This window comes from Agelaius phoeniceus, chromosome 5 (genome assembly GCF_051311805.1).
Source record: "Agelaius phoeniceus isolate bAgePho1 chromosome 5, bAgePho1.hap1, whole genome shotgun sequence".
In the NCBI taxonomy this organism is placed as follows: domain Eukaryota; kingdom Metazoa; phylum Chordata; class Aves; order Passeriformes; family Icteridae; genus Agelaius; species Agelaius phoeniceus.
In genome coordinates, this window is record NC_135269.1 from 63260504 (window position 1) to 63323897 (window position 63394).

General features: G+C 37.4%; 1 protein-coding gene across 1 annotated transcript; it reads right to left on the reverse strand.

The window, feature by feature from the left end:
• Positions 1 to 2786: 2786 nt before the first annotated feature.
• Positions 2787 to 60194, reverse strand: HGF (hepatocyte growth factor). The gene is made up of 18 exons (XM_077179148.1): positions 59962 to 60194; positions 48036 to 48201; positions 43290 to 43402; positions 42570 to 42684; positions 38297 to 38439; positions 36342 to 36462; positions 31616 to 31734; positions 22931 to 23105; positions 21351 to 21478; positions 19843 to 19945; positions 17894 to 18033; positions 15824 to 15862; positions 15248 to 15344; positions 12446 to 12520; positions 11700 to 11846; positions 10908 to 11014; positions 8889 to 9034; positions 2787 to 6795 (listed from the first exon to the last, which is right to left on the reverse strand). Exons 1-18 carry the CDS (start codon positions 60035 to 60037, stop codon positions 6625 to 6627), a joined length of 2181 nt encoding a protein of 726 aa, XP_077035263.1. The 5' UTR covers positions 60038 to 60194; the 3' UTR covers positions 2787 to 6624.
• Between the last annotated feature and the right edge of the window lie 3200 nt (positions 60195 to 63394).

Genomic DNA, 63394 nt, shown 5'->3' on the forward strand with positions numbered 1-63394 from the left:
GAAATGGAAAGCAGGGGCTTTCAAGTGAACACTTAATGCAAATCTTCCACAACTTCCACTGCTATGAACAGAAAATATTCGGTGTTTTCATTTTTAAAAATTTAAAAAAAATTAGGAAAGTAAATTTAAAAAATGGAGAAGGAGTTCTGTGATGGCAGTTTTGTAACTGCTCTGTGGAGTGAGAGCCCTGTTAAACACAGGGCTGAACAGCAGATGGCATATTTACGCCCAAGACATGAGACTGTTGTTGACATGGTTTGTAATAGCAATGTTGATGTAAACGCATATTTGCTCATTGTGTGTATAATGCTGACATTAATCCTCAAGAAAAGAAAACCATCTGGATTTTTTGAGTCAGTATTATATGAACTGAATTAGATACTATGAACTCATATATTGCTGAAGGCAAAACTTCTCTCAGTGGAAGAGAAGGACTATATCCTTATTTGTATTTTACACTAGCATCATCTAATCCAGTGTATACCTCTAATGTTGTGAGTTTTGCCTTATTTTTGATAAATTTTTATGAATTGCACTGTCCTCTATATAATTTTTCTTACAGTAGAATGCATTAAATAACCCAATTGAGGTCAGCACTAGCTTCAACAGATATCTCAAGTAAATGACATCTCTTGGACTCTGAAGTGGTACATTTATTTGGTCTGGTGGGGAGTTTTTCCCTAAAGAATCTATTATTTTCTGTATAAAAGCTAAATTAATAGCAACTGCCTTCATCATGGGTTTTAAGATTGTTGTTGTTCCTCTTCTTCTTAATAATTTATAATGATAAAATTATTGTTGTTATTATTATTTAATGAACAATATCTGAATAGTAAGCAAATTAACCAGTTCTCATCTTCAGTCAGACTCTGAGCAAATTTGATAGTCTGCAGCTAAACTTTGATGCCCAGCTTTGAAATAAAATCTATACTTCCTCCCTCTGACACTCACTAACAGTCTGGAACACGTCCTGAGCACTTCTTCAAGTCAGGATCTGAAACAACGTCAAGACAAAGTCTGAGGGGTTCAGAAAGAGGCTTTGGGACACATCTATTAGCTCTAGTTTGGGCTAAATAATGTTTTAAAACAGTGTTTTGACAGTAATTTCAATGCAAGTAGGATCAGGACCTCAGACATAGAAGCACAACTTGTCCTGCATCTTCTGTGATCATATGGAGAAGTCATTGCATCTCCCCAAGTGTTCTCAACAAAGTGAAGTAGATTTAGCTGTTAAGCTATTCTATTGCAGCTTTTCACACCATACAGCCTATGTTATAAAAACTGAGACAACATGAAAAAAAATCTTTTTTATTTTAGGGCTTATTTTTTTATTAATCTTTTTATGGTGTGCCTTTTCCCTCCCAGCTGTTTTCTTTCCTATTTATTGCACGTGGGTTTTATTGGAACATAGCTCTCCAGAAATCGGTGCTTTTGAAGGCCGAGTAGATACACAACTGAGCCCTGCTAAATGGGCTGCTCTGTTTACATGAGGCTTGTCAAATAACACAGAGCAGAGCACAAGCAGTGAGCATCAATGTGAGCTTCCATCATTTATCATCTGCAGATTACAGTGTTCCTGCAGCTACAAAAGATAAAGCCATGACAGAATGTAATATGAAGGTAACATCCCCTTAGAGACTTTTGTGGTGCAAATTGCTGTACAAGCAGTTAATTTTCATGGTTCCCAGAAGACACACAGGTCACCTGAATATACTGAAAACTGAATGTAAAACTATAGCAAAGCATTGTTTTGACATAGGGACTATTTATGGATTTTTTATAACTTTGGAGGCACTCCTGCATGGTGGAAATTATTGCAATCTTCCCAGTGATTTCAGGAGTTCCTGATAAAAAGCATTGATTTTATGGATTGCTTAGAAAACTCCCTTGTTGCACAACTCAAAAAAGAAAGTGATGGAAAACTCAGAATCAGACTTCAAACACTCTGCATATGAGTCTATTTGAAAAATGATTCACTGTGGATATAGCTGAAGCAAATATATATTTAAATCATCAAAATCACAATGTAACCACAAATGCTTACAACTTTGAAATTTCAGCTGGATAATGACAAAGAAGTAATGAGCTTACTGTCCCTTATTAGAACTCATCAGAATTCTCTGATATTACAGGAGTTTGACAATACTTGGCTCTGATCTGGTGGGGTTAGTAAGGGTGTTGCTTATTTCCTTTTCTGGTAGCTGCTGGCTGGTTGTGGTATTAAGCAGCAGCAGCACCAAGGTTTGTTGCAAGTTATTGCTCCCCTTTGCATCATTTTTGGTACCTCAGTACAAAGTGATATTGAGAGGGGAGCCCTTTCCAGAAGTGTAAAGTGTATTTATTCAAATAAGTAAAATTCCAAGCCTCTCATACTAAAATTTCTAGGAACTAAAAACTCTAGGAAAATATTTATGTTCAGCTTGAGAACATCCTTTCCACTGCAAATATACTCTCACTGTAAAATGCTTAGATCATTCTCAATGCAGAAATAATTCAGGTCTTGGGAACTCTCAACAAGATCACCATGTATTTGGCTCTTTCTTTCATTTTATTTTCAATTCTTCAATTGGACACAAGAGGATCTTTACAGCACCAGTCCTCCTTACTTTGCACATTAAAATCCCTCTCTGGAATTGGAACTGGGAAACTTGCAGTGGGGTTGTGGCCTTGTTCTTTCAATAAGAAATGTAATGCTAATTAAGTTTTGTTGTTTTTTATAAAATACTTTATTAAGAATAATAAGAGTAAACAAGGTTACAAAAATACCAACTTTATTAACTAATGAACATGTTAATTACAGAAGATTTGTATTACAAGTTATAACCAGAGTGTTCCCTTTTTATTAGGCATTCATCAAGTTGTACTTAATGGGAGCATTATTTTTCCCTCTTAAATAAGAAAAAATACTTTTATCATACACTGAACTCCACAGGCAGCTCCCTGAAGTTAGATCCCATGCAAGAAAATGCTATACATAAATGCCCAAGGGTATGTTTAAAAAGGAACACCAGGAAACTTTAGGGTGAAAAGCCATGTCAGTTCCTGCCAGCAGCCCCAACATTCAAAAACAGTAATATACCAGTGCACATGAGGGAGGAAAAAAATAATTGGTAAGGAGACAAAGCTAAATAATCAACCTAATAGGCTTCCTACAGTCTCCATGGGGGTCAACTGGTTTTCAACCAGCTTTACAGAAGGATGATGACAAAGCCTCAACTCCTGCTGAGGTTACCTTGGAGCTGAGAATGTGAACAAGGATCCATGTGGAAAAGCACTGAACAACTCTTAGGCCCTGCTCGTTTGACAATCTCATTCACTGAATTCCAGGGACATTTTGCCTGAGTAGATTTTGACCCCCAGAAATATATTTGGAGCCTCATCTGAAAAGCTCTAACTCAAGTAGAGTAGCTCTGTCAAGTACATTGGCATTACCTGCAGGAAGGGATTGCAGAATGCCTCAGAGAATTTTAATCTTAAATGAGAGAAAAAGATTTCGGCAGTAGCAGCAAAAATTTAGACCAGTACATTTCCAATGAGAGCTACATTTTTCTGAGGGTCATGAGGTTTATGAGAGAAAAAGAGATAGGGGGAAAATGTTTTTAAGGGAAAAATGTTTTCTTTAATAAAATGAAGAAGCATTAGCCAGATCCAATGCCCAAAGAAAATAGTAATTAAGTTAAACTAACTTCAGTTGCACAAAATCACCTTTTAGGTTTTCATTCCATAATTTTATATCCAAAAATTACACCTTTCAGAGATTGAGGATTAGTTACAGCAAAGAGAATGAGAATGAAATTAAATGGAGTTTAAGAATGTCCTTAAACAAGAATTTAAGTTCTGTATTCTTTATTCTAATCTGATTAAAATCACATCTATGAAGTAAAGTTCAGATCCTACTGAAGTTAGTAAGGGGTTTTTCAGCATTTAGATGGGCACTAGATCAGGTCCCCTTGTTATAACAGAGAGAAAAATATTAGAACAGTGAAAAAATATCTATAGAGTGTCCTTTCTTAAGAGAGTCCTGTAGTTATAACAGTTGCCTGGTACGGTACCATTGGTACCAACAAGAAATATTCACAGGAATAAATGAAGTACAGATTCATTACCACATATCATTATTCTTCTCTTCCCTTGCTCTTCAGGATCTCGGGTGCCCTCCATTCTGAGATAGGGAGAGCAAAAGTACCTGGTAAGCAAGTGCATACAAACTTGTTAAGTTCTGGAGCATCAACTCTGCACAATTTATTTTACTGAGGCACTGCCCAGAACAAACAGGTAAAAATCCTTACACATTGTCTAAGAAAAAACAGTATTTTTATCATATATATATATGTGTGTGTGTGTGTGTGTGTGAGATATATATATATATATATATATATAAAAATCACAGTCTTCTGCACAGCAGAAGCTTATAACTAAAATATTTTAAGATTCAAATTTTTTAGATAGACATAACAAAATGCCTGCAAATATAATACAGTGAGCACATGACAGTTCTTCGAATACAAAGAGTGAACATGGAATTGTATATTTTATCCACATTCTACTTGTGGCTGAGAACAAAACTCACTTGGAGTTTTTTAAAAGTCTTTCTTAAAAATGTAATCCTTTCAATAAGATATGGTCAGTATATACTTAGTACGAATACACTCTTCACCTACATGACAATAATTAAGTGTAAATACAACAGGCTAAATCCTGCCCTCTTAGGCCTGGTAAGTAAGAGAGGCTAAAGGGAGCATGAAGCCTTCAGAGGTGACCAGAATAGATTGAGACAGACTGTCTGCATAGCATCCACAACCTTGAATCTGCTGTACAGAGAAGTCACATCTTGTCCAAAGAGATTATTTACATCAGGAGGAACTTCAGAAGCTCTGTTTGCTGCAACACTTCTTCCTATGTGCCAGTAGAATCTGCTGGATATGTGACACAAATCTCAGCAAGCCAAGCCTCTTAAACACGGGCTGAAACTCATCCCAGCTCACCAATGTAAGCATACTGAGTCCCACTGAAGTCAAAGTGCACTGCTGAAGAAAATCTGGTGAGCCAAGATGAGGCCTGTCTCCCAAGACATCTCCCCTGAAGTGGTTGCTTTCTGATAGGGCAGAATTCAACCCTGCATCTTCTGCATGAAATGTTCTTTTGTATATCCATACCACGGGGTCAGACTTGTGGCTCTGCAGTTACATATGATACACAGACCAAACACTACTGGAAACATTTACAATTTACACAGTCACAAGTGAAGCAACAGTGCCATTATTTATGCCATTACATGTACAGTAGTAAAACTAACATTGGATATATGTCGGATCAATTTTCCAGAAATTAAAGGGTAATCAGTGCCACCTGTGCCAACATATTTGTACAAAATTTCCAGACATAAAACTAAATGCCTACAGAAGAACAAGCACTTTTCATAGATGATGATTTTGTGTTCCCTTTCGCTATCAGCATAAAGGAAAATGATTGTCCCATATATAGACAGGAAACAAGCAACTAAACTATTGGTGATGTTGTCCATATTAAATACAAGATCATATCAATCTCTGCAATTGTTTTATTATCTTGAAATGAATTATACAAAAGATAGACTTTTTTCCAAATCTAGTTAAGGTTTTATTAAAGTTCTCATGTCTCTGAAAACCTATTAGTGTATAACTTACTTTTTCCAGTCTTAAGTCTCTCAGCCAGGTGCTGGATTCAACTGTTCTTTTTCTTGCTGTAAATTCAGAGTTCCATGAAATAACTAGAACCAGCCAAACTTTAAATGCTTGTCTATTTAGAAAGATTTGGGCATATTAGATTTAAATTTCTTTCAACGCCCAAAATCTTCCAATATCTACTCAGGATTACTTTTTCAAAGTGTATGAGATGCTGTCTTTAGCATTGCAAATCCACAGTTATTTCTGGATCAGATTGTAAAGGAATGATCAAGAGTTTGCTAACCAAAATGGAGTTTGAGATATCTGTTAGAGGACCATATATACAGTGAAGGAACCAAGTGCAGAAGTAGAGTCTGTAAGCATTGTGCAAAAGAAAGTGGTAGTGACTTCTACGAGAACTCTGCTTATGGCAGGCTTGTCAAAATCCATCAATAATGAAAAGATTTCTTACTAAAGATATTATTTTTTTATAAAGTACTGAAATCTTTGACCTCTTATAAGGGGGACAGAGAAATATGATCATAAATGCTGTCCTGGACAGATGCATATATTTCTCAGCAGGGCATTTGTTATATACGAAGAGAAATATATGGCTCATAGAAAGAATAAGATGTGAAAAGTAGAACTATAACTTGTTTCTCCTAAGATAATCTGAAGAGCAGCATCAAGGAGGTCATATGATCTATTTCTACAAAACCATTTATCATCCAGTAATGTCTTTGCAAAATTGTTTATCCATTCAAGTATCTTCAGGAGATATGTCACCATACTTGCATATACTGTAAGTCACTCCAACATTTATAAAACAACACTGATAGACAAGAACACCAAAAAACACCCATAAATATTAAAAGAAGCTCTACAAACTTGACTATCAAGTACTTAAAAAATTGTTGTTCTTTACATTACACATTAGTTACAGGCTGTCCAGAATTTTCAACAGGAATTGTTGACTTTTTCAGGGTTTTCTGTAGGTCATCATAATCTTGTGAATCCACCGGGAATAATACGAGACCCGAACGAAAATCCCAGGACGATTTCGAATGGCACATCCACGGCCAGGAACAATGACACCAATTACTATCTTCAGCCTGTTTTGTTCACAAACCAAAGGACCACCATAATCTCGCTAGGAAAAAAATAAACAGCATGAGTGTCACTTCTCAAAATTCTCCAAGACACAGCTCCCACCTGTCTGCTACTGAATGTTTTCTTTTGGGGATGACAAGATGCACTAGGCAATAGTGTTCTTGCCATAGGACATAAACCAACTTCCAATATCTTTGTTTTTCATAACCAGAACTTATGACAAACAATGTCAGAGTTGGCCTCTGACCTTTTGTTCCTTCTGTGCAAATTAAGCTCTGTGATCCATCTTTACATGTCATTCTAATGACTTCAGACCACCGGATTTTATTCACCTCTTTCAGCTACCTGAAAGCCTAATATTTTTTATGTGAGTATAAACCAGATGAGCAGAATGTGAGTTGACAGATAAACATCTTTTTTATGATGACAGACTTTGCATCAAACACTATTGACAAAGTCAGGTTAGTGTCTTTCTTTCAGTTAATCATCTTGCAAGGCCCTAGGATGAGAATCAGTATGTACTGATAGGCAGAGAAAATAACAAACATAATAAAAAGGTAGTATTTTTTTAAGCATTATTTTGATACCTAACTTGTTAAACTGATATTTTTTTGTTATTTTGAATGAATGAGACACCTATACACTAGTTTATGCATTCCATGAAAATGTGGAGTTTGACCCACTGAAATCAGAGTTAGATACAATCACATAGATCTGGGACTTGAACATAGATGCTGCAGTTTCTACCCAGGCTAAAGGTAGACTGGACCCTGCAAACTTGCTGCAAAACTAGACAGTAAATTCTCATATCAGACAGTGAGTTATTGTTTAAAAAAAGGAAAGCTGACAATTAGCATTGCATTCTCTCTGGATCACCAGAGAAACAACAATGCTTGACCTTTATTTGGTTTGGGATTTTTTCTGACTGACGGCAGACTAGTTCCCACATGAACAATGAACTATGTCAGAGCCATCAGAGCTGCTCATAAAACACTTTCAGGAGTGGAGTTTCACCTGCCAATCTGATTTTGTTCCTCTGCCTGTTCTCTGCTGAGGAAAGTAGCTTCAAAGGAGAACTTAGGGAGCAGGAAACTGCTCAGTGATTAAGACTGATTGCTAATATTAATTCATTCCATTTCTTCTTGCAGGGGAAAACCAAGTGCAGGATCCCCAGCAGACTCCCATGCAGATGTTTCATTTATAAGTCTTGACAAGTCTAAGACCTCATTTACAATTAAACATTTTATTTTGAAGAAATACTTTGCAACAAAAAATGATCCCATAGATTATTAATAACAAATGGAAGAGGCCTCAGCTTTATGAAGATGACCTCTTTTCCCCATGGTTTGGTAGTACCCTTGGGTAGGGAAAATTTTATTACACAGTTAACATTGGTATTAGGAAATCAACAATCCTATTTCAGATAATAAATACTTAATAATGTTCATGACTTCCCTCCTTCTAGATATCCACAGTCAGATTTTCCATCAAAAAAATATTATATCTTCCTGTAATAAATTATTTACAGCTTTTCTCCTCAGATGTCTTTTCTCCATCATCAAAAGTAGTGCTAAGCAAAACAACTGTACCAAACTACTTGATCACTGAAGTGGTTCTCCTGTCCTCATCAATATGTTGCTCAGGCTCAGGAGAGCAAAATACTCCAGCCTTCTGACTCATAAAAACCTCAGTACATTTCTGGACTTTTCTCCTTCCCTCATTACTTTATCACCTCTGTTGAGTACTGACTGTTATGTATTTTGCATGCAATGCCTCATCTAAATAAGGATGTAAATTTGCTCCAGCCTTTGATTTCTACTCAATCAAAACATACAGCCATTGCTACCACAGAGGCACCTTTGTCCTTAGTATACAGAGCACAAGTTTGCTTCAGTCTAGTGTAGTGTAATAGTGTATGAGTAGATATAAGATTCCTGTAAGTCTTTCAATGGTGTGGTAGTGAAATCAAAGTAATTTCTGCACTCTGACATAAAATAGAAGACTTGTAACACAAATAATTTTCCAATGCAAAAGTTTAGTGCAATGAGAATAAGTTTAAAAACCTCCAGTAATTTATTTTTGGGAAAGAAATAGTCAGGGTCCTAAAAATGTATTAGGAAATGCAATATTTACCTCGCAAGGCCCAGCACCTACAGTTTCAGCCACAGCACAGATTTCAGACTCATTCACAGTAATCTTTCCTTTGAGATATTGGTTGCATTTCTCATTTCCCAAAATAAACAGGTTTGCTACTTGGAGAAGGCCATCATAGTTAACTACTACAATTGAAAAGAAAATAAAAATTTTATTGTATTTTAGGGGAAAGAAAGTGTTTCCAGATACAGTCCACATAAACTTATTAATGTAATTTCAGTTATTTTACCTTCTCTCCAAAACTCACGTTTTTGTCTATCCCTACTGTTATCATGCTTTTGTATTTTGGATTTCTTATATTTTCTGAAAATGGGATTTGCCAGACATTTGTTTTGTTTTCATGTCTGTTTAGTTCTCTGAGAATATCTGGATAAGTTTTTTAGTACGAGAATAAAGGGCTTTGTAACTGGGCTTACTCTACAGCTCACCACCAGATTGCCCAGTCATCAAAGAAATCAGAAAAAGAGCCTGAAAATGTTATCACTCCCATCAGTGGAGGGAGGATTCTGCTCCCTGCCTTAAACATGAGTTAATGTGTAACAGTGCCTGCCATGGCCTAGGGAAGGATGTGTGACTTGAAAAATACTGTAGCAGAGTGGAGTTTTTCTCAATCTGTGCTGGCTCAGCTACCCTGAATGACTTTGTGCCTGCAAGGGCAGAGCCACAGCCTTGTGCAATCTCCATTCATCAGTGTGAAGGTCAGGAAGCAGGAGCCCTGTGGAGCTTACTCTTGTTCTACATGTCGAAAGACGAGCCTGTACAAGCTGCAAAGATAAATAAAGGGTCTGGACCTGCCCATTCTCTGCACAGCCATCAAAAGAAAATGCCAAGCTTGCCCTCCACTGACTTATAATCCTGTTTTCTTAAAAAAAAATGGATGTAACACTTCTTCGTTCCCTGACCGGGATACTGTGAGGATTATATAAAGTAGTGCAAAAAATATAGTACAAAGTCCTTGGATGACAGATGTTATGTATTTACTGTATTACATAACTCCACAACATTGCAAATTCCTTATCAGTTGTCTTTAGCTAAGCTTTCCTGTGATGCTGTGCTGTGCTCCAGCCTGATGTCCCTGTCCCCCAGACAGCCGATGCCCCCAGAGGATGGCTAATATGGACATGCTGGGAACATCAAAGGCAGTCATTTGGGAGAGGGCTGGTACAGATTAATTGCCACCCACAAAGAAATGGCAGAGTAGTGGCTACGAGGAAGACAGCCTCAGAATTCCAGCCTAGCTTCTGCTCTGCTTCCAGGACAGTGTGAGTATATTGCTGCTGCTTACTCAGGGTCTGTGGCAAAACAACATTTGAGCACAGTAAATATTGGAGTAATTATTGTCAACTGGCAGCTATTAACTTTTTATCAACACATAATTAGCCAGATATAGCATTTACTAGACTAAATAAATGTCTGTTCTCCCACATATTTGTATTTTCTTCACACAAAACTGTGTTTAATAAACATTAGAAAGGTTGCAAAGTCAAGTACTCAAAAGTTAGGAAATGCCAGACTTAGGGTTGCCTGTGTATCCCTATTTTGCTGTTATTGTGTATATTAATAAAGTCTTTGATTACATGTTTCTGTATCAGTTTTTCCACAGAGCCCTGCTTTGTATTACAGAAAGAGACTGCTCAAGTAGATGAACAAAGATTTGTCAAAAAACCCTGTTAATATTCTGCAGAGAAATTTTGCTATTTTTTTAACATGTGGAATAGTATTTTTCTCTAATTCACTCCTCAAAATGTTTGAATCATTTTGCCTGTCCCTGAAATAACAACAAAAAAGGAGAGACTAGTGGAAAATATTTCATGTTAAATTAAGTTGGATAAAAGGCTCCGAGATTTACAAACTAAAAAAAAAAAAAAACAAACTCTATTTTTTAACAAGAAGTGTTGGACAACCGTGGCATCAGGCCATACCCGCAGCCTCACCTATAATGACAAGAGGAAGTAAGTTGTCAACGTATTCATTTAGTTTTTAAAAATAGTTTCTTACATCCAGTGTATCCCCATCCATAAACACTGCAGCTGGTCTTCTCTGGAATGGTACATCCAGAAATGGGCAAGCGGATTATTTCTACAAAATTTGTCAATATAGCAGGTCTGAAATGAAGAAAAAAATAAATAGATATAATGGATTTTACTTAACCTTCTGAACTGTGTTTTTAAAATTACATTAAGTCTATTATAGACCACAGCAATTTAAAACTGTGCCAATTCTTTTCCTTTCATTTTCTGTTTCTGAAGAATATGATGGATTCTTCTACCTATTTTTTGTACTACAGCTGCCAACTGTCAAAAAATTCTTGAGATGCTGTCACCACTTTTATGCAATTTAACTTGGGTTTTAATCTTAAAAGTAAGTAGTGATGGCATTTCATTTGGATATATAGGTTTATTCATATGGAGAAATTTTGAAAGCTTGTATATACGCAAGGATCTCAGCTACAATCTGGTGCTTATTCTATAAATTAAAACCATATACTAGTCCATGTGGGTACTTAGTGGGTTTTCTTTAAATCTCTCAAGAAACCTAAACATGGTTAACAGGAAGAATAATGTAGGTATGATTTCACAGGAGTGACATCTGTTTTCTGAGTAACATTGATGGACCTGCATTTCTGCATGTATCAAATAAAATTTCTTTCAGTTGGAAGTTTACCCCATGGAGACAGCAACTGTAGTACTGGAGATAGCAGAGCAATGAACTTGCAAATCTCATTTAGGAAGAATCTCACCCAGCAGATGAAAGCAAAGAGATATAAAATTCACTATAACAGCTACTAACCTGCTAAGTTTCAGTAAGACCAAATCAGACCCTGCAGGGCCATATACCAACTGGGAGATGTTCCGGACTTGTTTGCGCTTCTCCTCTCCCTTTCCTTTGATATTATGGACTCCAAGCCAGGCTTTGTAGTCTTTCAAATCTTTGTACCTAAATGAGGCGAAGTCGGTTGTGATTTTGCTGACTGTATAATAAAATAACTAAAAAACTCTGCTTAATATGATTATGCTGGAAGATCTTAACTAATGCTCCTTAGCAGAAATGGCTTCATGCTGCCAACTGCTATTCCAAAATCAACATGCTTGGATGTAAGGTTTTGGCCTGAAGCCATTACATAATTTTATCTTTAACTGTTACTAAAATCAATTTTTTTTATTTTTCATAACAGTATCCAAACATTCAGTTCCTTGGACAGTATGAACCTTTGAACTTTTTTAGATTTACCCAAGTTTTCTATTTTATTTTGTCCAGTTAAGCAGAAGCATGAGATTATTCTCATAAAAAGGCAATTGCCTAACCATGACACTTGGAAAATCTATTTATGCTTCTATGTAAAATAGCCAGGGCTATTTAGATTTACAGCAATAAAAACAGAAAATAGCAAGGTCCCACAGGCCTTTTATATCAGAAAAGCAGTGTTAAAGCCAAACAGGAGGAAAAACTGCTGCATTCAAGTTGAAGAAGCATTATGCTGATAAGTTCCTGAAAATAGATGGATTTTAATATTGCAAAGTTCCAGACTACTGTACCGAGAAGGGAAACACTGCCTTGCTGTAAGAACCCACTCTTCTTTTATCAAAGTACCACCACAGATATGCTTATTCCTGGAGAAAAAAAGAAAAGGAAAAAGATTTAAAAAAAACCCAAAAAAACCCCCACCCACTAATATTAGTTTCTACACAGTCAAGAAGTTAAAAGAATGTTTTGTTCCCCACACGTTTGCTGGTGAAAAGCGGCAGACTGACAACATTCAAAAACTTGTCTCTGTCCCTTTGCTCCAAAGTTTCAACACTTACAGTAACATGACTTTGCAGAGCTTTACTCCAATGTGCAAAAAACCAGAAAGAAAGACAAATTCAGTTACTCTGTTCATTTAGTGGTTTCAAAGCTGAATTTGTAATAAGACATCTAATTTAAAATTAAAAAAAAAAAAGGGGCCAATTCTTTGTAACAAGAACTGGATTGAAACTTTCAAGCAAGTCCCCAGACTGCCACCAGATGTAAACAACTTTTGGTCATTATTCATGTAAGTATTATTCAAAGCATTGACCTCAAGGTGCAGAGTTCCTATTTGATTACAACCCCTAGGAGATTTGTGTCCCCACATACTTCAGTTGGAAACAATCTGCAGTGTATGACATCTTACATGTGATTATAGAAAACCTGAAGCATAATATATCAAGTAAAATTAAAGCAATTAAGCATGACAGTTCTTTAAAAAAAATTACTGTGGAATGTAGATTAATTAGTTTCTTTCCTTCTTTGTGCCTCCAAAATCACATTTATTTTCTGTAGCTCTTTGGAAAGTGAATCAGAATTGTCAGCAATTTGGGAAAAGCTTAAAATCTCACAATTTATAAATTCAAATCACACAAATGTTCAAAGCTTTGCAAAGAACTACTGGATGGATACCAGACTATATATGGAGTTCACAGACAGCAGGATAACACAGAGCTTTGACTTTTTTTTTAATCATATTTTGGTTGAGGAGCAAAATATCTGGTCCAAAAGGCTGGAGTATTCTAAAATGTAGGTTCTAGCTTGTTTTATTATAAAAATATCACAGTCAGGGGTATAGCTATGTTCTTCCATATTAAGTTTGCATCACTTATGGTTTTATACAGAATTTCATCATCTGCATTAGAAGATTCATTAGTACACATAGAAAGGTTAATTCTTCACTTAAATATGGGCCAAATTCAGAGCTGATTCCATGAAGCAGATGAAATCCATTTAAATACACTTAAAAACATTTGATTACAGAATCTGAATTGGATCTCCATGAAAATTTTATTGATCAATTTAAGATTTAGAGATGGGCCTTGTTTACCAAATATGAATAGCTTCTAAGTTTCACTGGGCCTTCACCATTCCAACACAGCAATTCCATTTTGGAGTATACAGTTAGACTTTCTTGCAGAAAGATCAAATGTCATTAAGATTTTGTTTCAGACAATATTCTATTTGCTTCCTTGGTAACAATACAAAATACAACTACATTTTTATGCCCACATGTAATACTTCAAGATAGATTTTGCTGCTGGAGTATTCCAGGAATCCCTTATTCATAAAAGGATCTGCAATCATTTAAGCACTCATGTTTCATGGAATTTTATTGCATAGCAGAAAATCCAGGTTCAACTACCCTAACAATAGCTATTTCAATTTTAGACACCCAGATGTAATTCACCTTACCTGCCTAAAAGTTCATCAAATATCAAGGCTACTTTTAAAGCAATGCAAAGATTAACTTTTCCAGGGAAAGATTTAGCCCACCAATCTGATTATTTGTTCAAGGAATATAGTGATCTTCTTCTAGGAGTGTCTTTCTGAACCATCCAATACACTCCCAAAGTGGTTTTGATCTGATGGATCTCATACAATGCCAAGGTTACAGGGATGGGAAGATCCCACCCCCCTACATGAACTTCTCTAGCTATGAAGAGATGTAGAGAATGTATTTTTTATCTTTTCCTTAACTTCCATTTTTCATTTAAGACCTCTTTTACAACATAGTTTTAAATGAGATGATGAATAATAAGCTAATAGAATTGAGCTTCCCTTTAGTCTGGCCCAGCAAACAAAGGCTTTTTTTTTAACTTTTATTTTTCATGATAGAAGAAGCAGGGCTGATGCATGAGATATATCCTGTTATAAATTAATGATTCACACTTCCAGCTGATGAGTTATGAACCAGAGTAAAGAGCATAGGAAACAGCCATTCTGTGTTCTGGCTTTTACACAGCAGCAAAGATCTGCCATAATACAATACATGTGTTATACACAAGTTGTACATGTCAGGGTCTTGTTTTACAGAATGAAAAGGATTTCCTTATAGCTCCTACTTATTTATTTTTTAATACCAAATAAATTTTAATTCCATGCAATGACATAAGGGAAAGCTTTCTTTGACACAGATATAAATCCTGAATCTTAGGCTTCACAAATAAATGCTTTGCCATCAAAGTGAAAATATTGATCTGAAATTCAATTCTTTTCCATCAGTCTCTAAAATAACCACTTTAATGCTGAATGTGAAGCCAGTGTTATGAAAAGGTCTGCTGTAGCTAAGTGGAAGAACAGAAGACTATGAATGCTTTGCAGGTTCACATGTGTAAGTTAGCTATAATTAACATATAAAGTATTTCACTGCAGAGTGAATACTGTGGCATCACCTGACATCAGAGGAATGCTAATTTTCTGCTTTTACAGAACTTAACTGCAATGTAGAAACATTCTTTTATTGTTATTATGGTCAACATTTTCTACAATTCTAAAACAAGTATCCTAGTAGTTAGTTGTATTGCCCTTCTAATCAAAGTGATAGTTACCTGTACATCAAACTAACCACCCATCCTTCGTTAGTTTGTGTTGGGATTCCATTTACAACTCTCAAATGTTTTGTTGAGGCACAAGGAATGGCAGTATCTGAAAGCAGGTCCAGAGATCACATTTTACTAAAAGCAGTGGTAGGAAACCTGCACAGTTGCACATAAGGACCACAAGAAGGTCAATATTTATTATGTATTAACTTTCCTGTGCTAATGAAATATATTTCTAGGCCATCAAAACTACCCCAGTGAAGCTGAGTAGGTCTATTTAAATATTCATAGGGAATATAAAATACATAAATTTAAATAGGGTTTTGAGATTTACATAGTTAAAAAGCAAACATTGAAGCTCATTACCAAATCTCACCACTGGCAAGACATGACGGTGAGAATAGATAAAGGAGTATAACAAAGCTATTCCCCATTTTTCTCTTGTAAAATTACTTTTGCTCAGTTTGCATGGTGGGTTTTTTATAACTTTACTAATTTTTATTAGTAAATAAAAATTCCCAGTTGGAAAGAAATGTCTAGATTTAGAGGATAGTCATGCACTGCACAGTTCATACACAAACTTACCATCCAAGCTGGTTGTAGTAGGAGTTGTATCACCTTCACCTAGACAGACACACAAGATAGCCATAATACAAAATTAAAATACGTTTAAAAATTGACTACATTTCAACACCAAATGACATATGTTTAAGTTTAATGGTTCAGAAAGTTTTAAACTTCAATGACTTCTTCAGTACTCTGCAAAAGCAGTATTCAGTAACACTTAACAAGGGGGCAGAATTTTACTCCAATAGAATGAAATAAGAAAGAAAAATTTTGGAGCAGGGATGTCAAGCATTTTTCTTCTTGGCTGAATTCTGAAGACATCAGGCTGCCTATCATGTTCAATTTATATGTTTCATTTAAACAAGCAAATGCTGAAAAATGAAGTTATGACTTTTATATAAGCTTTCATGAACTACAGAAATCATGTGATTAAATCTATAGAAGACTGAAACAAATTTTCAATTCCTTAAAAAACTTTGAAAGACATTTTAGGTCCCTATCAGCAAAAACTTATTCTTATCAAAACGTGATTCCCAAAATCTGGTTCAGTACTTCCATCTAGTCTAATTAAAAAAATAGTTACAAGTTTGCTTAAACTTGTTTCTAAATGTTTACCTTCAGTGACACATACAGAGTGACCGAGCATTATGAGCTAGAGGTACAGGGGTAGCTTCTGAAAAGTTGCCCAAGGAAAATTTAAACAGTCTCCTCCAAATAGATTTCCATCATTAAGAAAATATATGTGTGAATATATAGATACACCACACACACAGAGGTATATTCATATATATAGAGGCTGTTATATCCATAGTGAAATTTCTGCATGTATACACAAATGCATATATGCATGTGTATATATGGATGCATATATGTACATGCATACATGTTTTCTATGTCTATGTTTCTATGTATAACTGTATGCATGTGCATATATATTTATACAGTAGTGTAATACTAGTCCACATGAGTTACAACTGTTAAACTGGCATATTCCCACTCTGGTGCTTGATTGCAGAAATGTACTACTCCCCAGTTCTGGATGCCCTACAAATGTTTGCTGAGAATACATCTTAGGAATTCATAGATCCAAATAATGAACTCAGAATAAGTGAATAAGAAGTATATTCCTTCAGCTATTCTTCATTTATATTGACACAAATAACCTTTTGCAAAGTTTTGTTTACACTTCATAGAGATGCCAAAATATCACCTGAGACTTCAAATACCACTTTTTAGAGATGCTGGAGTTTAGGCTATGAGGAAATGCAGTAGATTGCCTCCAGGAATGAGTGTAACATTATCCTTAACCTCTAGAGATCACAGACATGAATTCAAAAGCCTGATTTACCATTTAAGTGTTCTCCCAGGACATGCCGCAGAATAACTTAGAAATAAGAGTTGAAGAGAAAGATTTTGAACATAAATGTGAATTACACATTTTTCAGCATAAAACTATCTTTTTCTACATGTCATCAGTTTATTGCTGAATTCCCTAGGATTCCTAATTCTGTTTATTTAAGCTATTTAGATTTAAACACTCAGCTTTGGAGGCATGATTTTCCTAATTCTTGCCAGGAATTAAATCATCCCATAAACATCCGAAAGCAGAATCTAATCTCTATAGCACATATACACTTCAGCATATATATAGTGAGTTATCCTAACGTTACAAAGACAGATCACACAAAGAGTCTCTGAAGCCTGTAGAGCAGAAGATAACTCTGCCTGGGTTTCTTGAGGCCACAGCCAGCATTCTGACCGCTAGACAATTCTTTGTCTCCATCCAGCCCTCATTCAATAGCTAGATCTGTTGGAAAATGTTTGACCATCTGTAATAGCCCCTTTGTGCTCCTGCTGCATAAATAAGTCTTGAAATCTCCAAGCTGGTCAAGGAAAAGAACCCCTTGTTCATATATTGCACAAGCAGCTTCTGTCTGCTCCTTCTCAGTCACGCACAATTGACTCTTGATAGAATCACACATTTTCTGCAGCCACAAGTGACAATAGGAAGGTGTGCACAGGCCTGTGACACCGTGGCTTCACTGGGACTGCACAGCTGACAGTGCCAGCAGCGTGCCGAGTACTCACATCGAGAAATAGGGCAGTAATCCCAGGGCACAAGAGGATCATCTGTGTAACACCAGGGACCGTGAAAATCATCATCTGGATTGCGGCAATAGTTTTTCTTCAGTTTACTAACATCTGGTTCTCTGAATATTTGTATATGCCTACAGGGAAAAAAAAAAAATTCTAAGTGTTGAAAAGCTTTATACTATAGCCCAAAATTTCAAAGGTTAAATGTTGCTTTGCTCCGCATTGTATTATTAGCTGATTGAGAAGCCTACAGGTCAGGGTTTAGGGCTGGTTGAAATCAAAGGGAAGATGAGACCCAAATATCTTCTGGATCTGTGTCCAACTTTCCTCTGGTTGGTATTTTAAGCACTGTGTCCACTGGAAAGCTGGGAGTCTTCTAGATCTCCCACTGAGCTAAAATCTCTAGATATCCTCAGGAGGGATCATTATACTGATTAAAAGAGTGCCTGTGATGCCCGCAGAAAATCTGCAGACTCCTTTGGGGACCACAGGTTTCTTCTCCTGCAGGTTAACAGCACAAGGGAGCATTGAATCTACAAAGCTGAATCAAAGGCAAAAGAAAGACAAACTAAGAAAGCAAGCAAGGATGAGCAGCAGGCAACAAGAAAGATGAATGGCTCAGACAAACCACAGTGATAGGTCATTTAAGCTGCAAGCCTACGTGAAGCACTGTGGAGGTGAAATTTTGAGGCCAAAATCTGAAGTAGAGGAAGAAGTTTATTTCTGGCTTGTCAGATACAAGGATACAGGCTTCTTTAGTTACAGTTGTACTGCTCCTTCAGTTCACAACCAACCACTCATGCTGCCTCCAGAAGACTCATAAACAGAGAAACTGCTGGAGTGAGACAGATAACTCCTCAAAGGAGTTCCTAGATGGAAAATGGGTGGTAGTAGAAAAGAAAGGCTGACCTGTGCTCTATTAGATCAATACAATTTCATCAAGCATCCAGTAGGTTTATACTGCCTCAGTCATAGCAAACTAAGACTTATCATGCTTCTCAGACAGCATGAGCTTAAACCTCTGCTTCCCTTCCCTGAGCAGCACACTGAATATGCATCCTCTCTCTCCCCATCTCTGGGAAGAAACACATGTAGTCCAGCTGATGATACCAGACAGGGCCACTGAAATCTGCCTTTTGCAATTCAGCTTCCCTAAAGGCTGACTTCCTGACCTTCACAGTCCTCCCAAAGGACAATGGCTTGTATGTTCAGCACTGTGGCTCTACAGCAAGTATCAAAGCTAATATTGACACATTTGCATCAGCTTGAGAAACTAAAGGAAAATGAAGGAGAAACTATTTTCATCACAGACACATATCACACTGTGTGTGATATCTCATACACAGCAAAACATTTTATGAATCCCTTATGTTATATGTAGTCCTGATAATTCATTTTACTTCAACAAATAAATTAATTTGCCATTTCTACTACTTGAATATGAAGCCAATGTAATTATAAACTACAGTCATTGCAGGTCTTTTTCTTGGCATTTGATGTCAGTATCACTAGATTGTAGACTAAAGAGTCAATTTCAGGCTGCAAGGGACATTAGGTGGTTTCAAGTCCAATCTCCTCCTTGAAGCAGCATGAGCTATGAGATGAGGCTAATGAGACAACCATTTCCTCTTATTTCTGATATCGTCTCATTGTAGCAAACTTTCAAGGACAAGGATGGGGTAAAATAGGCCAGTAAACTAAACACTAAGAAACATCCCAAAGCCTGCAATTACTGGTTAGCCTGAAAAAAGTCATGTTGTGCAATATATTTAAACACAAAGAAAAGGAAAAAAAAAAAAAAGGTTAGGAAAACAAAGATATTAAAAGCTCCAGGACATAAGGGGCTACTTTAGAATCAATGCAGATGAAAAAGAGTTGCCATCTGGAGGCAGTATTTATTCAGGACTCACTGAACCATCTCTTTCTGTTTCATATGTACACACCTACGTAAGTCTTCAATATTTTTGTCCCATGTGGAGCAAGTTAGCCCAAATCTTGTCTTGGATAGATTCCCCATGTAACTCTTGCCATTGCCACGATAACAATCTGAAAAAAAAAGAAGGATGAGACAAAAAAGTGGAGGGTGATTGTGCAACATTAGGAAGAAAACTCTTCCTTTCCATCAGTAATCCAAATTACTAAAGACAAGTGTTCTTTGAAGCGAATGCTAGACACTATTCATAAGGCAATTGCATAAATCAGATCAGAAGAAAAATGGAAATAGTTTTCAAATTTACATACATAATCTCCTGTTTGAGACCTTCATTCCCAACACAGCAGTATTTTAAATTTTGCCTCACTTACATGGACTTGGAAAATTTCTTTCATAAATAGTTGGTTTATGACTAATTTAGAATGGCCACACAGAATATCCTAAAAGTTGTCAGAAGCTATTTTATACAAAACCAAGAAAAAATGGTCCTCTATTCCTCCTTCCACAAAAGAATAGGCATTTGGTTTAGCTTTGTGTAGTTTTCAGATACTGGCAACAGTATATAATTCTAGACTTAAGTACTTCAGCAAAATCAAAAAATCATCATGACTTTAATTTTAATGTAATTCAAAAACTTGCTTGTTCGCTCCAGCAGAAGTCATGTTTAATTCATAAGCTTTTATCACAAGCCTTTTTGAGACTTTTCAAGAGAATTGTTTAAAATTATCAGTACTATAAAGACATTTTGCATAAAGCACTTAATTTCATATTCATCAGTATTTTTACTTTTGGATAATTGATACTTTACAAGAAACACAGAATGAATGCAAAAGTTTAATCCTTTCTCTGGCATAAGTCTTGCCACTGCAACTTTTTTAAATTTACAGTAACATTGGCTAAAATTTAAAGATGGAGACGTTAATGCAGCCTGATGTAGGGTTATAGGTCTGAGGTCTTAGCCTCAGTTTATGCTGTGATTGACATCCATTCAGGATGCAACATTACTCCTTACAGTAATACCAAAACCTCATGGGAAAAACATTTGCCTGAAGACTCAGAATGAACCTCACAGGAAGAGGTAGGTAAGAACACAGAGGATCAATCCCTTCTAGACCAGGAGGCATTTGCAAGAAAATAAAAAGGGGAAAAAATCACTTTTTGGTAGCCTGATATGCAATCATAAAAAGACTGTGAACCAAGGAAATCATCTCAGGTGTGGAAAAAGGCCTTTCAAACTAAGAAAGGTAAGGACAGTAGAGCAGATATATAGATAAGCCTTGTCTAAAAATCAGGTCCAATAAAATCTTTGCTGCAGCTTTCCCTGCTGGAATTACAAATAAAGTGAGAAAGGAATCTCATTTACACCACAATGAACCCCAAGCATGCCAATAAATCCAAAGCAGAGTTACATAGGTGTAATACAGACACAACTTCTCCAGTTTTCAAGGCTGTCTACTTGATGTTTGGAACAGTATGGCATTCACTTGAAATCTTGTTATCACCCTTTTCCTCTGTTACCTTGTTCATTTGATACATCACACTTAGGAATCTGGGAGCAATAACCAATACGGATGTTTGGGTCAGTGGTAAAGCACCAGGGTGATTCAGATCCATCTGGATTTCGGCAGTAGTTCTCCCTCAAATCCCTGTAAAAATAAATATGTTAGCTTAGCAGCAGTTTAGGGATAACCTACACCCACCAATATGGTCCATTGTTTTTTGTCATGAATTAACAAAAATACAGGCTCATTCAGGTCTCTGTGTTACTGATCAGTGTCAAGTGCAAGGAGATGAGGAGCCAGTAAGAATGCAGTGTGCAGAAAAAAAATAATAGTTGTAATAGGAATATGTTTGTGGAAATTCATTTTCAGCATATGTTTTGATGGGATATGAGATTACATTTGAAGATTAACAATATTTTCATTCAGGATCCTCCATCAAAATTTGCATGCAACTGACATTGGATACACCTGCAATATATTACAAGTGCTTTTAAATACAAACATTACCAAAGTGTTTAAAACTCCCGGTACTTTGAATGGTTCTGTTGAGTTTGGAGAAACAGAGTGCTTTAGACTATCAGTAACTCACTTAAGAAGCTGAACTGTGGAAAATAAAAAAAGTGTATGTCAAAATTCTATACAGCTGTTACCTTTAAAGTAAGTTAGTCACAAGGGAATATCTTTAAATGTCTTTTGCAGCTTGCATGAAATATTCAAACCTCTTAAATGTAAGTTTTATTTCCCTGTCTCCTGACAGTTGTTGCCATGTTCTGTGCATCTCCACATTCCACTGTGTTTTTTACATCTGCAGCACTTGCTGATAACAGACTATGGAAAGAATGGGCCTAATACTGTAATTCTTACTGATATTTACCCATCCATAAAGATATTTCATGCATACTGGGCTGTGGCTCCAATATGGTCAGCAAGGTTTCTTCTAGGCTTAGTTAAAAAAGGACTGAATGAGCATTACTAAGGTACTGCCCAAAATTAGTAGATTATTCACACCTTGGGAGTTTATGAACCATACAAAAAGGTTTGATGATCAGTGGTCAGTCAAGTAAAAGCAGTCCTATTGATGCATCTATATTTAGTAATGAGACAGAAAAAGGACTTAAAATGTGAAAAATTAAAGAAGTGTTTTCAAATATTATGAATGTTAATTATTTCAAAGAAGATTACATTCAGGTAGTATTTAGGACAAATTAATTTAAAGTTGGCAATCAAGCTCTGAAGACGTTTTTAGTTCCATGAAAAAAATCCATTGGTAATGTAACAACACTCTTGGGATTCAGGTCCCAGCCTGAAACACATCCAGACACTTCACGATCATATTGGTGAATAGATGCTTGAAGGAGAGGTTCATGAAAATCCCTAGGGTTTCACACAAGTTCATCTAGAACTATTCCTTTGAGATCTGAAGGACTGATTTTTCCAGGCCCAAATGGTTTTGAGCCTCAGCAGGTAGAGTGGGAGCACCAGAACAAGGGGCAAGGACAGAGCCCTGTGCTCTGCCCCAGTGGCATAAATTGTTAAACATTTTAAAATTCAGCTCTCTTCCCACTGCAGTAATAATACCCACAAGTCTCTACTCACTTGCATTTGAAGTTCTCAGGAGTGATGTTGTGCTGGTGAGGAAACTGGGAGTCCCACCTCTGGCACTGCACTCCACTCCATATGGTGCTGACGGTGCCACGGTAGCCCTCGCCCTGTCCCCGGACGCACGTTGTGGTCTCGGCTGTCGCCTCTGTGCTGTTCACCATGCTCTCCTCTGCAGACCCAGACAAGAAGAGCTCTTTCATTCTCTTAAGAATGGCTCAGGATGTCAGGTTTGAACTCCACATTACTGATAGAGTCATGGATTACATGATGTTTGAATCATGGTAATTGCAGTTTTATTGGTGAAATTGCCAATGTGATTATAGAATAATTTTCTCCTCTTCATACTTACAACATCCACCAAAAATCCAAAATCAAAATAAGTGCCAGACTTTATGCTAGCTTATCCAACTTGCATGCAAAGAGTCTGCAATATTTTCTTGTGTGAAACACCTGGCCTATGCTGTACCATTGGAAGTTACAAGATATTCCTGGTTACTTTCTCAAGTTCAGAAAATATCATTCCATCAGCTTTAAAAAACTAAGCGACCACCCACATGTGCACTATTAAACATGGTAACACATATTTGTAGGATTAAAATACAATTGGGTTTCTCTAAAGAATTCCCAGAATATCATGTCACAGGAAAAAAAGATGCAGATAAAAAATAATAATAAAAAACTATAGATACTATTATAAGATAATGTGCTAAATTCTTCTAGAATGTTGTTTTGGTTTGGTTTTTTTATGCCTCATATGGTTAAAAGAGGGAAAAAAAACCCCTAGCTTTTGAAATCAAAGATCAGTATTCTCTACAGAGAGAAAAATGTTTTAAAGACTAACAAATTCATCAGACTCAAGATCTCTTACAGATGTTGATATACTCTGCACTCACCCTGGTGTGGGCTGTCTTGAACTAAATTCAGAAAAACAGTGGTTTTGAAATGACTCATTCACATAACTTAAAAGTCTCTTTTTATTTCTTATGCAATTTTCATAATTGCAAATTAATGGCACAGATATTGCATCAGATATATACAAAGTAGTACAAAACTAAATACACTGCAGTAAGTGCAATTCTTCAATATCCTTAAAAGTTCCCAATACAATATTTTAAAAGAAACTGCATATCTGTTGGTAATTACTATGGTTCACAAGACTAATTTTATTAATTATCTTAAAAGTATTAGTTGGCAGCAGAAAGTATGTCAATAAACTTCTTTATTTAGTTTTCTTCAAATGGTCCACTGAATAGAACAGTATTTGTGTGTTACTCATAATGTAGTTCCCTCCTGGTAAATTGAGCCAGTTCCATGAACTTGGAGAAAATATGGATCTTAAGGAAACCAAATGTCATAACAGATGGTTTTGGCTGATTTGCTGACTGATCTTTGACGTTAAAGATCATTTCCCTGTAGGATGATAACATAAAGTTGTGCACTTGAATTATACATTTATCCATGCATCCCTTTAGCTCTTCATCTGGTTGATGTTTTCAAGTCAGCATTTCATGGTCAAATTCATTTCCTGTCCCTCCTTCCCAAGGCAAATGTTGTCCTGTTTCAACAGGATTTTGAGTTCCAAGCTCATTCCAAAGTCAAAAGGATATGGCACTGCAAGTATCACAAGGAGGTTTCCGCAGGCTGACAAATGCACTCTTTCTAGGGGAACTGATCAAACACTCTTGCAGCTAGTAACTTTATATTTAGTCTTTATGCATCACTTTTTAAATAATAAGACTAAAAAAGGATTAATTCACACAACTTATAGTAATAAATAGCTGCAATATTTTTGTTTTCTATTATAAGTAATATATGAAAACAAATAAAGTTCTACTCTAAAATAGCTTCTAAGCTGATTAGAGTGAACATTGCTATGCAACATTCAAATATATATTAGTATTTTTCAAAAATACACATATTTCTTTTATACAAATGAAAGAGATATGGGGAAAGACCTGAGGGGGCAGGGGTAGAAGAATTCCCTGGGATGATAAATTTCAGCATGTACCCAGGCTTCATAATATTTCCTAAGAAAAATAATAAAATTTTATAACTCTAGCAAAAAGTCTTCTTAAATAATAATGTACAAAAAATCAATCAAATATAAGCTGTTGCAAAGACCTTATCTATACACAAAAAGTTACAGTTTCAACTGTAATGAACTGTACTCAGTCGTGCTAAAGAAAAAATAATTAGCTTGGTGTTTATATATCATTATGTGGGTTTGGTTTTTTTAAATCACATGCCTGAAATGAAATACGTGAAGAATCACTTGATTTAATCAAGGCCATAGTCATTTTGTAGAGCATTCCTTCTTGTACATCTGCACATGCACAGTTAATTGTTGAACCTTATATTATGTGTCTGGACAGTGACCTCTACCTGTAGATCAGATTTTACAACTTGGCGATGTCAAAATATACAATGTAAAGGCATCAGAAGAACTTAACTTCCACGTATTTGCACAGCCAAGCCACTTCTAGAAAGACTTGCACTATAATGACTGAGAGAGAAATTGTTTCAAAATCTGTAACATGATTATCTGCTATTACTTGTGGCAGCTCTCAATAAGAATTCTAGCAATGAGACGGATCAATAAAATATTCTTATTTTAACTTATAAACCAGTTTCATTGTTCCAAAAGGTCCACAGAGCCCTCCCCAAATTCTTCTTGCTGTACCACCTGCATATACTACAAATGTCTCATTTTGAAACATGAAAAATGAGACTCCAAAATATTTCCAAAATTTAATTCTGAGGGCTTGTGTCCTCAGAACCAATTCCCATTCTAGCTATTGAGTCTCACAGAAAGCTCAAAACTTACCAATAAATTCTTGAGAAATCCTTCATTCATCTGTCGGTTCCACAAACAGGCATGATGGGAACAGTCTCCCTATTCCTGTTAATGAAAGTTGGGCTGGATGTGCACAGGAACAGGCAAGAGCTTGAGGAGCAGTGCCTCTCTCACCAGACACTGCAGATTATGCAGCACTTGCCAAACTAAGAAGTGCCCAGGCAGTCCAAACCTATAACTTACATAGTCACCTCCATCCAGTACTGGTCTTGTTGTTGAGGCTAATTACTCATCACCCACATACCAAATTAACTAAATTTAATATCTCTGAGCATGAACATCAGATGTGCAGAGCATTGGTGAAAGAGCCCTTAGACCACACTCACCAGTTCTCTTACAAGGCAAAATCAAGATCAAAATCTATAAAATTGAGTTCCCATCCTTAGCACAGTAAATCCTCTAAAATATAAATTAAGATCTGAAAATCCAAGGGATTGTTCCAATGAGGAAGACAATATGAATTTAGTTAGATTAACTGAAAATCAACAAGCAATCCTTACTTTGAAGTACGTACTAATATTTCATAATGGAAGTTCCCAGGATTTTTTGCTTCAGTTCAAATTTCTTTAGTTCTGAACTGAGATTAAAAGTACTGTTAAAGAAAGATCACACAAAATTCCACCTTATAAAAGACTACTATTTATAATTTATGGGTTAAGTGGCACTTCTTACTCCTTTAGGAAAGTTCATTATGAATGGAAGAATTTGGTAGTTGTTAGCAGCATTTTGCTGCTTTTGAACTTTGTGGGTTTTTGTTTTCTTTTTTTAAATTCTGGATGACTAAGATTAAACATGTTACTCAGACAGCCACATGAGGGGATTTCCCATTAGCAGTATTTCTATCTTCACACGTTCGCTCCAAAGTCCCCGACCAAAGGGCAATAATGCAAAGATATCCTTTTTTTCCATAAAACCCTCATTTTTTTGATACTTCAAAATACATAACTTTATAAATATGGAACAGCTCATGCATTCATAGAATCTTAAAAAGATTAAACATCATCCAGAGCCTTATGTGCAAAGCCACAGATAGTCCTCTCAGTTCTGGTTCTCACAGCAACGCCAGCATGAGGGAATCAGCAGGGGCCTTGAGTCATTCGACAGCTGAAGTAACCAGCTAGATACTGTTTCACACTTTAATCCCAATGACCCAGAAGAAAATCCTGCACAAATTTTAGGTCAATGGTGAGAATCACACTGACTTAAAAGAAGGTAGGGATTTTGCTGGAGAATACATGCTCTTTCATGACAATACAACCTATGTATTTGTGCAAAAAGACATAGTTGGAATAGAAGCAGAGTCCTAAATTATATCATGAGGAAAATACCTGTTCTTGCTTATATTCATGCAATTTCTCTTCTACAGTGTCATTGAACAGAAGGAAAATGTGCTCTGATTTGTGGCAAAACAATTTCAAAAGTGGATTCTAAATGTGATCCATGCAATTCTGCAAATGCTATTAAGAAAGCTGAGTGGCATTTTGAAGCTGCTCATGCTCAGTTGCATGCTCAGTTTTCTTCGATGTACCATGGCATAGTACAAGAATGGAAGAAAAACCCAACTGGTTTTCAGTGCTTTGCTTTTTTTTTTCAGTAAAAGCATATGAGAAAGTAAAGAAATCAATTATAGCCAAGCTTAAGAATCACAGTACTGAAGAACTCATTGTCACCTAAAACCGTCGCACATAAAATTCATTTGTCCATGAGCACAGAAAGATCTTTCCAGGCTGTTCCAGTGTCTACAACAAGGCTTTAAATACAAACAATTTTTATTTCAAATCTATTAAAAAAAAAAAAAAGTCTCTTCACATTTAGAGTTCCTAAATTTCACTTTCAAATGATCATAGAAATGATGAAAAGCATTTGAGAAGGATCCTTTTTGAGGCAATATGGATTAAGCTGTTGCATGAACAGTGAACACTGGACCTATTCTTTGTCTCCTTGTAAAGCATGATGGAAGGTAACACTTTATCAATCTCTAAATATCAGTCTCTTTTTCCTGCCTCTTTCTATAAACATCTTCATCTTACAGAAATATTAAACTTAAATGAGTCTAACTTTTATTTGTTTATGCACAATGATTCAACAAATAACTCTTTAATCAGGACTGTGCATTCAAATGGAAAGTTGAAATCTCTGTTTCTAAAGAATGACTAATTTAATACTAGGGGGTTTTTGCCTTCCCAAAAGCTGTAGGCACACTGCAACAGTTCATTTTTAGATCTAGAGTCTCAATTTTGGTGTTTCATTACTTGTTCTTTCCCATTCAACTGAGGCCTTTGTTGAATTTTCTCAAGGCTTTTCAAGGTTTGGTCACCCCTGACTACTGTCAGTGACTACTGGTGGCAAAGGCTAAATCCACAGTAAAAGCATCTGAGCTGTCTGGACATCAGGTAGGCATCAATGAAACACTGTCCTTAACACAGTAATTCCAAAAAGCTCTGCAGTTCTCAAATGACTGGTATACATAGCTTCCTTTATGGGTCTCAGCACCTTTCTGAAGCTCATCCATAGAGGAGCTGCTACACATTGGGGCTTTAAAAAAATCAGTATTAGTTCCCTACTCCTGTCTTCCCTGTAGTCGATGTTCTCATTTATGCCAAAATAACAGTCATTTTCCTTTTTCATGTTTGCTGGCACTGCTTCCATTTCTTCATTTCGTCCTACACTTCTTCATTGCTGTTAGTTGTCCTTTTATCCTCTCTTCTAACTAAAAATTGTCTCAAGCCAAAACCACAGACACATATGTGAGCAACTTCAAACCAGTCCTGGGGTCCCCAAAGTCTTAATCCAAATCCAGTTTTTGCAGCTTGAGCCATCTCTAATTCCTAATTGCTCCTGTCATCTCTTTCTCACAGCCCTGGCTGTAAGCCACAATGTTTTATGCTGCATTCTGTGCTTGGAAGTAAAATTACAATGCCCTCTCTCTCTTCAGTCTTAAAACCATATTTATTTTCTAAACACTTCCTTCCACCAACTTTTTTTGCTGAAAATTTTGTATATGAGCTGTTGTCAGCATTTTGGCTATAAAGCACACTAGCACTCACGGCATGTAGCAAAAAGCCACAAGCAGCATGCTGCCTTGTGGTCACTCCCCAAAGAGAGGACACCTACATTTTTGTATATGGTCCAAGGACTTGGATTTGCAAAGCATTTTTCCTAATTAGTATTTCTTGTAAATTAAATAAACAGTCCTCAGCATAGGAATTAAAAACCTGTGTGAGAATCCAAACCACAAAGCTATAAAGACCTATAACTCATGATGTTCTCTTTTTAGTGTTCTGAGATTGCAAACAGCCCCAGCATCAGAAACACAGAGCAGCCACCGAAACCCAGAATAGCCAAGTGTTTTGGGCTCCCTGCTAGGAGGTGGGAAAACAATTTTTTTTATGAGCCTCAAGAAAGACAGAAAACTGAAATAATTTCTTTTAGTATTCTGGCCATCAAGATGGTGATTTAACAGTAGCATCAGCAATAAATTCCCTCAGTGGGTTATAAAGGAAAGCGTTGAGCACCACTGCATCTTACATAGAGGACAATGTCATATGCCTGTGAGAAAAACCCTTTGAAAATATCTGCTGGATTAAGCTTTCATGACCACTACTTTTAAACTTTTTTCTCATAGAGATTGCCTTATTAATTTCAAAAGAGATACAGTATTCTGCAGGGAAAATACAGTTTTACATGTGAAATTTCCACTGATTTTAATGTAGTTTCTAACTGAAGGAAAGAATTTCTAGTTCCTTCAGTGAACTTTTGCCTAGAAATGAGACAAAAGGCTTTCATCACAATATGAAAATCATTACACTGTGTTTTGGAGTTGCTTTTAATTTCATTTTGATCTTTACCTTTTTACCTTTTCTTCAGGGCTCTGCTATGACTTGATAGACAAAGGTGATAATCCAGAATTTTTCAGGAGATCTCCCACCTAACTATTTTATAAGGCTGAGGCCAGACTCTAGATACTGGAAGTTGCATGAGGCGTAAGCTTACGTGACCAGCAAGGCCAGATGTGAATCCTCAGAACACTGACACATCAGCTCAGGAAATGCCAAAGGATAAAGGTTTATAAAAGTTGCATTTATGAAACCGTCAGCTGTAACTTAGGAATACTTTTTTTCATAATAGTAACAGGGGAAAAGAACAGTTCTAGTATGCTACACATGATTCATACGTTATCTAATAATTGGAGAAGTGTAGGAAGCAGTTTAGTTTAAGAAAACAAACCACAAACCAAAACAAAACCCAAACCAACACAGGCCAAAAATCCAAAGCAGCAGCTCCTTACTTAATGGAGCAACTGAAAATTTGAAAGATGATTCAGTTGCACAGCTAAGCAACGTGTTCACAAAGGAGATGGTCTGAGCTTTCCCCTTTATCAAAGATATTAGTAAGCCTAGATACAAAGACATTAATTAGTCCTGTAGTTCACAGGTAGGATGTTTAAATGGGTGTGACTTAATGACTGCCTGACCAAAACAAGCAGCAATCCTGCCAAGTTTCTTCTGTCTCTGGAGAACCTGATTAGACATTGCCCAAAGTATCAAAATAACTTTGCCTTTTTTACAGTGAAATATTTTTGATAATATATCTACCTTATACTGGAATTACAATGACATAAGATAGAAGAAGTTAAATCACTCTACACCAGGTGGTACAGAATATTCTTACTCAACTCTTGGATTTCAAAAATTGACAAATTTATTAGACCAGACTGAATCTCCAAGAACTAGAACTGGCCTAAGCTGTGAAGAGCCAAGGAGAGAAAATTCTGAATTATTGGTGATTCAGGCAGAAAACATGGCATAATTTGTTTGATAAGAATTCTAAGTGAAGGTAGAGAATCCCTCTTTAGGCAGCAACAGCTCACAAATAAAGTTTCACATCAGAGCTATTACCTCTTCCCTGCCACCCATCCCAATATTTAAAGCAAGTCTCAGTAAAACTGGTTCTGCCATCTGCCTTAGTTCCAGTATTACCATAAAAGTACAGAAAAATTGCTTTGCTCAAGTTTTTAAGGAATGACCAAGAGTTCTACCTTCCTTGTCCCATTACTTCTCCTTTAAGACATCTAATTATCAGTAAAATAGAGCTTTCAGAGCTGTCAGCAAAGTTAAGATGATCTGAGCTTTGTAGACATAACATGCTGTAGTAAGCTCTAAAATGCTGAACAAGACAATCTCAAAGTGAGCATCCAACAACTGTACACCTCAATGTCACTTTGATTCAATTTGTCTCTAAAGTGTGGTTAACAAATGCCACCAAGTTGTAACTGATGAATGAGAAGAAATTCATTGCCTGTGGACTGCTTTGATATAAAGTGCTGAATATCACAGAGAGACCCATGTGGAAAATAATAATTCTATCTTCAGCACAAGAGTGAATAATGTTCAGGACCCAAGGCCTAGAACTGCAAAGCAGTAAAAAGTTGTTAGCAGAGGACACTGAGGAGGGATTGTGTGTGTGCACCAAATGATATTTGATACTCTCAAATGATAATGCAAATGTCCAGCATGGCCAAACTGATACTGTACATGAGATCCTCATGATTTTGTTGCCTCACTTTTTTAGTTCTTCATTTTCATACATTTTCATGCAATTTTCAGTACATAAGACATACACATATTCCAGTGGTAAGTAACACACAACTCTTCTTTCCTGTCCAGATTGAATATAAAGTGTTTATAGGAGGCCCTCTTTGAAAGCTGTGGTTTAGAAGCCAATGAAGGGCAATGAATGAACTAGCGGTGGTCCTACACTGCTTGAAATATCTGTGTCCAGATTTTGGAAAGGAAAAGGAAGTAATAAATTTTGCTTGAACTCACCACACGTTTTAATTGCACAGAACTCCCAGGGGGTGTTAGGGTCAAGAGTGTAGCACCATGGTCTCAGCTTGCCATCAGGATTGCGGCAGTAATTATCATCAAAGCCCTTGTCAGGATATCTGCAAACCACAACGAGAAACGCATCAGGGAAATCTTCCTGGCAACACTGCACTGACTTCTGCAAGGTACTTAAAGGACACATTTCAGCAGAGGCAAACAAGAACTGGTCCCTATTAACCTTGGGTCTGATCCTGTAGGATGGATGCAAATATGCTTCTAACGCTGTTAAAAAGTTAATAACATATAAACACTTTCCAAATCTGCAGCAGAGTCAGACCTCCACTGAGGGGACTCCCTGCTGTGCTAATGCACAGGGTACCGGATAGGCTAACTCCACTAATTGTTAAACTCTTGCTCTTGTGTCTGTCAACCCATGACCAGACACTTAAGCCACTCATTTCTTTTTAAAACAGACCAATTAAATGTGGATTATCTAAATACTGCCTGCCATGCTGGACTCATTAAGAAAACAGGTTCTTCAGTGCAACAGCCCTGGGTTCAAACTGGAAGATATTTTGAGTAGCTTTCCTACTAATGATAACTCCATTTTTGTAACAGAGCTTATTTCTGGTCACGGCCTCATTTCAAGCAATGGGACAAAGAAGGAGAAAAATAAGTAAATAACTTCCGTCTCACTTTATCTCATTAAGACTTGATAATATTGGGCTATATTTAAATGTTTCCCCATTCCTACAGCATCACTGACTATCAGACAGCTATCCAAGATATGTAGGGTTTTTTTGTATAAATACATGATACTAACATCTGTAAACTTGAAGGAGATAAATGCATCAGGTTCGTTTTTTTTTTTTTTCTCTAGAGAATACAAATTGTCTTAGCCTTCCAGTTTTATTGAAATGTGTTTGCAAAAGAAACAAAAAGTAGATTTGCCTCTGAGGAAAACCTGAAAAGTATGGGAGAGAGCAATAAAGTTAACTGCTTGGGAACCTGAATCCATTTACAACTGCAAGCAGATGTGCTTCACACAAGCAGATGAAAATATGATTTACAAGTGTATGTTTTTGCTAGGATGCTTTTTCTGTCAAATGATCATGCTAATTTTGACTCATTTGCAACTTGATCTCCCATTTCTTAGGAAAAGTCAGGTTCCTTCAACTATACAAGGGACAAGGATAAGGTTTAAGTAGAATTCAAAATAAAGAAAACAAAAATGACAACAAAAACACCAAGGAGCAACCTCACCAAAATGGTAATTCAATGGCAGTCAAGAACGTGGTAATTTCAGATCTAGCAGCAATACCCTGTTTTCTATTAGGTGTAAAAAAAACTGTAAAGAACAAGTTGTGTCCAAGGATTTCCCAAATAAATAGTTAATGGGCTAATAATGCAGAGGAAAATGATATGAGTTTGGCCTCCCAGTAGATGCAGTGATGAGCTTTGATGCTGGTGGAACATGTTCCATGTCAAATAACGTGGAAAGTGCATGTTACCACCCAAGAACCAATGTGAGTCCAGAAATGGCAAAGTATCTGCAGTCACAGCTCACAAAAAGCATTCGAAACAGCTCCTGATGCAAAGAATCCATGTTCTAGAATACAAACGTCTGTCTTTGCACTGAATGCTCCATCCTTCCTAATATTATATGGCCTATTCCCACAGTATATCAAATATGGGTTATTTACTGATTAAAACTTTGGTAGAGATGTTCTTCCAGGATCAAGCTTTGAGTGTCTTCATGGGATGGTGTTGTGCCTGTGAGCCATATCTTTGCACTGACTAGATCTACTTGTCCATTTCTTGAGCAAATAACCCTAGACTTCCCAGTCAAGTTCCTCCTCCCCAATATTAAGGGAAGCTTCTATCTTCCCTCATACCCAGCAAGCAACAATTGCTATAAAAAAGGCCAACTAATGCCTTTAAGAAACAAATATTAGCAATAACATAAAAAACAGGGCTTCAAACTGTTCCACACAATTCAACAGTGAGGCTATGCAGGATTCTTTGAGAGGTGTCTCTTTGCTGTACACACTCCTCCTTCCCCAGTACATTTGAGCACAGACCCCTTTCTTAGACCTAAGAAAGAGCCTGAGGTGTCAGAGATCTTCTAGAACTCTATATATTTCTGGTTTTTTCCCCTTAAAGCAGCAGTAGCTGTACTTCACAGCCAGAACTGAAATGAAGCATCAAGATACATATCTGGTGTCAAAATCACCATGTTTTGTTTTTAAAGACATGTAGGACTGGAAACTTAATTTTTTTATAAAGTAAATTTTCATGCAAGAGATAGAAATTAGTATCAATTATTAGTACCAGGGTACTAATAAAGCAATGTCTGCAGTTATTCACATCCTACGATACACTTCAACCCTACTTTCCTCCTTGTAGTAGATATTTTCATAAGATGTTTGAGTTTGAGCAGAAAAGGACAAAAAAGTTTTCTCCCTTATGATGCTCTATGCCCAAGACATTATCCTCAGAGGTCTTCCTTCCATCCTGAGGCATAACTGTGTCTGTGAGGAGAACATAAGAGAAGTGGTGCTTCAGAATATAATTCTGCATCCACTAAAAGCTGGAAATGGGCCATGCAGGAGCTGTTTGGGAGAATTCCTTCTGCTTGCTTCAATCACATCTATGCAGACAGTAAACATCTTCAGTAACTGACCTCTGAGGGGAGTAAATGTGGAACAATTCATTGAGGTGACAGAAAAGAGAGTTGTATTTACCCTGAGCCAAAAGCACTGTCCAGCAGCATGCAGACCGGTGCATTAGGAAAGATTTCCATCTTTACTCATTTTCTTCATCATTGCAACTGATGAAGCCATAAATGAAAGTAGGTTTAAATCTGTGCAGATAGTCCTTCCTGGTTTACAGGTTATTTACATTACACCTGGATGATATACTCTAAGTGTCTCTAGAGACTGCTATATTTTAATGAGTCATTTGTTGCAGACCTTTGCTCTATTTCTCAACTTATACAACTATGAAAAAAATAAAACCAAAACCCCAGCAAACCAAAACCTTCAGCATTTTAAAAATGTGGTATAATTAAAATATAATTGCTGCTACTTTTAGTGACCATTCACAGAGCTAATTAACATCAGTGTATCAGAAACATGCTGGACTACATTACTCTTCTGAAAGCCCACTCAAGTCAGTTCGATCTGGATGGGTTGCTTTTTGATTAAAAAAAAACAACAGCACTTTATTACTGTCTGAAAACTTTCAAGAAGATGTTCTCAGAAGGAATTATTTCAAAGAGGAAGACGATTGTTCGTAAGACTGTGGTTAGTCTGAAAAGTCATTTTGCAAAACAATCAGAAATTAATGGAAAAAAAGAAATTTCCTCCTGACAGTAAAATTATTATTGTTTGTACCCATGAGTTCTATAAATGTTTCACTCCAAAGGAACAAAACTGTTTCTGTGACTTATTCTAGAAGGCACAGTATGTGCATGGCAGAACTCAGAAACAGATTATCTTCAGTCCCACTCTGCTAATACAAAATATTTATTGTGGCAGAACAATGGGATAGACTGCTATTATTCATGAAACAGATCATCCAAGCCAAGGGAAAAAAGAGATTATACCACATAAGCTCCAAAACTCCAGATCCCCCATATTTTGCTGAATAATCAGGCTTTCTAAAATCTACCAGTACCCATATCTCTTAGAACAAAAATAATGCTTTATTTGGTGAAACACTTTAACATTTAAAAAGGTACTTTCACTGGAAGGTGTTAATTTCTGATTTTCTTGATTATTGGAGTCTTTGTCTTGCAGTTTAAGTTTATTCAAAACAATATATAAATAGAGTTAATCCAAAATCCAGAATAAAACTAAAATGAAAATGTAGTCCAGTTTGAGATGAACAGAGACCCCCTCCTGTGTGGCCTAACCCCTTCCCAGCCTCTCCCTCCCACAATACTTTCAGAAGTGTGTATTATAGATGACCCTTTGTAGTTGGATGAATTTGGCCCTGTAGGACAAATGCTAACAGGGATGAAATTTGTCTTGCTATTTCTGACTCAGCTTTTGGCACTGTGAATCAGTGCCTAAATTAAAAAAAGAAAACAAGTCTAATAAAGAAATCCATGATCATAAAATGCTAAACAGAATGATTAAATCCTTTCCCAGGGTGAATAAACAGATGTAATGGTCAAACAGTTCAGTCAAACAAGTTGGATACTTAAATGTGATTATTATAGAAGGTCACCTACAGCTTTAAAGCTGTTCTGTATAGCAAAAAGAGGATATTGTTATTTGACAATATTGAAAGTTTATATTCATCAATTGTGTTAAGAGATCTAACAAAAATTTGTTACTTTAAATCATTATTTACTATGTGATTAAGGTATTTAAGCTGACTGCAGCTGCATACCAATACATACAGAAATATTCAGAAGTTATTTATTTACTGTCAATGAACTAGGGAGGAATTTTTGATCAATTAAAGCATTAGCAGCATTATTACACCAGTCAGGCACAGGATGTAATCAGAACTGCACAAAACAGCCTCTACTTTCCATCCTGCATCTCCATTGTGTCAGTAGCCAGCCTACACCAGGGGCCAGGAGCCCAAGCATCTAAAACTGGTGAACTCCATAAATTTCAGTTGAGCTAATGCTAGTTTTACTCAGGTGGTTCCAGAATGTGTGTAATTTTCAAATTATGACCACATGGTCTTGCTTGGGGGTAGGAGAGGTTACCTCTCTGGACGAAATTTGTGCTTGTGTGGTCTCTGAAGATCCCAGCGCTGACACTCCTTGCCTGTCTCAGTGTGATCCATTGGCCCCCTATAACTCTCTCCATTGCAGGTCATGCATTCAACTAGGAAAAAAAAAAATGGACACTAGTCATTTATTACACTAATGCTCATGCCATAAAAAAAAAAGGCAAAAAAAACCCCAACAACAACAAAAAAACAAACACAACGTCCCCCAAAAAAACCCCCACCAAATTAAAATCAAACCAACCCCCCTCCCAATAAAAAGAAATAAAACACAAAGAACTAAAACCAAAACCAAAACCAAAGAAATCAACATAAAAAACCTCACATATAATGATATCAACCTAAAGAGGTACTAAAAAATTAGATCTTTCTGTTGGGTTGGTATGTGTAATGCCCTTTGGAATATAATTTTATCTGTTAATGCTAATCCAGATGCTTAAATTTTATATCACTTTATAGGACACTTCCAGTTTTGAATCAGGTAGAGGGGACCTATTAGAGGCCTTCCTGCTTCTATCATTCTTTTACTAACCTTACTTACAGTTAGTAAGAGAGAGAGAGATACACAGCTAAGGAAGAAGTATTTTTTAAAGGTGATATTACCTAATTAGGCCCATTTATTTTTCTAAATTACTGTAAGTCACAGTATAATTGCAGTACAAGTTTAAGTGCAGAATATTGGCAAAATCCCAATTTCGGTGCAGTAAAGTATGTCTCTTTATATACCCAGCATCTCCAGCTATGTATGATACTGTATCTTTTTGATGATAATGGTTTTTGGCAGCTCAAACCAAGATACGTTTTCAGTCCTGGTTTGGGAAAGTGGATAGGGTGTATGGAGGGAGAGTGGTCAAAAGTTACTAAAGGAATTTGAAAGCATTGTTGAACAAAATTTAGAAAGAAAGGTCGGAAAATATTAAAAAAAAAAATCACCAGAATTTACTGTAGACAAACTTCTCAAGTACTCCCTAATTACAGTAATTGTAAGGAAGGATCATTTAGAAAATACTATTTTAAGGAATTATGGATATCACAAACCACCAGCTACCAAAGTTTTCATCCTACAGTGAGCTCCAGGTCAAATATCCCATTTGCAGTTCACATAAGTTTATCTTTAAATTATAGATTTTCACAAATTCTCAAGCTCCGTGTAAATTATTCTATTCCTCCTTCTCTTCCTCTCTCCCATTCAGTCTCCCTCCCTCCCTCCCTCCTTCCCTCCCTCTCCTCTTCCTTTCCTAAGGACAGCACAGCTATTGCATGTGATATATTAGCAGGAAAATTAAAGGCATCCTATCTTGAAAATTTAAATAGGTTGATTGACTGGAACTGAATTGGCTGATTAGCAAGATATAAGAGCTTAATTTGGAGGTTAACAGAACTTAAAAGTCAACAAATGCAATGATGCATATAAAGTGTCTTCTGTGACTTGAAAGTCAAATGGGGTTGGATTTGCTAAGAGTTATACTCATTTACAGTATTTATTCAAAAAGCAAAATGCATGCTTATCTTAAGCTTTCACTTGTAATCCAGTATCTATATTTTCATCAAAAAGAAGACGAAAAGCTGATTTTACCATGGAATGGCACTAGATGATTTTATCACATAGTAATACTGAAATTGTAATGGATTCACTATAGACTAGACCAGCAAAAAAATAAAAAAAGGATCACATTTGTGTGATCAGCACAACTTCATTGTTCAATCTCCTCCATAGCCTGAAAAAAGCTGCTGAGCCTGAAACCTTCCAGCATACTGGAATGTCACAAGATCATCTCATCCTGTAACTTTTTTTCTCACTGTATGAGTTCCTCTCACTGAGAAATCACCTATTCTTTCTCTAAAGGCCATGAGCAAGTGATTACTGGGAGCTCTATGCGGCTGCTGCCGGCAGAGCAGAGGCAGCTTTCTGCAGGAGCCGTGCTGGGTTACCTTCTGAGCAGAGGGGGATGTCACAGACTTCGTGGCGCATCTCGGGGCTGGTGGTGAAGCACCACGGGCCTCCCTCTTCCCCTCGGGGGTTCCGGCAGTAGTTTTCCCTCAGGTCTTTTCCCCGATAGCTCGAAGGCAAAAAGCTAGTTTTAAAATGACAATCATTACAGTATAAGAGCATGCAAAGGTTGGGGTTAATCATACTATTTTAACAAACAGTTAGAAACAATCACATTTCTGCTTCCTTCTCCCTCCACCCTGTCTAAGCAAATGCACACACCCAAATATCTGTCCGTACACAAGTACACATCTTCAGTTGGGATTACTCAACCTAAATGGCCTAAATCTGGGACAATTTGTCTAGCCCATAGCGTGCTCAAGAGAGTTTTACTCCCATCCCTCAGCTGTCCAGAGACAACTATCTAGGGCAGAGCCAGAGGCAGTCACACACTCCCTGCCAGCCTGCACTGTGTTCTCCTTCAGGAGCTCTGGGTCCATAGGGGCTGACTGGGTCTGTAGCCAGGTGAGGGCTGTCTGTCCTGTGCATGTTGGCACATAGAACAGGTCCAGCTGGGCTCAGAGCTCACCTACAATGTGAAACCCACAAGCAGAAAAACCTCTTTGCATCCCTGGTCAGGCAGCAGCAAGAACTGATCATCAGCAGCATGCGAGTGTGACCAAGTCTGTGCTACACCTCACTGAGAGGCTTTCACTGCCTGAAACCAGGGACTGCTTTGTATTTCAGCACAAGAGATTTCCCCAGATGCCATTTTAGCTGTTCTTAGCTAAAGAAAGTTCATATTCATTTAGCATGTTCCTTCACGCTCTGCCACAAGTCCCACTGTGGTCACCTTAGGGTCTGCTACACACAGACCCACTCATAATTGCATTGTGTGTGTTCAGACATTTAACAAAACTCCAGCTGACTTAACATGTCCAGGATCAAGGGGTTTTCTTCTCAGGTATCTGTAAAAGTATGTGCTTACATCTAGAGAAACTATGTAATACACAGTGACACACACACACACACTTCATATAACAGAGATATATAAATATTTACACTTAAAAATAATGCTAGCTTATTTACCCCACAAAATAAGGAACAGCTAACCCCATAGTAAGGAACCCAACCCCAGAGCTGGTCTGTTTAATGCCACCTCAACAGCTCATGACCACATTCAGGCTGCACATTGCAGACAAATCTGGGGCATTTCTCTACCAGTTACATTGCAGCAATACTAAACAGCAGATAAATCTCTGGAGTTAGAAAGCACCTTAAAATCAGTGATCTGTCTCATGAAGGTGTTTTTGTCAGTTGAAATACTGGGCTAATTACATAGGTGATCACATAAAACATGTAACTGAACTTAATTAATTTATTTAATTTTTGAGATTTATGAGATTTGTTCCATTTTTTATCAGTATTTAAGCTTTGGTAGAAATATAAATAATGCACCTTTTATTCTAAAAGTATCTAATATTTTATTTTGAGTGCTTTGAGAGAGAGAAACAAGAAGAAAATTTTGGCATGACATTTTATTCAAGTTTTATTCCCATTAATGAAATACTTGAACTAACTGAAGTGAAAAATACCTCTTTTAATCACATTGAGGTTCTAGTCAATGCAGTATGGAAACATCACATAAAGATGCTTTTTTATTTTTGGTGCTTGAATAGATTAATTTTTATGTCATTCCTGCTGCCTATAAAAGTGGTGCTTCTTTTTTCTCCTCTGTATTCTTATAATGAAAGTATCTTAAACTTTTTTAATTAAAGACTCTCAGGTGAACATTTTTGATGAGACATTCACACCTGCATATGTGTTAAAGTGGTATGTCAGTGCCTATTAGAATATTCTATTTAAATTTTCTGCTCATTAGAAAATAAAGAGAAAAGGCATCTCGAATTACATGAGATATACTGTAAGAGCATTAAAAAAAAAGAAAAAGTCTAAATGAGTAGCACTAGGGATGCAAGATGGGTCAGATATATAAATGGCTTCAACAGGTACTAAAGCAAAGTTCTTGAGAGAGGAAAAGATGAGTTGCAGTAAAGATTTACCCAGAAATGGAAGAAAGGGCCACTACTAAAACTGATGATTTAGTTCATCTCCATTAGGTAAGGAAAGAAAGAAAAAAAGCCAAAAACTGAAGCCAGTAGGAGTAATGGTAAAAACAGATTAAACCACACAAAAGCCATGGAAACTAGCCAAGAGTCTACAAAGCATTGGTCTGCTCTTTGACCAATTCTCTTTTAGACCTTTTTACATTGGACTTTTTAATTTAAAACTCTTTAAGAGTCTTAAAATCTGTACTAGGATGGAGATGACAATAATAGAAAGCAGATATTTGCTGGGAATCTCTGTGTTCTGATGGAATACAAATAAATAAAAATATGACTTGCTAGATTGAAGCAAAAGTTTAAAGTTTCAAGATGTTTCAATTCTTCTTAGAGATATAATTCAAAATCATTAAAATACATTTCTCCTTTAAATATGAAAAAGGGATTTATTTTCCAATGGCACTTTGAGATAATCAGCTGTTGAGAAAAACCAACCTACAAGGCTAAGCCTTTTGTACTAATAAGTTCCAAACACACCACTACTGTCTGCTTCTTCCCACCTCCCTCATGTCTCTGATGATGAAATCATATTTTCTGATGTTGAAAAACAAAATTAGCATGCAGCCACCTCATTTATCCGGTGACCTTTTAAAAATTAAACCCATTTCACAAGGCAGGAGTACAGTCACTCATAAAATTCATCATAGAAGAGTGGCTGTCCAAAGGCATTGAATAAAAATCTGTGTGTGATAAAACTGTGTATGCTGTGTATTAAAATGCAATTTAGTGATAATATGTGCTATCTGGACACTTTCTCTAATTATATAAAGTCACATGTATATTATGTAGAATAAATGCTCATTTTTGCTTAGGTTATAATGATTAAGAATTCTGTCACTTCTGAAAGATGAAGATATCTAATTCAAGGTGTTGAGTCTCAAGAAGTCATTGCTGTGGGATCTGGTGGTATTTATGGAATGCTCCCAGTTAAGAACAGGTCTGGTCCCAAACTGAAGAGCAGACACTGCCTTCTATACTGTAAGAGCCAAGTCCAGTAAGTCTAAGCCTGAGGCTCAGCTTTGTAACACATCATAAGAGGACAGAATTCAACTATCCTTTGCCTTTTAATGTTGTTCCAAGATATCCTCTTGCACACTGGATTGATTTGGTCAGGACAGGACTGAGCAGTGCACAACCCAGTTCCTCAGCCATCTCCAGTTTGGCTCCTCCTAAACAAATTGCTGACCCTGGGAGTCTGGAGCAAAGGGCAGCAATGGGGATAGCAAAATTATGGGTGAAAGGACATTTTGGTATTTTCTCTTCAAGTTTTGTTATCTACATGGTTAAAGACAGTACAAAAATGTTTAAAGAGGAGTGGTTAGAGTACACCAGTACTTTGTAGTCCTTTAACTGGTTTCTGGGAACATTTTTTGGGGATGAATCTGTTTTTACCATTACTCTTACTGGCTTCAGGTTTTGGCTTTCTTCTCTTTTTCCTTAGCCAATAGAGTTCAACTAGATTTACTCTCAAGGTGTAAGTTTGGCCTCAGTTTCTCACTATACCAGATCCTACTCTGAAAAGATAAGTCCTGTACATGCTCCCTCAGTTTTTAGCTTCTATAATCTGAAGGGAAGGATTTGAAAAGCCTCTTCATCCTTTCCATGGATTCATTGCCTGGCCTAAGTGCTCCATAGAGTTTAACATATTTCATAAATAACAGAGAATTGACAGTAACTATGCAAAATATACTAATAATATTATACAAATAGGTGATCTACTATCCCCTGCTTCCTAATAATGTGGTTTTCAAAATTGCTTATTCCTTGGGAGTTGATTAGAAAATAGTGATGAACTTCCAGACCCTGGGCTGAAATAATGCAGATGCTTTGTTTCTGCCAGTAGTTAAGAGATCAAAAGGATATACACAGAAAAAAAAAAAAAAGAAAAAAAAGACAAAACCAAAAAACAAACAACAACAAAAAAACCACAGGAAAGAAAGAGATACAGACACACAGGCTGGCATTAGGAGAGAACTTTTTGGAGAAAGTCCAAGATAGGGATTTTCTGGGATCTGGAGAATGGCATGTCTTGGAGAAAGGCAAGAATATACCTAAGAGATTTTGTTTTCTAATGTTAGTTTTCCCATAAATTCTTATACTTTATGGAAGCTGTCTGGGCACTATTCCATTGTCTCTGCTCCTGAACTCTTACCTGTGCTCATGGGGGATCATTGAATTCCAGGCCTGACACTGGATACCACTTTTGGTAACAGATATTGTTCCTTTATAGTCTGCTCCTTTTCCAATGATACAATTTCTGACATAATCTATTGAAATAAAAGAGAAGAAATGAGGGATTTGGTTTATGTATGAAAAATTAAAGTTCATCTTCTGTTTCACATAAAATAATTATTACCATTTACCTACTTAAATCTTAAAATACTGTTTATTTGTTGATATATATGCCTATATTTTCTTTTTTTTTTCCCCAAATATTGATCACTATCTGACCCCCAAAAAAATCCTGTAAATTTTTCCAATGTATCTGATTGAAAAAAACTCCATGTCTGAGGACTCATGTATCCTACGCATTAACGAGGTACATAAGAGCAATATTAAGTAATAAATGGTAACTCATACAAGCTCACACTGAGCTGCTCAGTAGTAAACTGAAGTACAAAACTGAAACTAGTATGCATGACAGTAGGCAAAAATGTAGATTGGAAAACTGACCAACAGCAAGTATGTAGACAAATTTGCATGACAGCAAACTCAGGGTATGTGTAAATAAAGCTGTAGGATGCAGCTTTCAAAATGCATGAAAGCACCCATGCCCAGGATGTTCCTACAGCCAAAAAATCACTGACTGACCTCAGGGGTTCTTTTTCCCCTCCCTAGCTGGGAAAACAAAATCAGTAAATAAATCAGTTACCCTTCTTTTCATACAGATCAAACGCATGGTCTTGCTTCTTTCTCACACCATTTGTCAAGCTGTTGAAGGATAACCAATGGCACCGTTTTGTAACTCTGTCATAAGCAAAAGCCCTGCAAAGAAAATCTGGATGAGAAAAAAATCTCTGTGTGGTTTATAATAATGACACATGGCCTGCCAAGGAGCATGCAATGACATCAGATTTATTTTTACTGGGAAAGTCAGAGAAACAGTCCAAATTACAATTTAAACCCACAACTGTGCTGAAAAGAGCAAAGAAACAAAGAAATTAAATTGATGTGGTCATTACATTAAATACCAGTTTGGTTGTTCACACTAATCTAAGAGTTCCCTTGTCATTAAAGATCTTTATTTTAAAACTTAGATAAATGTGACTGAGACAACATTTGTGTCCTCAGTTATGCTGCTCCCTGGGAGAGAAAAAAAAAAACAACTGTGAAGACTCAAACATCATCTTTGCTATCATTACAATATGCCTCTGAAATAGTTAAGTATCTCACACTGATGGATTGAGGAAAATTCAAGCACAAGGAATCTGTTTCTTGCCTAGAACAACAGAGACTGTTTAAAAACAAGATTTTTTTACTTATATTTTTAGTAATAAAATAAACTGTGATAGTGTACCTAGAATCTTTCCTTGCTCACTTTTGTTTTCTTTTTTTTTCTCTTATTTTAAACTGCTTTCTAGGAGTGAGTGTGTTCTGAATTGGCTAGATATGGGGGAGGGCAAGAAAGACAAACAAAACCACAGAGTAAAAACACTTTATTTCATTACTTGAAATTAAAAATGCAGACAGTTTTCTCCTATAACAGTTTTGAAAGGATAGTCTTTAACTAGAGGTAAAATACTTTAAAGGATTTTAAAACTCCAATTGACCGCCTTGGAGGGGGAAACTTTTTTCCTTAATTTTTTCATTTGAACCAAATAACAAATAACTAGCTTACCATAAAATCTACATTTTTGTCACTCATCCCATACCTTCTAAGATATTTTATTCTGATCTGAGAAGGCATTTTAACACTACTTGATAATATCCAAGAGTCACACAGATTTCTTACACTTCATCCATACTTTGTCTATGCCATATTCTTCAGCACTGCATCCTTTAACAAAAAGTTCCTTGATCTTCATTTAATTCACCATACAAGCTTTCTGTGTGAGATCTTGCTGGCTTCAGTTAAAAATGTTACAAGATCCTATCCAATCTCCCCAGTCTTCTCTCTTTCAAACATCTTCTTCATTATCGTTTCCATCACCAAACAGATTTTTCATCCAACTGCTCTCTCTACTCTGTTGACTCCAAATGTTTCCAACCTGCTAACCTTCATCCCTCTGCCCTTGTGCAGCCTTCTGTTCTCTTCTGGCTGATTCTCAAATTTGAGCATATCCAAGTGCCTCTAACTCCATCACTCACAAAAATATCCTTGACCTTTCCTGCCTTTCCAATTACGTTCTCGTTTCCGCTCCTCCCTCCTGAAGTGGGAATGCAGAATGCACTGTTTACAAACTATTCTTCCAGTTTTTGCCTTTCAGATGCCTTTTGGTTTCTTTCCAGTTTGGCTTCAACCAGTTCTGCACATAAAAGTTTGCAACAATCTTTTCTTGGACCCAAATCTGGAGGGTTTTTATACCTCCAAAGTTGACATATTTGAGCAAATTCTTGGACTTTCTTCTACTGATACTGCCGATCACAACAATTTTTTTTTGGTTTCTCTTTGTACTGAGGTATTCTGTAGATTTTCTTGCAGGTGCTGAAATTCTGTTGTCTATACTGAAATCCCTTCCTGGGTAAATACAGGCATTCCAAGCAGATACCAAAGGATAAGACAGTGACAACTTTGCAGCTAAGGAATGGACACACCTGCAAAAGTCACCTGTATAGTAAATAAAAGAGTAACTGTAGTGATTTTTTTCATCCATAGGGTTTGTTTTGGGAAAAACCCCAAAGATGACTGTAGGAAAACAGAGGGAGTTTCACTGCTGAGGATGGTGAAACAAAGGAATAGAACAGTTCAGAACCAGCTTGATAAAACTGACAGGGAAGGCAGAAAAAGAGGCTCAGGGATTTATGAAGTCAAAAACACAGTGTAAGTGAATCTCAGGAGTTCTTTGATGGAGGATTTTAGGAATAATGTCATAAAAAAGAAACAAGTCTAGATAAGGATCTTGTTACTCAGCTGGAAATGAACAATATCTGTGTAAGCATGACAGCAAAGGGAATAGAGGAGGTGTCTGTTCTCAAAAGTTACATATATTAGCTTCAACAAAAAAAGTGTTAGAGTTAAAACCATCAAGGATTAATGATTAAACAATAAAACACTCAAAATTTACTTGCATGTGACACAGAAACTCATAATGAAGAAATAGAAAGTTGTCTTAATTTCCCCCCACCTCCAGAAAATAAGGAGTACCTGAACCTTTGCAAGACTGTAGTGCCTGAAATCTGCTACTTTTACCAGTTTCTGGCAAAAAAAAAAACTTAACACTGTTCCTGCTTGTGTACCTCACAGTGCACAGGCACAGATGTTGTTGCTCCCAGTAGTACTGTCACAATTATGTTACAAAGCAATTCCATTTTTAATTCTTACATAAAGCTTACATACAGAAAATAAAACAACAGTGCTGTGACCCAAGTGATGAAGAACTGCTGCATGGATGTGGAGTATAAGAATCAAGCCATGAAAATGTCAATAAACATAGGAAATTTCAAGTCTCATATTTCAAGCATTTAAAATGTCATTTTGTGTTACTTCTTATTTTAGAATGCTCCCACAGCAGGCAGGAAGCTAATTGGTTTTCATTTAAGTTGGCAACAAATTTCACCTTGTAATAACCATGTACTGGTATGAAGTTAAAGACTGGGATCCTAGAAATAAAGGGGAAACATTAGTAAACACTGGATCCTTTAAAAGGGAACACATGCAAAATGTGTGTTTACTGTAGCATCAAAGAACAGTTCACACTGCAAAAGGATCCATATGGGGCCAAAAGAGAAACCACAAGAATGCTCTGAAATCCCTGTGGAGAAAATACCATGCACTCTGTGCACAATGGTAGCACAGGCAAGACCTCATCACCTACACCTCTCCTGCTAAAGCAGGTTTTTAGCACCTTCCCTGCTAAAAGCCCACCAGGGAAAGCAGGAATTCAGAGAGTAAGTCATCAGGGTCTGCAATTCTTCTCCAGATTCAGTGTAATGTAATTGCATGACAGATTGCCACTCTGTTATCTCTGAGCTGGGCTTTTCCAAGCTGTACTCTCAAAGTCCCTCATGTCTCCTTTATGTTGTTGCATTGATTCATTAAGGGAGAAATTGCCCTCTAAGATATCCATCAGACACTTTGTAAAAAAAAAAAAGCTACAAAACATGAAAACATTTTAAAAATTCTCAGAGACTCTAAATTAATTTTATTATAAAAGAGACTAGACACATATATTAACTTGCTCTTTATTTTCAGAACACAAAAGATAGCATCTGGAGCAACTACAAGTGGCTGGAGACAGTTTTCCTAAACTCATGCTAGAATATAAAATTGTTGTTTTCTTGGAGTTATTCAGGATTTTTTTTATACTGTGATACTTAATTTTGCAATACTTCTTGCTGCTGCTCATCAGAACTCAAGGATGTCTTGCTGTATTGAACATAACCTGTTCCTTTTGGCAATGACATCAGTGGAAGCCCTATCAATAGGGAAAGGTGTGGCTTGTACCAGGTGAAAAGTATCAGTGCCTGGAAAATATTTTCTATCTGAAAAAAGTTATTTCTGCTCATGATTTACACATATAAACAGAGTACAGAATTATCCAAACGAGATCTTGCAACAATGGAATTAAAGGTTTACTGGAGAACTTAATGACAGTTGAGAACCTTCTCTGCCAAGGAAAAATATTTGTTGTCACATTTCATCCAGTTTCCATTTGTGCCAATTGTCAAAACTGTTTTATGTTTCAAGTTCAGGCTCACGTTTAGCCCAGTACTCACCAGTACACAAGTCATCCACTCTCTCCAAGATCTTCTGCACTGCCTTTCATTGATTACTAAAGGTCTAGACTAAGAGAGGCCAGGGGGATCATGTAAGTCTAATACATCAAAAAAATGATAGTGATTTGTTCCAAAAAATAATAGAGAGTGTGTACAAGGCAGACAAGTGATCAGCTGCATGATGTGTCTCTAAGAGACAGCAGATGCTGGAGGATAGCTATCCACAGCCCAGGTTTGATTCCACTGTATCAGATTCGCAGCACTTGCCAGTGAACTTCAGCAGGGCATGTATCTGTGCTCCATGTGTGAGGGTCTCATTGATTTCAGCAGGAGTAATGTGCAAAGAATGAAGGCAGAATATGGTCTGAAGTGGTGCTGAAACACTGCAGCTGTGATGTGTGACAATAACCATTTTATAAGAGACATAAAAATCTCAGAATGTTCACCTAATGCTACATTGCAGCCCAAGTCATCAGCATCTTAACATGAGTACATTTCAGCTGTGTTATGGAAAAGATTACAGATTGGACAAGCTAAGAAGACAGACAACTCAGATAAAGCCTCAGAAAAGACTGACACTCTCTGGACAGGTAGAGCAAGGTCACTGAAATCAAAAATCACAATCTTAAGGTTCTTCTCAGTACAAGCTACCACTGATGACATTTACAGAGAGACCTTTGATCAAAGGCTTGTATATGTGTTTCCTTGGGGAAAAAACAAACAAAAGAGATACATAACTTACTTGCAAGTGAAGGAAAGGCCCTTGTTCCTGCTGCATCTCTTTGCACATTGCTCTGTAGTATTTAACAGCTTCGTTTTTACTTCCAGTGTTTTGTTTACTTTAATGAGCATCAACTCTCCTGTTTTTTTGAAGTCATGAAGAGGATTTCTCTTTTTGCCTTTGCCCTCTAAAAAAAGAAATTAAGAATAAGAAGAAAAAAACCACAACAAAATAAAATATTGGTAAGAAGAATGCTGAGATTAAGGATGGCATTAGATATGGATAACATTTTCTAGGAATTATCTTCAGAACCTAAAACATAGAGAATCTCTCACAAAAATAGGGTATAAGCATATAATGCAGAAGAATTTATTATTTTAGACAATGAATTCCATTTTTAAAACCAAAATAGTAGGAAGTATAGCAAAACCAGTTTCAAATAAAGATTGCATAATGCTGTAAAAGGGTAAAAGGAGAAGTCCTCATCCTTTGTGAATTTTTTTCAGAACCTGCAAAATATGCCCAATAATTATCTGAGATCCTGTAAATATTTCCATGAAAAGCTCAAGTGAAAAAGAATATCACTTGCTGAATGCAAAAAGCAGTTCTTAAAATAATACACTTATCACAAATTGTGAAAAAAATCGATTCTGGAAGTGACACAAAGTAATAATCACACTGCTTCAGTGAAGACTCTGTGTGAGTCGTGTGTCCAGTCTAAGTGTGACTGAACTAGAGTTGTAGCTCACAGAAAAGATTATAAGGTCAAACAGAGGCCATAGCATGGAAACAGTCTGCAGTGTTACAAAGATTCCTGCAAAAATGAACAAAATGATCTTGCTTCCATGTCTCTATTGAAAAGCCCAGAGGAAGAGGTATCAAATTGAGGGAGGAAGATTGGCTAAAGATGTTTGGCTAAAGTGCAAGTGGAAAGGTCTTTGTTATCTGCAAGAAACTTCCAGAATTTTCCCAATATTTATTTGTACTTTTGCTTTGCATTCCATGAAAACCAGTCTACCAGTGAAGGCTATTCCATTGTCTCTGAAGACAGATGAGCACATCTGGAGAGTAACTGTCCCTATTCTGTCAGATGAGTGACATAGGGAGAATAAATTGCCCTGTGGATCTATTTCTCCTGTTTCACTCAGTGATCCCAGATGATCTTTTTGGATTAGATGGCTTATCCACATAAGGTTAGGTGAATAAATTCCTCCTTAGTTTACAGAGTAGATAATAGTATTTTCCGTAACTTCTTTCCATGTAACTGTATTCACAGCTGTCCTTTCATTTTCCTCTACAGACTCTGCAACAATAATAGAACACAAATGCTCAGGTTCAATTTATTAAATTTCACCAGAGGTTTTCCAATAGACAAAACCTCATCCTAGTGCTCTGAATAGATCCTCATGCACATGCAGAGTGCACTTAGGCCAGTAAAGTTTTGCTTGGTGCACTCTGCAGAAGCTCAGAATAACTGTAAATTGCAATAGCTGAGGCTCTGAGGAGTTACTGCCAGCTCCATGTACTGGAAACCCAAAGAGAGCTTAGGAAGTGTTCCCTTTGAGAACGTCCATCCTGATCACTGAGTTTACATTTGCACTGGATTCAGCTAAATCACACCTCTCAGTGGTGAGTTATCCCTAAAACATCTAGAAACATCACAAAGACATCTACATTAGATCTCATCATGCTTCAGCTTTAAAAAAAAAAAAAGAAAAACAAAGAAGCAGAATATCTCTGCTACAACATCCCTATAAAATAACCTTCCCCCCATCCTCCTTTCTTTCCTTTTGAACTGATGAAAGTAAACTATGCTACTCCCCAGCATTTAACAACTCACAATTTTAATCCCAATCACAAAAAAATTTAAGAAAAGAATTGATTTATCTTTAAATATAACTATTATTATCATATGAAGATGCTTTTGATCAAAAAATCCAATGTTAATAATTTTGGTGTTGTGTTAGGGATCCCTATCAGCTCTCTTAAGCATTATCAGCCTTCTATATGTGTAGTGCACATGCACCCAAAATGAATCACTGCTTAGAGAAATGTTATGGTAATGTTCTTATCCTAAGAAACCTGAACCTGTTATTGGAAATGGTTGTGTCTACATTGAAGCTGGGTTTTTTTTTGTTGCTGTTGTTGTACCTGTGATAGAAACAAAGTGCTTCAAAAGGATTGCATTTACTCCTTAAGTCAACCACAGAAAAACAAATCTTCCATAAAACTTTTGTGGTGTATTTCTCAATCTATTATCTTCCAAGACATAGTTGTTAGTTTTATGTTGTCTCAGCCAAGACTTTTATGTCAAGTGGTGGTAAGAATCTGTAGAGAAATATCAAAGTGTTTTCTTTCAGTTCCTGATACTAACATTTCCCATCTAGTGATAAGTGTCATTATCTTAATTCCCAAGATAACAGCTTCTTAAACTCACCAGCCAGCCTGCAAGAATATGATTTAAACAATCAAGAAATTCTGTTCTGCCTGAAAAATATGGTACAGAGTTCTGCTTTTTCTTTTTGTCCTTCTTTTCCTAGCAGTTGTCCAAAGAGGATTATGGGTTTGATCTTGCATTTAGCAATTCATAACAGCCTGATTTAGTTTAGCTTTCAAACAACAACATTCTATGTCTTGCCTATAATCCAAGAGGCAAAGGGCCAAGTGCATCTGTGGTGTGACTGTTAGAAACATCAGAATAATGCAAAGCACTACTTTAACAATTCTCCCAACAAAGTATATGAAAACAATATTCTTTTTGCATCAAACTAGGTGCCTTTATTAATAAAAAGTTAACTCAAACAGTGTCTTAAGCATGCTCCACATTAAAGGTTAGTAGGTAGCATGCATACAATGTAACTAATTTGTGATTGTCATTCATTTCAATTTTTTAAACTTTGATTTATCAGGCTTTCTTCTCATTTTGTGGGGCATGTCCTCTGATGTTTTCTGTCGTTTCATATCACATTACCAGGGAAGTCTGACATTCCACTTAAATTTGAAACTATTAGCAGCTGATTCAAACACAAAGGAATCCAGTCAAATATGAACCAACATTTTTTTCTTCAACAGAAACAACTACTATCTAAAAATATTTCCCCAGTCAACTTAAAAAAAATCTTAAAAAGGTGAAGAGGGTGCCTTTTTCTGTTTCTTAACGTGAAGTTGAACAGAAAAGAGATAAGCTCAGTCAGAGCCCAAGTAAATTGGAAATGACACATCTGCTCTAGTAGGATGCAGCATTGGACAAGTGCTCCATAATCTCAAAAGGGATTTCCAGAGTCTCCCTGCTGGTGTTCCCATTTTCATAAAAGACTTTAAATATTTACATAAGAAAAGGGGTACCTCACAGGGAAAGACATTTACCTTGGAGCTACAAGAACTCACCTTTCAGTTCCCTTACTAAGATTTTCAAATGAGGTTTCTGAACAGTCTTCTCAGATAAGAATCATTGACTGAGACTGCTATGGGGCACCTGGAGGAAAAGATTTCCAACAATACCTTTTCTTGGAGCAGTTCCAGTCCATGTCAAATAATTTCAATAATCAGAGATAAAGAAAACTGACATTCTACAGCATTTTTTTAAGAAAACTCACTAGCAAGTTCCAGTGACTGTGTTCTAGAACCTGCTTCACTTTACTTTTAATAATCTTAATACAAAACAGAACCAGTAACACAGAGAACTGTGAGCAATGCAGTTCACAGTATGCTATAACATAGAGGGACAGTTTCTTGATTAACAAGAGAAACTGGTTTGAATCAGTAAAGGTGTTTGTATTTTGATCTCTCTTTCTCTCCAGGTATTCTGTAATCACTGGGCTGATAGAAAAATGTCAGCAGTATGGCTGCTTCTTCCCTTCTGGCCTTGTGTCCCACACCAAAAAAGGGCTCTGGGTTCCCAAACCACCACATCACTCAGTTCTGTAACTAGCTGATTATGTTCTGTATCTCAAATTACAACTTACACCTTGCAGAACAAAATTGGTCTGATACTGAGCTATATGAGAGTAAAGAAATTCAGTAGTTTCAGGTTTTTTAGAGTTCAAACAGCTAGGCAACTCACATTTTACACCCTCAGGTCTTAGTATGATCACAAAAAGTATTTGGTTTTGCATTATCTATTTAGTAGTAAAAAACCTACAACAGCAAATACAATACCATTTTTGTGGTAATCAAAATAGCATACAGGGTGTCATGGGGTCCAAAGATCACCTTTGTTCATTACAATGAGATCAAAAAATTACTTGTGTTATCTACAGCAAAATTTTACAAGATTACTTGAATTTATCTGCTTCATTGGTAATCCCTTTCTCCTTCCTCTACCACTCCAGCTTTTTCTAATAAAGATGTACATTTTAGGCTGCAAAGTTATGGTCTTACAGAGCACAACTGGAGCATACTGGCTGCTTCCCCTGGAAAAGTCTCTACTTCTATGGACTTGTTATAGGCTCTAGAATCTTTTATTAAATACCAGTTATGATGCACTCAGCATGTCAGCTTCCAGGGTTTCCAAATTTCCCTCTAGTCTATGCAAAAGTTGGTACTTTCTTAAAGAAACACATCTTGAAGTCTCCTGAATAGGTAAGAAAACTTATTCCTCTTGTTTCTTTTTAATTTTGCATCCCACTTTGTTGTACAGAACAAAACCATCCAAACTTAACAACAGGTTTTCCAAATGGGAAGATAAATACATTTAAATTAAATGTTTATGTTTTAATTGAGGTTCTTAATGAAAACTTCATTCTTTGTGATTGAGTTTTATTTCCCTTTTCTGTTTATTTAGACTTGCAGAACTTGAGCATTTTAATATTTATTTGCTTTGAAAGCTAAACTTTCAACTGTGTGGGCACCATTTATAACTTCCAGTTTTTAATGAATATAAACACTCATCTAAAAGCATGACTGTTCTTTGTTTGTCAGATGTCAGAAACAAACTAAATCTATGAGAAAATAAATGAAGATAATTAAGATACCTGAATTCCTTAGACTAGCAGATGCTGTCAGAGAACTGCAGGAATCAACTGCAGTCCTTCCAAATGGAGAATGAAAGACAAAACAACATGACATGAAGAGAAATACTTAAAGTAGGGAAATTGTCCACACGCTGTGCAGGAAGCACAGAGAAGCTGATGATTCAAAATATATTCCAGTGAAGAAAAATGGTCATATAAAGTGAGACAATTATTTCAGAAATATAAAACAGACATAGGCACTGTTTTTAGTTTCAACTGGCATATTAGATCTCTGTTTAATATTTTGCATCATGTTTGTAATGAAATTAAGCCACTTGACCTTGAGCAGTTAACAGATGGACTAATTAGAGATTGACTTATTTATGTTATAATTGATAACCAGGTCAGAATGCTAAAATGAGATTTGTTATTAACTTAATTTTGCAAATAATCATCACTGCAAGATAAAGAAAACTGGATTTTCCCAATGAGCTAGGACATAAAATTATGAGAGAGGAATATCATGTGATTTAAAACTTGGGCACAGGGTGGGGGGAAATCAGAAATCTACCATCATATGAAAGATCTTTAATTAAAAAAAAAAATCCTCAACTTTAAACACACCTGAAATAAATGTAGGAAAGCACAGTTCAATACAGTAAACATATCAAACATTTTATCAGGGGACAGCATAATTGACAAAAAATTCATGGTAACTTATATCCATAAGTTTCTTATACCATAAGTTTCTTGTCCCATCCATAAGAATGGGAAAAAAAAAGTGCAAAGCAAAAATCTGCAAAACAATTTATTATCACAGTGTCAGATAAATCAAAGCAGAATGCTTATCCCAGTGTAAATATTGACAATTTAATAAGAAAATTAAAAACAAAGTATGTTTATGTACACAAAACAGAATTTGGCAGAACTTGTGTAACAAGAAAAAATCAGTGAGTGGGGTTTGAAAAAAAGCAACAGTTCTCATCATATATGGGTTGAAACCAGTATGCAAATACAGTGAGGTGTTTAGCTTGTCTATAAAATACGATAGAAAGGATAGTTTTAATAAAGTTTTTCCAAGACAATGCTTCTTAAATGATATAAAACATCGGGGTAAACTGTATTCTGGTGTGTGCCTCAGTATGATAGCGTAAATATAGAAATATAGGCTTCATCAAGAAAAAAAGAAAAACAAACAAACAAACCCAATCTTCACCAGATGGTGCAAGTAGATGTTACTAAATGCTTTTGGATACAACGTGCTTAAGTTAACAGTGTGGTCACAGAAATAAAAGAAAGGATGCTAAAGATGAATGTGGATCCAAACATCATTAATAGGCTCATCACAGTATTGTAATCTGTGTCAACCATTCAAAAGTACTTTTTCAATAAATACATCCAGGGCAATTTTGTCTCAAATCAAGTCCTAACAGAATCACTCTGACAAAAAGAATTAGTGCTCAACACTTTTAACTTACTGTCATTTACTTTGACTTTTCCTTCTGCCTGTTTCAGTATCAGAAATATCCAGATTCCTGGCTAGAATGCAGAAAGTGAACACCTTTTCCAAATGACTTCTCATTTGGGGGAAAAGGAAAAAAAAGGCAGAAAGGCAGACCAACATAATGAGAAACTGGAGCAATCTGAGTTGTGCCCAAGAAAACAACTTTGTAGATTGGATAGGCTTAAAATGCCAGATTAAGTTTAATGCAGTTATTTATGTAAGACAATAATTTGGCGTAAAAGAAGTTTACCAACCATACCCAGAAAATCTGCAGTCAGCTGTATAGATGGAAAGTCACCAAAATAAAAGCAGCTGTCCAATGAGGCATCTCTAGCTTGTCAAAACTAAACAGTTTCTCAGAAGTACCTGGAGGATGATGTGAATATTTTAACTTCTGACATTTATCTTCTTGGCACAAAAGCCTTATGGGGAAAAGAACCACACAATTTTTAGAAAGTAGTTTGAAATATATGTAACTATCCATACAATATCTATATATAATAGATAATGATTTCCGTATTTCTACATTGGCTCTCAGTCTCGTTGTTGAGCAGATTCAGGAAATGCAAAAAGATATTTCTTTTTGGCTTTACATTACCACTCACACCACACACCCACACCCCCTTATTAGCAACTGCAAAGGCTGCCATGTAACTGGGAACCCAACTTCATCTTTATGCTAAGTCCTGCCTTTGGAATCCACTCCTATGGTCAGCATGAAAACTCAAGGAGCTAAGGATAACACTAACAACTGATATATATGTTCTAAAATTGGATGGTAGCTGCAAATGGACAGATCTTCTCCTTCCAAGAAAAGGTTATCTGCTCAGCAGGATGCTGGGACCCACTGGCAGAAGCAAATGTGCAGCAGTTTGCACTCTGATTTACTGTATCTAACCTCTGGCTAAATGACTGAGAGGATTTTCCCCTGTAAGATTTGCTCTCTTACACATTGTGCACATGTATCAAATCCCCACCATTTTCCATTGCATTCCACAGTCTTTACAAGCAATTGGTGTCTCCTTTGAGGTACCCAGCATGGTGCACCCTTCCTTTGTGATGGTGCCCCAGCCAACCGGAATTCCGGGCGTGCAGCAAGGGGTAAGGAGAAAAGCACAAGTAGGCAGGGCAGGGACTGGGCAAAACAAAGGATGACAGATGGCTGAGGGCAGCAAAACAGCCCCTGAGAGGAGTGATGAGAGCCTTGCTTCATGTTGTATACATGAAAATAGTGCTGCTGGCCAAGGCAGCGAGTCATAGGAAAAGCTGGAGCCGATGGGGGGACAGAGGGAGCAGCCAGTCCCCAGCTGGGCCAGCAGCACCGAGGACTGCCAGGCACGGCTGGGCTCATCAGACAGCACATGGGTGGAGGCCCACAAGCCACTGAAAACTACAGCTAGATTTTGCCAACACGTTTGACTAATCTGGAGCATGTTCCCAGCTCTGCTTCCCACAGCGCTGCTTTGCATGGAGGTACTAACCACATTCAGGAACAGCTCTAAACCCTCTGGGCACTGCCACAAAAACTGACAGGAGAAGATGGGGTAACAGTGAGGACGTTCTCACCCCTTCTTCCCAGGTTTTTAGCTGCCATACTTTCCCCACAGCAAGGTTCAAATTTTGCTTGCATTATGGCAGTTGTCCTACTATCCTTGCTTCCCAAGTAAGCATGGAGAACAATCCTTTCTCATCTCCATGATCAATCCATTCTCAACTCTGTGCTGTCTTCCAGTCCCTGCCATTCCACCTCATCTTAATGCTGATGGGGAGAAAGTGAAATTCCAACATTCATCCAGTACAAGTAATTGCAAAACATCCAGGGCAAGGCTTTGTTTTTTTCCACATCATGCTTTTACTCAAAAAGAGGCCCAGTTATCCTGGTTTTAAACCTCCTTGGAAAAGTTTGAAATGCTTAAGTGGCAAACTAATGTTCAACATAAAGATCCAAAAGGGAGATATTCTGCTCTTGAGGGAGACTGCACATTTCCCTTCCAACCCTGGCCTCAGCTGAAGTATTACAATAATGACAGATGAGCTCCTCCAATAAGAGGCTTTCCTTTCCTTGACTTCAGTGGTCAATTTTCCAGAGTTTTACGCAACATTTTAATCTCATGTCTTTCAACTCTATATTCTCCTGCTATGTTGCTTATGAAAATGGCATTAATAGAAACAGAAAATCTGTTAAGCAGGGTAAGTGCTGTATTACATGTGAGAGCAAAACAAGCAGCCCCTGGCACTGAGTACCAAAAGGATTCCATTAAACAGAAGGAATACACTCTTCCAACTGGCACAGTATCATTTCACTTTGTTGACAGTATATAGTATAATGATTATCTACAGCTGGGATGGGAAAATATAAATCACATTAATTTTTAAAAATATACTTAGCTATGCAGACCACAGGAATACACAACATTCAAAAATTGATTATGGCTATGGGATTTGATTTTTTTTTTCTTTAAGTGATAATATATATAGGAACTAAGAGCTACTCCCACATCTTCATTAGCAACTTCTTCAGATCGTCCAAACTACAGAATGTGCTTTAAATAAATTTGAATAAACACACTTGGCTGACAGTCTTCTCACAGAAAAATGTATCTTTAATTTAAATAAATCTTTAACATTCACTCTTTTGCAACATGCCAATCTACTTGTTGCTTTGATTAAAGAGTCATTTTTAGTTTCACTAAATGAACATTATTAAAGAGATTCTTCCCAAGAATACTGAATAATAAGAATATTTGATCAAGAAAGAAAACTCCTTGATGAAGTTATTAGCTACAGATTAATTTCTTTGTGCAAGTGACAGAGACTTACAGGATATTGATAATGACTAGGCAGGCAGTCTATAGGAACCATGCACATTTATCTTTCATCAATCATAGTCTTATCTTTTATATATTAAAAGGAACTCAGAAAGTGATAGCGTAGACAGCTTGCTGACATTTAAATTTCTTGTGTTTTCTTCACCCTCCTTTTTCTTTACCCCTTAATATAACCCAACTGTATTAGTCAGCAACTTCTGTTACACAGGACATTGTCTTTGCACAGAACTTAGGGCATGGGATTTCAAACCCAGAATATTCGTTCACAGAAGAAACTAAATTCACCATTATGTACATTTGAAATCAGATTTGACAGAACAGCACTAGAAGTATGGATGTGCATTAACAAAAGACTTCCTTCATATATAGGCAAATCCTAATCTTTCTTAAAAACATCCCAGTAAAAAGGATCCAACATCCCAAAGACAACATATATGTTTACAAAGCAATTATTTACAGAAATTGACCAGAATTTTGTATTTTCATAAAGAAGTAGCACAACTTTCCTTTGCCTACAATGTAAATATACAGACACTCTTTTTGAAGATCATGTATTTTCAAAAACAAGGCAAGCAAAATGGCAGTGTGTGCTAAGAGTCATCTTTCTTGCCAATAAGGCAAACAACAGGATTAATTAATATTAAGGAAGATGGGAGAGGAAAATTAAGAAAGGCAGGGTTGTCAAGAAACTGTCACCATGAGAGCAGGTCAGAAAACAAGTCCTACTCTAGAAAACTATGAAGTTTTGGATATCTAATTTTTCTCCTCATCCAGGTGAACCATTCTCCCCTAAACTGGAGAGCCCATTGGTTAAGGCACAACCCTATTCATCAGCCCAGTACTGAAAGTGTCTTTCAGTCTCCCTCTCAAAATATTAAGTAGATCCAACATTCATTGAAGTTGGTAAGCCACAGACCAGCACTAAGAGCCTACAGTCAGGGACAACAAGGACTTTCTCTCACTCAAGAAAAGCACCCTGACCTACCAGGAGAGCAAATCATGACCTAGTTTATTATGAGCTTGGCTGTGGACTAGTTGAGTACCTTTGGCCCACGGAATAAAGTGCATGTGTGTGAGTGTGTCTGCAGTGTTTATTTTGCTTTTTTTTTCCTTAACAAGCCCATCAGTTGAAGAGCTTTTGTCACAGGTGAGGGCTTCTCAACAGCAGGTTACCACAAGCTTATGGCAATATCTCCTGCTGCATATTTCTCTGTCATTTGATTTGAAGGAAACAAACCCAGGAAAGTTTCTCTTTAACAGGAATTATTTTTGTGAAAAGTTTTGATGTATCAGCATTTTCCAGTAAAAGAAAACCAAAACATTTTCTCAGAAAATTCCTAACCAGCTCTAGTCATCACTTTTCAGAGAAGCTGCATGTCCAAAAAATGGAAATTCCAATGTACATGGAAAAGGAGTTCAGAAAAGTATAGTATCATAGTGTCTGTATCTCTGTGTCACCTGCTAAAGAATGCCTGTGAAAACAATATCCTCAGTGAGCAGACTGAGCACAGAAGCTGTAATGAGATTGTTCAGCATCCTACAGAACCACACTCTTCCTTGCAGGGGGAAAACAACAGGTTTTACTGCACGTGATGCTGCCAGTCTGTTTTTGACTTGCCCACTCAGCTCACAAAATACTCCACTTTGAAATTTCATTTCAAAGTATTTATTTTTTAACTAGAAAGCAGTTAGGTCTTGGAAGCCATGAGCATGCCATACTGTGCCTGATGCCCTCAGATATTGCCCCAGAACCCGCTGCCACAGTTCCCTGCCCTTGCTTTGCCTGCTCCTGGCAGATTCTTTCCCTGAATTGTGCCTGTCCTTTGTTTCTGTCTGTGCAAAGGTCTGACCCTAACAATGTTGCCGGAAGGAAGGAAAGGTTTGTAGAAACCTTTACAAACTTTTTTCCTTAAACGTCTTCCCAGAGGGCCAATAGAAAGCACAGAGTTGGCTCTTCAGATAATCGGACCAGGGGGGACACTTCAGGAAAGAAATTCAGCTAAAGAGCATCCAGCACTTGATTACTTATTGTTCGTTCCTTTCCCCCCCCCCTCCATCTCCCGGATTTCAGCGGGAACATCTAATGAAATTACAAGTATTTCAGTCTGGAAATAGCACGCTCATGCTGTTGAACTTCAGCAAGGACATTCCCGTTCAGCAATGCACTATCCCGTGCTTTGGGTATTCCTTGTCAACTTCTGTTATTTAACATTTATTCTACCACTGGAATTAAGGATACGCGGTCTCGCCTGATAACGACCGGGAGCACCTCTGGGCAAGGATGCGATTTCCTTTCCCCAGCTCTGCCAGTCCTGAGCGAGCCCCGCGCCCACTCCCGCGCGGTGCAGGCGCTGGCAGCGGCGGCCCCTCCGCAGCCCCGGGCCGGGACCCGCCTCCCTCAGGGCTGCGCGCCTCGTCCCGGCCGGCTCCGCTCGGCTCCGCGGCGCTGCCAGCCCGCCCGGACACGCGGGGTGAGGCGCTGCCAGCCCCACCTGCGGGCTCAGACCTGCGGGCTGCGGGCTCAGACCTGCGGGCTGCGACCTGAGGGCAGCGCCCGGCGCGCCGCCCCAGCGCCCTCCCTGCCGCGGCGGAGCGGGGGAGAGGGGCCGTGCTGCGGCTGCGAGGGGGCCGGGGGTCGCTAGCGAAGTGATAGAAGAACTGACCTGCCGCGGGGATGGCGGTGGGCAGCAGCAGCAGCTGGTGGAGCAGCAAGGCTGGCAGGAGGTGGGTGGCCCGCATGGTGCTGGCGGCCCCCCCGGCGGCTGGCGGGGAGGAGAAGGGGAGATGGCTCCTCGGAGGGACCCTGTGCACCGCCGGTCACTCGAGGAGGCAGAGTGAGCCGAGCTTTTTATTGCGATGATCTAAGTTTGTTGTGTGATTAACTGGAAAGATCTGGGTCCCAACTCCCTCTTACGGTAAGAAACTGTTTAACAACATCCCCTCTCTGCCTCTTCTTCTCCTCCCCTCCTCAGGAGCTGCCTCCCTTCCCTCCCACCCCTCAACCAGCCCAGGGAGAGGGCTTCCCCCGCCTCATCTCTCCCTCCCTCCCTCCTTCCCCCCTCCTTCCCCCCGCCTCTCTCTCCATCCCTCCGGAGCTCGGGAGGAGCAGCCGGGCCGGGCCAGGTCCCTCAGCTCTTGCCCCGGGGCTGGTGGCTCCTGCGGCAGGGTTCCCTCACAGTCCCCATTGCCATCTCACCTGCAGCCAGAACAGACCTCTCCTTCCCTGCAGACGTGTCCCTTCACAGCGTCCCCCTTTCTGCACCTGCCCCTTGGCCTCATGGCCAGGCAGCACCTCCATCCATTGCCCTTTCACTGGGATTTTCCCACCACACGCACAATTTCACTGTAAGGAAACACCTTTCCTCTGACCTGCCCGTGGCTGCCCCCAGCCACCAGCCTGGCCTTTCCATCACCCTCTTTGGCCATCTGACAAATGCCACTTCCTCAAAATTGTGGCAGCTCTGGGGAATTTAAAGGTCAAGTATCATCTGCTGGCGTTGCTCCATGGAGACAATCTTCAGTCCAAAGCGATGCCTGACCTTCCTTCTGTTGCAGGCAAAGTCATTGTAATTTTTCTCTTGCACTTCATTTTAACCTCATGGAAGCAATGACATTGGGTTTTGTTTAAAGTCATGAGACCGGCCTTCGTGACATGCAAGTGTTCAAAAATAAACACTTGAGGAAAAGTTTTGCTGTAATTTAAACTGTTCCTTTCTCCCATGCATCCACCTACCATCTACGGCAGGAGTGTGTGACAACAGTGGAAACTGTTTCCCTCCATTTTCCATGAAAAACCAGAGACCCACATGTGGCCCCATTCCATGTGAGTCAGAAAAATGTGTCTCCTTCCCAGCCTGGACTCCTTTGCCCATATTGATGATTAGCACCTATGAGTGAAACAGGTATTCTTAAAAAAATAGATGGTTTCCCAATCCACAAATAACTTTTAATCAAGTATTTCCAACAGATGTGAGTAGGACTTTTTATCCAGTTACTTTTGCCCAGTGGCAAAAGTTAAAATTTCCATTTGGGAATTACTGCCTTACTAAATGAAAGCAAGGTGACAAAAGCAAAAAATTGAGAGATGGTCTGTTAAGAAAATATTTTGAACATTTGGTATTACAGGAAAAACACATTTGTGTGAAAAAAATACTTTCTGTTTCAGAATGAGCATTATTTCTAGAAGTTTTAGTTGATTTTTTTTTTTTTTTGCTGTCCTCATTTTTCTCCCAAAAGTAAAAGTTAATTTTCAGGAATTTCTTGGAGATGTACTACCTGAGAAACAGAGAACATATACCTGAGAAACAGAGAACACTGGCCAACAACCTTGTGTGGAATCCTTGTCTACTGCAACTGATAAAACATGGATTTCTCAGGTTTTGTTTTCTGTTTTTCTCCCTGCCAAAGATAGACATAAGTATAAACAAAAAGCAGCAAAAATAATCATATCACCATTCTGAGCCCAAAATAGCCACATTCTGCTAACCAGATGTATTTCACTTGTTGTCCATGCATGTGTTGAGTGACATTTTTTGCAGAGGACAGAATCATGCACCATTAAAATCAAGTAGAGTGTTTTACCACTGACTTCTCTGAGGGGAATATTTGGCCTGTATTCAGATTCCTCCTAAATTTTAGGAAGATTGCTGTTGTGTCTCTTAAGGTCTGGAGTGCTCCTTAATGGAGGAAATATTCTGCTACATGGAATCCTATTATTAATACATAATATTGTGGATTATTCACGATGTGTCTCAGTTCTGTAAGAGAGCTCAAGTCCCAGTCATGAGCTTCTTCAGCTGCAGATATTGTGCTGGGCAGGTGTAACTCCATAGTGCTGCTTCTCCATTTGTCCAGTTTTGAGGAGCTGCTTGAGGATGCCTCTGCCTTTTACACAGGCCATTATATATCTCCCCTCAGAGGAAGTCAGGACACACGGACTAGAGGGCCAGGGACAGCAGGTACATTAGAAAGGGAAAGATCCTACAGATTCTATATTCAGATGTTCTATTTGTAGGCAGTCAAGACTGAGATTTGCATCTGGATCTGTGAAAGGAAAATGCTTTTTGGTCCCACATCATATACTGCAAAATGTAGCATGAGCCTTTTTCTGTGTCTTCATGCCCCATCTGTTTTGCAGTGGAAGCATAATATTTTATCGATTCAATCAAATTTGATCTTGAAATGAATTTTCAATATGAAGGAAAGCTGCAAAAATTTCATTTTCATGAAATACATTTTCCAAAAGAATTCTGTGTTCTGTTTCAGCCTGCACATAGAGTAACTAAAACTTAAAATGCAACATTCAAAAGGTGTAGGTTTTATGCAAGAATATTGTTTTCTGACCCTTTGAGGGCATGTTTTTGACCTATAAATCCTTTCTCTATTTCTGTTTATGGGGCTTATCTGAGAGTGGGGATTTTTGTGTTGTTGGGTTTTTTGATTTTTTTTTTTCTAATTTTTTTTGGCAGCTCTGCAAACTTGCTCTGATAACCTGGCTTTCAAATCAGTGTAGCTCTGTATTAGGAAAGTAGCATAACATTTCTGTAGAAGTTATCTAAAAAGAAAAGAGTTACTTGCACACTTTACCAAAGATGTATTTGCTCTGGACTGCCTACATGAGTGAAAAATTTCAAAAAACTTTATTTTGGTTGGAAAAGTAAGCAGACATGACCAAACACATGGAAACTGCTATTTTTATGTTCTCTTTTCTGACCATAACCACAGCTGAATCTGTTTTTCAGATGTAACTTGCTGTTCAGAAATGCTAGATATTCACAGTTTGGGCAGGAATCCTTACATGTACACAAAATAATATTAAGTCACCATTAGCTTTGAAGAAAACTTTTCTAAATGAACCAGCATTTTCATATGAAGCAACACTTTTGCTCAAAATATTTGCTTTTTACTTCTTGATTTATCTGGTATAGGTATCACTGTGGTAAAGTCCTACTGGAGAATAAGCCAAATAAAATAAGTACGTGCTTGCACTAATTACTGTTAAACACAGAGTTAATCAATGAAAAAGTCTCAGGCTGCCTGAGTAGTTTAAACTGAAGAATTGTGCTTCACATTTCAAGAAGTACTAAGCTTTATTGT

Excerpts from the sequence above, each read along its gene's own strand:
- HGF (XM_077179148.1), bottom strand. The coding sequence starts at position 60,037 with ATGCGGGCCACCCACCTCCTGCCAGCCTTGCTGCTCCACCAGCTGCTG. Across the intron at positions 19,946-21,350 it reads TGATGTATCAAATGAACAAG|ATTGTTATCGTGGCAATGGC; the intron begins GTAACAGAGGAA and ends TTTTTTTTTCAG. Across the intron at positions 11,015-11,699 it reads GTCTTACTGAAACTTAGCAG|ACCTGCTATATTGACAAATT; the intron begins GTTAGTAGCTGT and ends TCTTCATTTCAG.